General features: G+C 37.0%; 5 protein-coding genes and 1 long non-coding RNA gene across 7 annotated transcripts; 3 read left to right on the plus strand and 3 right to left on the minus strand.

The window, feature by feature from the left end:
- Positions 1 to 1,872: 1,872 nt before the first annotated feature.
- Positions 1,873 to 26,864, plus strand: LOC149670945 (uncharacterized). The gene is made up of 7 exons (XM_089840479.1): positions 1,873 to 2,067; positions 3,923 to 3,966; positions 25,496 to 25,685; positions 26,026 to 26,184; positions 26,252 to 26,347; positions 26,409 to 26,658; positions 26,717 to 26,864. Exons 3-7 carry the CDS (start codon positions 25,496 to 25,498, stop codon positions 26,862 to 26,864), a joined length of 843 nt encoding a protein of 280 aa, XP_089696605.1. The 5' UTR covers positions 1,873 to 2,067; positions 3,923 to 3,966.
- Positions 26,865 to 28,555: 1,691 nt separating this feature from the next.
- Positions 28,556 to 31,719, minus strand: LOC149670946 (uncharacterized). Its single transcript, XM_089840480.1, has 10 exons — positions 31,280 to 31,719; positions 31,067 to 31,213; positions 30,867 to 30,966; positions 30,587 to 30,788; positions 29,981 to 30,530; positions 29,729 to 29,915; positions 29,398 to 29,670; positions 29,154 to 29,325; positions 28,801 to 28,949; positions 28,556 to 28,748 (listed from the first exon to the last, which is right to left on the minus strand). The coding sequence occupies exons 1-10, from the start codon at positions 31,616 to 31,618 to the stop codon at positions 28,564 to 28,566; spliced, it is 2,304 nt and encodes a 767-aa protein (XP_089696606.1). The 5' UTR covers positions 31,619 to 31,719; the 3' UTR covers positions 28,556 to 28,563.
- LOC149670947 (uncharacterized) lies at positions 31,669 to 32,757 on the plus strand. Its single transcript, XM_089840482.1, has 5 exons — positions 31,669 to 31,810; positions 31,872 to 31,928; positions 32,007 to 32,221; positions 32,284 to 32,443; positions 32,618 to 32,757. The coding sequence occupies exons 1-5, from the start codon at positions 31,669 to 31,671 to the stop codon at positions 32,755 to 32,757; spliced, it is 714 nt and encodes a 237-aa protein (XP_089696608.1).
- Positions 32,758 to 44,841: 12,084 nt separating this feature from the next.
- On the plus strand, positions 44,842 to 48,095 carry LOC149670948 (uncharacterized). Of its 2 annotated transcripts, XM_089840375.1 has the most exons (10): positions 44,842 to 45,573; positions 45,638 to 45,749; positions 45,828 to 46,029; positions 46,102 to 46,471; positions 46,533 to 46,697; positions 46,772 to 46,958; positions 47,016 to 47,270; positions 47,430 to 47,595; positions 47,654 to 47,802; positions 47,859 to 48,095. In XM_089840375.1, the coding sequence occupies exons 1-10, from the start codon at positions 45,235 to 45,237 to the stop codon at positions 48,047 to 48,049; spliced, it is 2,136 nt and encodes a 711-aa protein (XP_089696501.1). In that variant the 5' UTR covers positions 44,842 to 45,234; the 3' UTR covers positions 48,050 to 48,095. The 2 variants fall into 2 exon arrangements, with proteins under 2 accessions (XP_089696501.1, XP_089696502.1); XM_089840376.1 differs by lacking the exon at positions 47,430 to 47,595 and having other exon boundaries at positions 47,016 to 47,256; positions 47,672 to 47,802.
- A 7,191-nt stretch (positions 48,096 to 55,286) lies between these two features.
- On the minus strand, positions 55,287 to 56,126 carry LOC149670949 (uncharacterized). Its single transcript, XR_016367188.1, has 2 exons — positions 56,081 to 56,126; positions 55,287 to 56,017 (listed from the first exon to the last, which is right to left on the minus strand). It is a non-coding gene; the product is annotated as an uncharacterized LOC149670949 (long non-coding RNA).
- A 10,350-nt stretch (positions 56,127 to 66,476) lies between these two features.
- On the minus strand, positions 66,477 to 67,125 carry LOC149670950 (uncharacterized). The gene is made up of 3 exons (XM_089840483.1): positions 66,884 to 67,125; positions 66,746 to 66,817; positions 66,477 to 66,657 (listed from the first exon to the last, which is right to left on the minus strand). The coding sequence occupies exons 1-3, from the start codon at positions 67,030 to 67,032 to the stop codon at positions 66,477 to 66,479; spliced, it is 402 nt and encodes a 133-aa protein (XP_089696609.1). The 5' UTR covers positions 67,033 to 67,125.
- Positions 67,126 to 70,524: the final 3,399 nt, after the last annotated feature.

Raw genomic sequence — 70,524 nt, forward strand, 5'->3', positions numbered from 1 at the left:
TGTTTAAAATATAATGCCTGTCATGAATAAAATTATGGCTGAGATGTTAGACAAACTATAAATAGAGATTATTAGTGATCAATTCAAAAATGAAACTTAATACTTTGCCAGAAGATAAAACGAGCTGTGCAGGAGAAAGAGAAAGCTAACAAATTTCCCAAGGTAACATCATGGTTCCATTAATATGTTATGAGAAGTGCTGAGCCTGGTAAAATTACTCTTTCAACAATATCACCGACGCCCTCAACGACTACCACAGTTCCAACCGACATTGCAATGGAGTCATCACTTGTTCCTACAACTGATCTAGATGAGGATATTCCACCAGTGGAAGTGCCTAAATGTGAAACGAAAACAAATTCCTTCCAGGAAACAGATGCAGGGCTATGGGTAATCAGCAATCCTAACACAGTTGAGTGCTGGATTCGAAATGGGCCGACATCTTGTCAGAACCATGAAAGCGACCTTTCACACGCATACAGTTGGAGAAAGTATTAGAATTCCAAGACAAGATATTTGTCAATAATGTGATCAAACGTAAATTACGTAATGGCGATCCAAAAAATGATCGACTTCGATCCAATTGTTAAGGAATTTTCAAGGAAGAAAGTGCGCAAATGTTTCTGACTTCGCGTTGACTATTAAATTTGTAGACTTTTGTTTCAAGGAAAAAAATAAATATTTTTATTTCTCGATTAATTTTATTTGTATAGGGGATTAGGGGGCCCAATATACTGCACTGCCCAGGGGCCCATATAACACTGAAGACGGCCCTGCCACTTATTTTGTCGACGACTCAAAATATTTCATAAATCAATCATTAGGATTAGGATAAAGGATTGCAGCGGTTTCACGCGTTGCAGACGACGGAGAGGTGAACTTTTGTGCTTTCCAATTTTTGGGAATATCCCTAGTAGCACCAGCGATACGTTTTGGAGTTGGCTAGAAGTCGCGCAGTTGGTAGTCTGTCGCAATCGGTTTGTAGTCGTAACCTATCACTTACCCGACCAGTAAAGCTATTAAGCCAGCACAAAAACCAAAACATTCCCAACATAACAGATAAAATATCTTTCTAGGATACCATAATCATAATAACTTTTAAAATATTTATTTTGTTAACTTTACAACGTTTAATTAAGAATTAAAACGAAGAATTAAACTGAGTTTTAGCGTTTTTCTTAGGAAACATGGGCCAACTCCTACCCGACTGTAAAACCACCACATGATTTTTTTCTTATTTTGTGGAAATTGATAAAAAAATAATGAAATACATGACGTATTGTTTCATCCAACCTTTGTAGTAGTAAGATTATTAAGAAGTTGAATTTGAAACTAAGTTTATAAGCTTGGAAATATATAGCGCGCGATGCAAAAATGTTTACTTTTCACTGAGGTGAAATGGATAAATTTGGTACATTCATCTCTTAAAGGTAGGGTGAAATAAATGTTCAAGTAATTTTCCTAGCCATTACAAATTTCAAGTCTGGCTAGTAATATTTTAGTGGCACGTGCTTCGTCGAACGGAATTTGGCGGGAAATGCTATAAACATGAGCGATGTATAGAGCTTGTATGTAAAAAAAAGGAGCTCATTTTATTTTACGCTCTCCCTTTAAATAAATGAAGTCAAAGGGCGAACGAACAGGGGAGGGAAGATAGCCCTGACTAATAGATATTTTCACACATGGAGGTTTCATAACATTTACACCAAGAGGCAGGGCTAACTGGCGGACAAAAACCCGTCTGCTTTTGTCCTCCAGATAGCCCGGCTACCTGGTGAAAATGGTATGAATCCTCCATGTTTAAAAACTATCTATAACATGGAAATCTAAAAAAACCTGCTTGGAAAAAACGGGGTAGAGGTATAGCTGAGCCAGCGCGAACTTCCACGGTAAACAAAGTTTAGAGAAGGTTCTCGGAAATTCCCCGCTTTCCCTTTGTTAACCCGAGCGTTTCGCGGGCACGATCATTCCTGTAGGCTGTAGCCTGCATAGCCATTTTATTTTACGGAAGATATCGAGCAAGTTGGAAGGTCCCGCCGTGATTTAACAAAAATATTGTTTGAAAACGTAAGCCTAAATGTGATTTTTACCTCTCCGTGTGACGTAGTCCAGGAGAGGTTCTGTAACGGCCGTGTCTGTCTGTGTGTCTATGTGTCTGTCTGTGTGTGTGTCTGTCTGTCCGTTGTTACACCCACGTGACCGCGTTCGCAGTTTGCGTATCGGAGCAAACGTGTTCGCCATTTCCGAACTGCTTTCACAGTCATGGAAATGGCTCCTCTACTTGAGTTCACACCACCATCTTCTGGTCTTTGTCCATCCCACACGGACACTAGTCTGTTCTTACTGGCTTCTAATCACCACCATCTTCTAGTCTTCGTCCATTCCGCGTGGACACCAGTCTGTACATACTGGCTTCTAATGACCACCATCTTCTGTTCTTTGTCAATCCCACATTGACACCCGTCTGCACTTACACTGGCTTCTAACACCACCATCCACTGGTCTTCCGTCTATTCCACATAAACACCAATCTGTATCATTGGCTTCTACTCCATTATCATCGTTTGGTTTTAGGATATACGCGGCGATCAGCTAGGGTTACGAGAAACGTCTAGCCTCCCTAAGTTGGGATCGCCCACCGAAGGTTTTCGCAATTGCGCTTTTTCCTTACTATTATAATGGAAACGAATCGTATATATACCCCAAAATTTGAAGAAAGCGGGAAGAGGGGTACCCTTCACTTTAAACGTCAATATTAGCAAAGTTTGAGAAGATAATAGGTATAACTTTATTTTAAACGATTTAACTATTATTAATGTTAATTATTGAAAATTAAAATAATTAAATATAGTTATATTTATTTAAATATTAAAGATAAACCTCTCGTGCAAAGAGAGATTATCATTGCCTCCTATATCTACCAAGGCCCGTGCATGCGATATATTTCCTTCATTGCCTCCTATATCTATCAAGGCCCGTGCATTGTGATATATTTCATTCATTGCCTCCTATATCTATCAAGGCACGTGCATTGTGATATATTTCATTCATTGCCTCCTATATATATCAAGGCCCGTGCATTGCGATATATTTTTCAAAACAACAACAAAAATGGGAAGCTCCTCTCAGAAACATAATAATTTCTTTTCTCTGTATATGAAATGAAAATATGGATAATATTGCGCTCCTTTAATGGTATGAACCCTTGCCTGTTTATTAATATTTTACGTAGGAGTAATACGTTTTTAGCGAAGTCTAGAGAGGATAAACATAAGCGAGATTGTTTCGGAAAAAAAATACTGCTTCCACTAATGGGTTTATACTCCTTGTTACTGTTGTATAGAGTAATCATGATAAAAGCTTAAAAAATTACGAGAGGACAGACCTTTTTTATCCTCTTAATAAGAGTATAAAACCTTTATTTTGTATCAAAAAATATTTTTTGGTGCTAAGATTGCTTTAAAAAAATCCAAACGGTTAGGCATTGGTAAAAAAGAGAAATGATATTTTTCAAATCTAATGAGATAACGCCCACCTAGTTGAAAATTGCCCTTTTTTATCCGCGGGAGCCATTCTTAATGAGAATTTCGATGCTAGTAGGTTGTCAATTAAACTACCGGTATATTATTGTTGTTGGAAATTGGATATTAAGTCAAATTAGGTGGTTGTAAAGAGCCAGCAGGTTTTTGCCACTTCTTTTTGTGAGTATTTGATTTTTGTATGTAAAATGGAGGAAGATAATGTTGAGAGTAAGGATGAAATGCGGAAGCGCAAAGCGCGGGAAAGGATGAGGGCAGAAAGGTCGACGTTTCCATTGGATACTTAAGGTTATATAATCTTCTCGACACGGAGAGGTAATATTTTGGTTTTCCCAACTTGTTATATTATAATTTTCTTGTGTTTAATCTAATTTTATTCTTAGGTGTCAAAGTTAATCATATCTGGTTGGTAACTGATATTTTAAAGGTACTGTAACTGCATGTTTTATTTTTCTTTGTCTATATTTCAAGAGGGCCCTCTTAATTTAGTTATCATAGACTAAAATTATGTGGTATCAATAATCCACTTTTGGTATTTATTTGAATTTGAAGAATAATTCAGGTAGATCTAATTACGCTTAGGAATAGACTTATTTTTGTTTAGGGTTATTCTCTATCTTCTATCGATAGGAAGGTGGCGCGCGGGAGGGTCTCACGTTTTCTCCCTACCAAAGGTAGGAAGCAGACGACGGCTGGGTTTTGTGAACTTTGGTTATTGTGAATAGATATTTATTATTATTATTATTGTTGATGAGGAGGGTACGCGCCCTAGCACCGATGCCAAAGGCATATTGTGCATCCTCGTAATCAGGCCTTGAATAGGCCTGTAGCTGCAGCGTAGCGAAGAATTCGCTCCACCGTGAGAGAGGAGACCCTCGAGGGTTCCAGGGTGTGTGAATCAAAATATTCTAATCTAAGCGAGGCGAAGTAGTCGCACTCGCAAAGTACGTGGGCGGATGTTTCTTCCATCTCCTGACACGACCTACAGAGAGGGTCGTCGGCAAAACCCATCAGATGGAGGTGCCTATTAAGCCGGCAATGCCCGGTCAAAAGACCGGTGGCCAGCCTAATATCCCATCTGCCGAGCGAAATTAGGTCCCTAGCACGAGACCTGCAGGGACCATCGACAAACAACTTTGTCTGTCTCTGGCCCTCCATGCTGTGCCAGAGCTGATTTTGTATGACAGTCAACCTGTCATGCAGACACCGTTTGACGTGCCTGTAAGGGATGGGGACGGCCGGCTCCGGCCCCAAGAGCTTGGCCTCCGCACCCCTTTTCGCAAATCTATCGGCTTGCTCATTGCCATAATAACCGCTATGCCCTGGCACCCAGTACAGCAGAACCCTGTTGCAGGATGCCAGTCGCGCTAGCAGGTCGAGGCAGCTACGCACCAGTTGAGAAGAAATCTGACACTGGTTCAGAGCGTTCAGGGCAGCCTGACTGTCAGAATAAATTCTCACAGTCCGTCCGGTATACCCTTTGTTAATACAGTAATCTGCGCAATAACAGATCGCGGCAATTTCAGCCTGGAACACACTAGCGAAGGTGCCCAGGCAAGCAGAAAAGCCGACCCTTGTGGTTTGACAGTAATAGCCGGCGCCAGCGCCGGAATCAGTCTTGGAGCCATCGGTGAACCAAATGGTTTCACCCCCAGTGCCAAGAGGCAGCAGGTTAGTCCACTCTGCCCGACTGGGGAAGTGGATACTGAATGGCTTAGTGAAATCAAAACTGGTAACGGTTTTGTCAGAGCACATCGTAAGCGACGGCTCAAGTGCGGCGTACTCCCGAAAGAGCTTCGTATGGCTGTAATCCCAAAGTCTTGGAACCCAACAGCCACTAATGTTGAGCCTGTAGGCTCCCATGACAGCCTCCTCCTCAATGAAGAGATGAAGAGGAAGCATGTCAAGGAGCACCTCCAGGGAAGCAGTTGGGGTCGATCTCATGGCCCCCGTAACACCAATGCAGGCAAGCCTTTGAAGCTTGCGCAGGGCAGCCTGCACCGTCTTAAGCCGGACCCTTGTCCACCAGACAAGTGCCCCGTAAGATAGTATGGGTCTGATGATCCCAGTATAGAGCCAGTGTACAGCCTTGGGGTTGAGGCCCCAAGTCTGGCCGACAGAGCTCCTGGTCCTCCAGAAGAGCATCTTGGCCTTCTTAATACACCGATCAAGATGCGGCTTCCATGTGAGTCTACAATCAAAAGTCACCCCCAGGTATTTCACCTCGGAGGACTTTGTCAGGACCTGGCCAAAGAAAGAGATATCATTGAACAGATCCTTAGTATTCTTCCTCGTAAAAGGAACAAGGACAGTTTTATCAGGATTAACGGTGAGGTTAACCGCCTGACACCATTGCTCCACGCTAGAGAGAGCAGATCTCATAAGCGCGGTAACAGTATCCGGGAACTTCCCCGTAAAGACTATCGCTACATCGTCCGCATACCCGAAGCAGCAACAGCCCCCAGCACCCCCGAGCCTCCCCAGGAGCTCGTCCACCACCAGGCACCACAACAGGGGGGAGAGCACTCCACCCTGAGGGCAGCCCCTGCTGGTAGTCACCCCTAGAGAGTCCCCAAGGAGGGACGCCGACACCTCGCGGTCGGTAAGCATGGACTTGATCCAGCGGCCAAGAGTGGCGCTGATGCCAAATCTCTCAACAGCTTCAGTAATAACCGAGCTAGAGACTTTGTCAAAGGCCCCCTCGATATCGAGGAAGACAGCCAGTGAAATTTCCTGAAACTCGAATGCCCTATCCAGGCAATTCGTAAGGCCGTGAAGGGCCGTCTCAGTGGATTTGCCTTTTTGGTAGGCAAATTGTGAAGAAGAGAGAGGAGTTATCGAAAGTACCTCGTCTCTGATGTACCTGTCCACCAACTTCTCCAGAATTTTGAGGAAGAAGGAGGTCAGGCATATGGGTCTAAATGCTTTCGCCTCGAGATAGGAAGCCTTCCCGGGCTTGGGAATAAAGATGACCCTAGAGCGTTTCCAGTCACGAGGTATGTGACCGAGAGCAATGCAAAGTCTGTAGATCTTGCATAGCGGAGAGGCGATGTGGTCTAAGCCCTCCTGCAAAAGCAGAGGGAAGACCCCATCGGGTCCCGGAGACTTGTAGGGCTCAAAACAGTTGACAGCCCACCGAAGCTTGGGAATCGTGACAACCTGTCTGGCTACAAGCCAGTCTTCCCTCTTAGCCCTGTGCAGGACAGGGTAGAGAGAGTCAGGGTTTGTTGGATTAATAAAAGTAGAATCAGGAAAATGGACCTCCAGCATATGCTTGAGAGTCTCAGCCCCAGATTTAGTGTACACACCCTCCCGTAGCTTAATAGCATTAAGTCGATGTGTGCTGTCGTGCGCTAGAATCTTCATGACCCTAGCCATGGCAGGGACATTGGAGATTTGCTCACAGAAGGTCCGCCAGGAGTCCTTCTTAGCAGCTCTAATGGCCCTGTTGTAGGCGTTAAGGGACTGCCTGTATCCAGCCCAGTCACCCGTGCGCTTGGCTGAATAGATATTTAAAGAGGGTCGGTCTTTGGTAATTTAGTTAACTATGTCTAATAATCAAACTAAGAGGGTTGGTATGAGCTATGATAGAGATATTTCTGATTTAAGTTGCAGGCAAAAGAGAAAGAAACGAGCCAGATACAGGGATCGACTAATCTGCTGAATGTCTGAACGTCTGAACTGCTGAAAATAGTAGAATTCCTACTATAAAATTCTCCCATCCTACCAAACCGTAAACTGTCTGAACCTTTTTGACTATTTTGCTGAAATGCCGAATTCTGAACAGTGAACATTGAAATTAAAGTAAGAGATCGTCTGAACCTTTTTGACTATTTTGCTGAAATGCTGAATTCTGAACCGTGAACTTTGAAATTAATGTAAGATAGAGACCGTCTGAACTTTTTTGACTATTTTGCTGAAATGCCGAATTCTGAACCGAAATTAATGTAAGATAGAGACCGTCTGAACTTTTTTGACTATTTTGCTGAAATGCCGAATTCTGAACCGAAATTAATGTAAGATAGAGACCGTCTGAACTTTTTTGACTATTTTGCTGAAATGCCGAATTCTGAACCGAAATTAATGTAAGATAGAGACCGTCTGAACTTTTTTGACTATTTTGCTGAAATGCCGAATTCTGAACCGTGAATTTTGAAAATGAAATACAATTGAGACCGTCTGAACTTTTTTGACTATTTTGCTGAAATGCCGAATTCTGAACCGAAATTAATGCAAGATAGAGACCGTGTGAACGTTTTTGACTATTTTGCTGAAATGCCGAATTCTGAACCGAAATTAATGTAAGATAGACACCGTCTGAATTTTTTGAATATTTTGCTGAAATGCTGAATTGATAATATGCCGGGGGGAGGGCAACTAAATGAACTTCAAGGACTGGCGACAGAATTATAGTTATGGTATTTTTAGGACATACAGAATTTACCAAAACCATTCATTTTTGGTAAAGTAATCTGAGAAATTTCCAAATTATTGTGTGAAGAAAATATTAGAAATTCCAAAAATAAGGAAAAGGCGAATATAAGCGGGAAGTTGGAAAAATTACATTAACGATATTTTAGTTTCTAAAAAAAGCAATAAACCAATATTTTGGGAAAAAGGCACTAATTGGTTTTTAAGTAACAAGGCTTTCTCAACTAAAATTTGCTTTTTCCAAAATTTTTATATTCAAATAAAATGAGACCTTTTCTGAAATTTTTCTCAATTAAAATCCACCTTTTTCAGAATTTGGATGCTTACTTTATTTGCAACACAAATAAAATGGGACCTTTTCCTAATTTTTTCTCAATTAAAATCCACCTTTTCAAATATTATTAGCATCAATTTCATAATTTTAGTAGATTCTGCTTTTATTATTCTCTATCTTACATTAATTTCAAAGTTCACGGTTCAGAATTCGGCATTTCAGCAAAATAGTCAAAAAAGTTCAGAGGTCTCCATTCTACTTCATTTTCAAAATTCACGGTTCAGAATTCGGCATTTCAGCAAAATAGTCAAAAAAGTTCAGACGGTCTCTATCTATATTAATTTCGGTTCAGAATTCGGCATTTCAGCAAAATAGTCAAAAAAGTTCAGACGGTCTCTATCTTACATTAATTTCGGTTCAGATTTCGGCATTTCAGCAAAATAGTCAAAAAAGTTCAAACGGTCTCCATTCTATTTCATTTTCAAAATTCACGGCTCAGAATTCGGCATTTCAGCAAAATAGTCAAAAAAGTTCAGACGGTCTCCATTCTATTTCATTTTCAAAATTCACGGTTCAGAATTCGGCATTTCAGCAAAATAGTCAAAAAAGTTCAGACGGTCTCCATTCTACTTCATTTTCAAAATTCACGGTTCAGAATTCGGCATTTCAGCAAAATAGTCAAAAAGGTTCAGACGGTCTCTATCTTACATTAATGGGGTCGACTAATCTGCAGGTACTCTGAATGTCTAAAATGCAGTCCACGGTAGGAAACCTACTATTTGTAGTATGCAGGTTCGGTTCACATTTACAAATATAAGAAAGCAATACTATAATTCATTGACTAACATACAGTCGAACAAAATTAGAGATTCAACTCTGAAATCTCTTGACTAAAATGCAGTACTCTGAAATGCAGTCCTAGAAAATTATTATTTTCAACTCTGAAATCTATTGACTAAAATGCAGTACTCTGAAATGCAGTCCTCTAAAACTATTAATTTCAACTCTGAAATCTATTGACTAAAATGCAGTACTCTGAAATGCAGTCCTCTAAAACTATTAATTTCAACTCTGAAATCTCTTGACTAAAGTGCAGTACTCTGAAATGCAGTCCTCGAAAATTATTATTTTCAACTCTGAAATCTTTTGACTAAAACGCAGTACTCTGAAATGCAGTCCTCGAATATTATTATTTTCAACTCTGAAATCTTTTGACTAAAACGCAGTACTCTGAAATGCAGTCCTCGAAAATTATTAATTTCAACTCTGAAATCGGTTGACTAAAGTGCAGTACTCTGAAATGCAGTCCTCGAAAATTATTAATTTCAACTCTGAAATCGGTTGACTAAAACGCAGTACTCTGAAATGCAGTCCTCTAAAACTATTAATTTCAACTCTGAAATCTCTTGACTAAAATGCAGTACTCTGAAATGCAGTCCTCGAATATTATTAATTTCAACTTTGAAATCGGTTGACTAAAGTGCAGTACTCTGAAAAGCAGTCCACGAAAATAATAAATTTCAACTCTGAAATCGGTTGACTAAAACGCAGTACTCTGAAATGCAGTCCCCGAAAACTTTTAATATCAACTCTGAAATCTCTTGACAAAAATGCAGTACTCTGAAATGCAGTCCTCTAAAACTATTAATTTCAACTCTGAAATCTCTTGACTAAAACGCAGTACTCTGAAATGCAGTCCTCGAAAATTATTATTTTCAACTCTGAAATCTCTTGACTAAAATGCAGTACTCTGAAATGCAGTCCTCTAAAACTATTAATTTCAACTCTGAAATCTCTTGACTAAAATGCAGTACTCTGAAATGCAGTCCTCTAAAACTATTAATTTCAACTCTGAAATCTCTTGACTAAAATGCAGTACTCTGAAATGCAGTCCTCGAATATTAATAATTTCAACTTTGAAATCGGTTGACTAAAGTGCAGTACTCTGAAAAGCAGTCCACGAAAATAATAAATTTCAACTCTGAAATCGGTTGACTAAAACGCAGTTCTCTGAAATGCAGTCCTCAAAAATTATTATTTCGAACTCTGAAATCTTTTGACTAAAACGCAGTACTCTGAAATGCAGTCCTCGAAAACTATTAATTTCAACTCTGAAATCTATTGACTAAAATGCAGTACTCTGAAATGCAGTCCTCTAAAACTATTAATTTCAACTCTGAAATCTCTTGACTAAAATGCAGTACTCTGCGTTTTAGTCAATAGATTTCAGAGTTGAAAATAATAATTTTCTAGGACTGCATTTCAGAGTACTGCATTTTAGTCAATAGATTTCAGAGTTGAAAATAATAATTTTCGAGGACTGCATTTCAGAGTACTGCATTTTAGTCAAGAGATTTCAGAGTTGAAATTTATTATTTTCGTGGACTGCTTTTCAGAGTACTGCGTTTTAGTCAATAGAGAGTTTATATAATAATTTTCGAGGACTGCATTTCAGAGTACTGCGTTTTAGTCAATAGATTTCAGAGTTTATATAATAATTTTCGAGGACTGCATTTCAGAGTACTGCGTTTTAGTCAACCGATTTCAGAGTTGAAATTTATTATTTTCGTGGACTGCTTTTCAGAGTACTGCACTTTAGTCAACCGATTTCAGAGTTGAAAATAATAATATTCGAGGACTGCATTTTAGAGTACTGCGTTTGAGTCAACCGATTTCAGAGTTGAAATTTATTATTTTCGTGGACTGCTTTTCAGAGTACTGCCCTTAAGTCAACCGATTTCAGAGTTGAAATTAATAATATTCGAGGACTGCATTTCAGAGTACTGCGTTTTAGTCAAAAGATTTCAGAGTTTATATAATAATTTTCGAGGACTGCATTTCAGAGTACTGCGTTTTAGTCAACCGATTTCAGAGTTGAAATTTATTATTTTCGTGGACTGCTTTTCAGAGTACTGCACTTTAGTCAACCGATTTCAGAGTTGAAATTAATAATATTCGAGGACTGCATTTTAGAGTACTGCGTTTGAGTCAACCGATTTCAGAGTTAAAATAATAGTTTTAGAGGACTGCATTTCAGAGTACTGCATTTTAGTCAAGAGATTTCAGAGTTGAAATTAATTGTTTTAGAGGACTGCATTTCAGAGTACTGCATTTTAGTCAATAGATTTCAGAGTTGAAATTTATTATTTTCGTGGACTGCTTTTCAGAGTACTGCACTTTAGTCAACCGATTTCAGAGTTGAAATTAATAATATTCGAGGACTGCATTTTAGAGTACTGCGTTTGAGTCAACCGATTTCAGAGTTGAAATTTATTATTTTCGTGGACTGCTTTTCAGAGTACTGCCCTTAAGTCAACCGATTTCAGAGTTGAAATTAATAATATTCGAGGACTGCATTTCAGAGTACTGCGTTTTAGTTAAAAGATTTCAGAGTTGAAAATAATAATTTTCGAGAACTGCATTTCAGAGTACTGCGTTTTAGTCAACCGATTTCAGATTTGAAATTTGTTATTTTCGTGGACTGCTTTTCAGAGTACTGCATTTTAGTCAAGAGATTTCAGAGTTGAAATTAATAGTATAGAAGACTGCATTTCAGAGTACTGCATTTTAGTCAATAGATTTCAGAGTTGAAATTTATTATTTTCGTGGACTGCTTTTCAGAGTACTGCACTTGAGTCAAGCGATTTCAAAGTTGAAATTAATAATATTCGAGGACTGCATTTCAGAGTACTGCATTTTAGTCAAGAGATTTCAGAGTTGAAATTAATAGTTTTAGAGGACTGCATTTCAGAGTACTGCGTTTTAGTCAACCGATTTCAGAGTTGAAATTAATAATTTTCGTGGACTGCATTTCAGAGTACTGCACTTTAGTCAACCGATTTCAGAGTTGAAATAAATGATTTTCGAGGACTGCATTTCAGAGTACTGCGTTTTAGTCAAAAGATTTCAGAGTTGAAAATAATAATATTCGAGGACTGCATTTCAGAGTACTGCGTTTTAGTCAAAAGATTTCAGAGTTGAAAATAATAATTTTCGAGGACTGCATTTCAGAGTACTGCACTTTAGTCAAAAGATTTCAGAGTTGAAAATAATAATTTTCGAGGACTGCATTTCAGAGTACTGCGTTTTAGTCAAGAGATTTCAGAGTTGAAATTAAAAGTTTTCGGGGACTGCATTTCAGAGTACTGCGTTTTAGTCAAAAGATTTCAGAGTTCAAAATAATAATTTTCGAGGACTGCATTTTAGAGTACTGCGTTTTAGTCAAAAGATTTCAGAGTTGAAATTAATAATTTTCGAGGACTGCATTTCAGAGTACTGCACTTTAGTCAACCGATTTCAGAGTTGAAATTAATAATATTCGACGACTGCGTTTCAGAGTACTGCGTTTTAGTCAAGAGATTTCAGAGTTCAAAATAATAATTTTCGAGGACTGCATTTCAGAGTACTGCATTTTAGTCAAGAGATTTCAGAGTTGAAATTAATAGTTTTAGAGGACTGCATTTCAGAGTACTGCATTTTAGTCAAGAGATTTCAGAGTTGAAATTAATAGTTTTAGAGGACTGCATTTAAGAGGAATGCATTTTAGTCAAGAGATTTCAGAGTTGAAACTCTAATTTTGTTCGACTGTATGTTAGGCAATGAATTATAGTATTGCTTTCTTATATTTGTAAATGTGAACCGAACCTGCATACTATAAATAGTAGGTTTCCTACCGTGGACTGCATTTCAGACATTCAGAGTACCTGCAGATTAGTCGACCCCTACATTAATTTCAAAGTTCACGGTTCAGAATTCAGCATTTCAGCAAATTAGTCAAAAAAGTTCAGACGGTCTCTATCTTACATTAATTTCGGTTCAGAATTCGGCATTTCAGCAAAATAGTCAAAAAAGTTCAGACGGTCTCTATCTTACATTAATTTCGGTTCAGAATTCGGCATTTCAGCAAAATAGTCAAAAAAGTTCAGACGGTCTCCATTCTACTTCATTTCCAAAATTCACGATTCAGAATTCGGCATTTCAGCAAAATAGTCAAAAAAGTTCAGACGGTCTCTATCTTACATTAATTTCGGTTCAGAATTCGGCATTTCAGCAAAATAGTCAAAAAAGTTCAGACGGTCTCCATTCTATTTCATTTTCAAAATTCACGGTTCAGAATTCGGCATTTCAGTAAAATAGTCAAAAAAGTTCAGACGGTCTCTATCTTACATTAATTTCAAAGTTCACGGTTCAGAATTCGGCATTTCAGCAAAATAGTCATAAAAGTTCAGACGGTCTCCATTCTACTTCATTTCCAAAATTCACGATTCAGAATTCGGCATTTCAGCAAAATAGTCAAAAAAGTTCAGACGGTCTCTATCTTACATTAATTTCGGTTCAGAATTCGGCATTTCAGCAAATTAGTCAAAAAAGTTCAGACGGTCTCTATCTTACATTAATTTCAAAGTTCACGGTTCAGAATTCGGCATTTCAGCAAAATAGTCAAAAAAGTTCAGACGGTCTCCATTCTACTTCATTTCCAAAATTCACGATTCAGAATTCGGTATTTCAGCAAAATAGTCAAAAAAGTTCAGACGGTCTCTATCTTACATTAATTTCGGTTCAGAATTCGGCATTTCAGCAAAATAGTCAAAAAAGTTCAGACGGTCTCTATCTTACATTAATTTCGGTTCAGAATTCGGCATTTCAGCAAATTAGTCAAAAAAGCTCAGACGGTCTCTATCTTACATTAATTTCAAAGTTCACGGTTCAGAATTCAGCATTTCAGCAAAATAGTCAAAAAAGTTCAGACGGTCTCCATTCTACTTCATTTCCAAAATTCACGGTTCAGAATTCGGCATTTCAGCAAATTAGTCAAAAAAGTTCAGACGGCCTCTATCTTACATTAATTTCAAAGTTCACGGTTCAGAATTCGGCATTTCAGCAAAATAGTCATAAAAGTTCAGACGGTCTCCATTCTACTTCATTTCCAAAATTCACGATTCAGAATTCGGCATTTCAGCAAAATAGTCAAAAAAGTTCAGACGGTCTCTATCTTACATTAATTTCGGTTCAGAATTCGGCATTTCAGCAAATTAGTCAAAAAAGCTCAGACGGTCTCTATCTTACATTAATTTCAAAGTTCACGGTTCAGAATTCGGCATTTCAGCAAAATAGTCAAAAAAGTTCAGAGGTTTCCATTCTACTTCATTTTCAATATTCACGGTTCAGAATTCGGCATTTCAGCAAAATAGTCAAAAAAGTTCAGACGGTCTCTATCTTACATTAATTTCGGTTCAGATTTCGGCATTTCAGCAAAATAGTCAAAAAAGTTCAGACGGTCTCCATTCTATTTCATTTTCAAAATTCACGGCTCAGAATTCGGCATTTCAGCAAAATAGTCAAAAAAGTTCAGACGGTCTCCATTCTATTTCATTTTCAAAATTCACTGTTCAGAATTCGGCATTTCAGCAAAATAGTCAAAAAAGTTCAGACGGTCTCCATTCTACTTCATTTTCAAAATTCACGGTTCAGAATTCGGCATTTCAGCAAAATAGTCAAAAAGGTTCAGACGGTCTCTATCTTACATTAATTTCAAAGTTCACGGTTCAGAATTCAGCATTTCAGCAAATTAGTCAAAAACGTTCAGACGGTCTCTATCTTACATTAATTTCGGTTTTGAATTCGGCATTTCAGCAAAATAGTCAAAAAAGTTCAGACGGTCTCTATCTTACATTAATTTCGGTTCAGAATTCGGCATTTCAGCAAAATAGTCAAAAAAGTTCAGACGGTCTCCATTCTACTTCATTTCCAAAATTCACGATTCAGAATTCGGCATTTCAGCAAAATAGTCAAAAAAGTTCAGACGGTCTCTATCTTACATTAATTTCGGTTCAGAATTCGGCATTTCAGCAAAATAGTCAAAAAAGTTCAGACGGTCTCCATTCTATTTCATTTTCAAAATTCACGGTTCAGAATTCGGCATTTCAGTAAAATAGTCAAAAAAGTTCAGACGGTCTCTATCTTACATTAATTTCAAAGTTCACGGTTCAGAATTCGGCATTTCAGCAAAATAGTCAAAAAAGTTCAGACGGTCTCCATTCTACTTCATTTCCAAAATTCACGGTTCAGAATTCGGCATTTCAGCAAATTAGTCAAAAAAGTTCAGACGGCCTCTATCTTACATTAATTTCGGTTCAGAATTCGGCATATCAGCAAAATAGTCAAAAACGTTCAGACGATCACTATCTTACATTAATTTCAAAGTTCACGGTTCAGAATTCGGCATTTCAGCAAAATAGTCAAAAAAGTTCAGACGGTCTCCATTCTACTTCATTTCCAAAATTCACGGTTCAGAATTCGGCATTTCAGCAAATTAGTCAAAAAAGTTCAGACGGCCTCTATCTTACATTAATTTCGGTTCAGAATTCGGCATTTCAGCAAAATAGTCAAAAAAGTTCAGACGGTCTCTATCTTACATTAATTTCGGTTCAGAATTCGGCATTTCAGCAAATTAGTCAAAAAAGCTCAGACGGTCTCTATCTTACATTAATTTCAAAGTTCACGGTTCAGAATTCAGCATTTCAGCAAAATAGTCAAAAAAGTTCAGACGGTCTCCATTCTACTTCATTTCCAAAATTCACGGTTCAGAATTCGGCATTTCAGCAAATTAGTCAAAAAAGTTCAGACGGCCTCTATCTTACATTAATTTCGGTTCAGAATTCGGCATATCAGCAAAATAGTCAAAAACGTTCAGACGATCACTATCTTACATTAATTTCAAAGTTCACGGTTCAGAATTCGGCATTTCAGCAAAATAGTCAAAAAAGTTCAGACGGTCTCCATTCTACTTCATTTCCAAAATTCACGGTTCAGAATTCGGCATTTCAGCAAATTAGTCAAAAAAGTTCAGACGGCCTCTATCTTACATTAATTTCGGTTCAGAATTCGGCATTTCAGCAAAATAGTCAAAAAAGTTCAGAGGTCTCCATTCTACTTCATTTTCAAAATTCACGGTTCAGAATTCGGCATTTCAGCAAAATAGTCAAAAAAGTTCAGACGGTCTCTATCTATATTAATTTCGGTTCAGAATTCGGCATTTCAGCAAAATAGTCAAAAAAGTTCAGACGGTCTCTATCTTACATTAATTTCGGTTCAGATTTCGGCATTTCAGCAAAATAGTCAAAAAAGTTCAGACGGTCTCCATTCTATTTCATTTTCAAAATTCACGGCTCAGAATTCGGCATTTCAGCAAAATAGTCAAAAAAGTTCAGACGGTCTCCATTCTATTTCATTTTCAAAATTCACTGTTCAGAATTCGGCATTTCAGCAAAATAGTCAAAAAAGTTCAGACGGTCTCCATTCTACTTCATTTTCAAAATTCACGGTTCAGAATTCGGCATTTCAGCAAAATAGTCAAAAAGGTTCAGACGGTCTCTATCTTACATTAATTTCAAAGTTCACGGTTCAGAATTCAGCATTTCAGCAAATTAGTCAAAAAAGTTCAGACGGTCTCTATCTTACATTAATTTCGGTTCAGAATTCGGCATTTCAGCAAAATAGTCAAAAAGGTTCAGACGGTCTCTATCTTACATTAATTTCGGTTCAGAATTCGGCATTTCAGTAAAATAGTCAAAAAAGTTCAGACGGTCTCCATTCTACTTCATTTCCAAAATTCACGATTCAGAATTCGGCATTTCAGCAAAATAGTCAAAAAAGTTCAGACGGTCTCTATCTTACATTAATTTCGGTTCAGAATTCGGCATTTCAGCAAAATAGTCAAAAAAGTTCAGACGGTCTCCATTCTATTTCATTTTCAAAATTCACGGTTCAGAATTCGGCATTTCAGTAAAATAGTCAAAAAAGTTCAGACGGTCTCTATCTTACATTAATTTCAAAGTTCACGGTTCAGAATTCGGCATTTCAGCAAAATAGTCATAAAAGTTCAGACGGTCTCCATTCTACTTCATTTCCAAAATTCACGATTCAGAATTCGGCATTTCAGCAAAATAGTCAAAAAAGTTCAGACGGTCTCTATCTTACATTAATTTCGGTTCAGAATTCGGCATTTCAGCAAATTAGTCAAAAAAGCTCAGACGGTCTCTATCTTACATTAATTTCAAAGTTCACGGTTCAGAATTCAGCATTTCAGCAAAATAGTCAAAAAAGTTCAGACGGTCTCCATTCTACTTCATTTCCAAAATTCACGGTTCAGAATTCGGCATTTCAGCAAATTAGTCAAAAAAGTTCAGACGGCCTCTATCTTACATTAATTTCGGTTCAGAATTCGGCATATCAGCAAAATAGTCAAAAACGTTCAGACGATCACTATCTTACATTAATTTCAAAGTTCACGGTTCAGAATTCGGCATTTCAGCAAAATAGTCAAAAAAGTTCAGACGGTCTCCATTCTACTTCATTTCCAAAATTCACGGTTCAGAATTCGGCATTTCAGCAAATTAGTCAAAAAAGTTCAGACGGCCTCTATCTTACATTAATTTCGGTTCAGAATTCGGCATTTCAGCAAAATAGTCAAAAAAGTTCAGAGGTCTCCATTCTACTTCATTTTCAAAATTCACGGTTCAGAATTCGGCATTTTAGCAAAATAGTCAAAAAAGTTCAGACGGTCTCTATCTATATTAATTTCGGTTCAGATTTCGGCATTTCAGCAAAATAGTCAAAAAAGTTCAGACGGTCTCCATTCTATTTCATTTTCAAAATTCACGGCTCAGAATTCGGCATTTCAGCAAAATAGTCAAAAAAGTTCAGACGGTCTCCATTCTATTTCATTTTCAAAATTCACTGTTCAGAATTCGGCATTTCAGCAAAATAGTCAAAAAAGTTCAGACGGTCTCCATTCTACTTCATTTTCAAAATTCACGGTTCAGAATTCGGCATTTCAGCAAAATAGTCAAAAAGGTTCAGACGGTCTCTATCTTACATTAATTTCAAAGTTCACGGTTCAGAATTCAGCATTTCAGCAAATTAGTCAAAAAAGTTCAGACGGTCTCTATCTTACATTAATTTCGGTTCAGAATTCGGCATTTCAGCAAAATAGTCAAAAAGGTTCAGACGGTCTCTATCTTACATTAATTTCGGTTCAGAATTCGGCATTTCAGTAAAATAGTCAAAAAAGTTCAGACGGTCTCCATTCTACTTCATTTCCAAAATTCACGATTCAGAATTCGGCATTTCAGCAAAATAGTCAAAAAAGTTCAGACGGTCTCTATCTTACATTAATTTCGGTTCAGAATTCGGCATTTCAGCAAAATAGTCAAAAAAGTTCAGACGGTCTCCATTCTATTTCATTTTCAAAATTCACGGTTCAGAATTCGGCATTTCAGTAAAATAGTCAAAAAAGTTCAGACGGTCTCTATCTTACATTAATTTCAAAGTTCACGGTTCAGAATTCGGCATTTCAGCAAAATAGTCATAAAAGTTCAGACGGTCTCCATTCTACTTCATTTCCAAAATTCACGATTCAGAATTCGGCATTTCAGCAAAATAGTCAAAAAAGTTCAGACGGTCTCTATCTTACATTAATTTCGGTTCAGAATTCGGCATTTCAGCAAATTAGTCAAAAAAGTTCAGACGGTCTCTATCTTACATTAATTTCAAAGTTCACGGTTCAGAATTCGGCATTTCAGCAAAATAGTCAAAAAAGTTCAGACGGTCTCCATTCTACTTCATTTCCAAAATTCACGATTCAGAATTCGGCATTTCAGCAAAATAGTCAAAAAAGTTCAGACGGTCTCTATCTTACATTAATTTCGGTTCAGAATTCGGCATTTCAGCAAAATAGTCAAAAAAGTTCAGACGGTCTCTATCTTACATTAATTTCGGTTCAGAATTCGGCATTTCAGCAAATTAGTCAAAAAAGCTCAGACGGTCTCTATCTTAAATTAATTTCAAAGTTCACGGTTCAGAATTCAGCATTTCAGCAAAATAGTCAAAAAAGTTCAGACGGTCTCCATTCTACTTCATTTCCAAAATTCACGGTTCAGAATTCGGCATTTCAGCAAATTAGTCAAAAAAGTTCAGACGGCCTCTATCTTACATTAATTTCGGTTCAGAATTCGGCATTTCAGCAAAATAGTCAAAAACGTTCAGACGATCACTATCTTACATTAATTTCAAAGTTCACGGTTCAGAATTCGGCATTTCAGCAAAATAGTCAAAAAAGTTCAGACGGTCTCCATTCTACTTCATTTCCAAAATTCACGGTTCAGAATTCGGCATTTCAGCAAATTAGTCAAAAAAGTTCAGACGGCCTCTATCTTACATTAATTTCGGTTCAGAATTCGGCATTTCAGCAAAATAGTCAAAAAAGTTCAGAGGTCTCCATTCTACTTCATTTTCAAAATTCACGGTTCAGAATTCGGCATTTCAGCAAAATAGTCAAAAAAGTTCAGACGGTCTCTATCTATATTAATTTCGGTTCAGAATTCGGCATTTCAGCAAAATAGTCAAAAAAGTTCAGACGGTCTCTATCTTACATTAATTTCGGTTCAGATTTCGGCATTTCAGCAAAATAGTCAAAAAAGTTCAGACGGTCTCCATTCTATTTCATTTTCAAAATTCACGGCTCAGAATTCGGCATTTCAGCAAAATAGTCAAAAAAGTTCAGACGGTCTCCATTCTATTTCATTTTCAAAATTCACTGTTCAGAATTCGGCATTTCAGCAAAATAGTCAAAAAAGTTCAGACGGTCTCCATTCTACTTCATTTTCAAAATTCACGGTTCAGAATTCGGCATTTCAGCAAAATAGTCAAAAAGGTTCAGACGGTCTCTATCTTACATTAATTTCAAAGTTCACGGTTCAGAATTCAGCATTTCAGCAAATTAGTCAAAAAAGTTCAGACGGTCTCTATCTTACATTAATTTCGGTTCAGAATTCGGCATTTCAGCAAAATAGTCAAAAAGGTTCAGACGGTCTCTATCTTACATTAATTTCGGTTCAGAATTCGGCATTTCAGTAAAATAGTCAAAAAAGTTCAGACGGTCTCCATTCTACTTCATTTCCAAAATTCACGATTCAGAATTCGGCATTTCAGCAAAATAGTCAAAAAAGTTCAGACGGTCTCTATCTTACATTAATTTCGGTTCAGAATTCGGCATTTCAGCAAAATAGTCAAAAAAGTTCAGACGGTCTCCATTCTATTTCATTTTCAAAATTCACGGTTCAGAATTCGGCATTTCAGTAAAATAGTCAAAAAAGTTCAGACGGTCTCTATCTTACATTAATTTCAAAGTTCACGGTTCAGAATTCGGCATTTCAGCAAAATAGTCATAAAAGTTCAGACGGTCTCCATTCTACTTCATTTCCAAAATTCACGATTCAGAATTCGGCATTTCAGCAAAATAGTCAAAAAAGTTCAGACGGTCTCTATCTTACATTAATTTCGGTTCAGAATTCGGCATTTCAGCAAATTAGTCAAAAAAGCTCAGACGGTCTCTATCTTACATTAATTTCAAAGTTCACGGTTCAGAATTCAGCATTTCAGCAAAATAGTCAAAAAAGTTCAGACGGTCTCCATTCTACTTCATTTCCAAAATTCACGGTTCAGAATTCGGCATTTCAGCAAATTAGTCAAAAAAGTTCAGACGGCCTCTATCTTACATTAATTTCGGTTCAGAATTCGGCATATCAGCAAAATAGTCAAAAACGTTCAGACGATCACTATCTTACATTAATTTCAAAGTTCACGGTTCAGAATTCGGCATTTCAGCAAAATAGTCAAAAAAGTTCAGACGGTCTCCATTCTACTTCATTTCCAAAATTCACGGTTCAGAATTCGGCATTTCAGCAAATTAGTCAAAAAAGTTCAGACGGCCTCTATCTTACATTAATTTCGGTTCAGAATTCGGCATTTCAGCAAAATAGTCAAAAAAGTTCAGAGGTCTCCATTCTACTTCATTTTCAAAATTCACGGTTCAGAATTCGGCATTTTAGCAAAATAGTCAAAAAAGTTCAGACGGTCTCTATCTATATTAATTCACGGCTCAGAATTCGGCATTTCAGCAAAATAGTCAAAAAAGTTCAGACGGTCTCCATTCTATTTCATTTTCAAAATTCACTGTTCAGAATTCGGCATTTCAGCAAAATAGTCAAAAAAGTTCAGACGGTCTCCATTCTACTTCATTTTCAAAATTCACGGTTCAGAATTCGGCATTTCAGCAAAATAGTCAAAAAGGTTCAGACGGTCTCTATCTTACATTAATTTCAAAGTTCACGGTTCAGAATTCAGCATTTCAGCAAATTAGTCAAAAAAGTTCAGACGGTCTCTATCTTACATTAATTTCGGTTCAGAATTCGGCATTTCAGCAAAATAGTCAAAAAGGTTCAGACGGTCTCTATCTTACATTAATTTCGGTTCAGAATTCGGCATTTCAGTAAAATAGTCAAAAAAGTTCAGACGGTCTCCATTCTACTTCATTTCCAAAATTCACGATTCAGAATTCGGCATTTCAGCAAAATAGTCAAAAAAGTTCAGACGGTCTCTATCTTACATTAATTTCGGTTCAGAATTCGGCATTTCAGCAAAATAGTCAAAAAAGTTCAGACGGTCTCCATTCTATTTCATTTTCAAAATTCACGGTTCAGAATTCGGCATTTCAGTAAAATAGTCAAAAAAGTTCAGACGGTCTCTATCTTACATTAATTTCAAAGTTCACGGTTCAGAATTCGGCATTTCAGCAAAATAGTCATAAAAGTTCAGACGGTCTCCATTCTACTTCATTTCCAAAATTCACGATTCAGAATTCGGCATTTCAGCAAAATAGTCAAAAAAGTTCAGACGGTCTCTATCTTACATTAATTTCGGTTCAGAATTCGGCATTTCAGCAAATTAGTCAAAAAAGTTCAGACGGTCTCTATCTTACATTAATTTCAAAGTTCACGGTTCAGAATTCGGCATTTCAGCAAAATAGTCAAAAAAGTTCAGACGGTCTCCATTCTACTTCATTTCCAAAATTCACGATTCAGAATTCGGCATTTCAGCAAAATAGTCAAAAAAGTTCAGACGGTCTCTATCTTACATTAATTTCGGTTCAGAATTCGGCATTTCAGCAAAATAGTCAAAAAAGTTCAGACGGTCTCTATCTTACATTAATTTCGGTTCAGAATTCGGCATTTCAGCAAATTAGTCAAAAAAGCTCAGACGGTCTCTATCTTAAATTAATTTCAAAGTTCACGGTTCAGAATTCAGCATTTCAGCAAAATAGTCAAAAAAGTTCAGACGGTCTCCATTCTACTTCATTTCCAAAATTCACGGTTCAGAATTCGGCATTTCAGCAAATTAGTCAAAAAAGTTCAGACGGCCTCTATCTTACATTAATTTCGGTTCAGAATTCGGCATTTCAGCAAAATAGTCAAAAACGTTCAGACGATCACTATCTTACATTAATTTCAAAGTTCACGGTTCAGAATTCGGCATTTCAGCAAAATAGTCAAAAAAGTTCAGACGGTCTCCATTCTACTTCATTTCCAAAATTCACGGTTCAGAATTCGGCATTTCAGCAAATTAGTCAAAAAAGTTCAGACGGCCTCTATCTTACATTAATTTCGGTTCAGAATTCGGCATTTCAGCAAAATAGTCAAAAACGTTCAGACGATCACTATCTTACATTAATTTCGGTTCAGAATTCGGCATTTCAGCAAAATAGTTAAAAAAGTTCAGACGGTCTCTATCTTACATTAATTTCGGTTCAGAATTCGGCATTTCAGCAAAATAGTCAAAAAAGTTCAGACGGTCTCTATCTTACATTAATTTCAAAGTTCACGGTTCAGAATTCAGCATTTCAGCAAAATAGTCAAAAAGGTTCAGACGATCTCGTACTTTAATTTCAATGTTCACTGTTCAGAATTCGGCATTTCAGGAAAATAGTCAAAAAGGTTCAGACGATCTCTTACTTTAATGTCAATGTTCACTGTTCAGAATTCGGCATTTCAGCAAAATAGTCAAAAAGGTTCAGACAGTTTACGGTTTGGTAGGATGGGAGAATTTTATAGTAGGAATTCTACTATTTTCAGCAGTTCAGACGTTCAGACATTCAGCAGATTAGTCGATCCCCCAGATACATCAAACAGGTAATGGATCGAGTTTCTGAAGAGAATATTGTAGAAAACGCAAGCAACGACTCAATTTCAGATTTAGATTACAATGAAATAATAAACCCCTCAGATACTGATAGTTCAAATAACAGGGAATTGGAAGTTCGATCTGGTAGTTTAGTTTCTTTAGATAAGGAAAATGAAAGTAGTACGAGTAGTGAGAAACTTTCAAATAGTTCAGGTGATGGGTTTAATAGTACTGCATCGAGTTTCAGCGATACTACTACATCTGAATCTGTATCATTCGATATTTGCAGTGATATTAGGAACTGGGCCTTATCTCATAACATAGATACTGTAAGGCTTAACAGTCTGTTAGAAATTCTTAGGTCACATGGCCATGATGATTTGCCAAAAGATTCACGAACGCTTTTACGTACTCAAAGACATTCAACCGGGATAACAGAAATAGCTGGTGGGGAATATTGGCACATTGGTTTTAATCAAGGAATTGTAAACTTTTTAAATTCACGACCTGATTTTAATTCAGATATTTCATTTGCCATAAATATTGATGGTGTTCCCCTATTTAAAAGCTCAAACAAAAGCCTCTGGCCTATTTTAGCGTCAGTTTATAGTTTCTCAGAGGGAATAATTGGAGAAGTTTTTCCGGTTGGGATTTTTTGCGGTTATAGCAAGCCTTTGTCACTGACTCAATATTTGAACCCATTTGTCAATGAGATTACTGCTTTATGCAATAACGGATTTAATTATGGTTTTAAAACATTTAACTGCAACTTGAAAGGTCCATACATTTTTGACACCCCAGCAAGATCATTCGATAAAAATACAAACGGTCATACCGGTTACTATTCGTGCGACAAATGTACAATCAAGGGCTTCCATTACAAACGTCGCACAGTATTTTTGGAACTAGGAGGGGATGATGGTCCTGTTCTTTTACGCAATAATAATTCCTTTAGAAATCGTGAGAATGAAGAGCACCATCTTATTGGACTTCCTTCCCCTCTAGAACGTTTGGATATTGATATGGTACAAAACTTCCCTCTTGATTACATGCATTTGGTATGTTTGGGTGTAATGAGACGAATGTTAAATGCCTGGGTTAAAAAGGGAAAATTTAAAGTTAGGTTAAGTGGAAATATGGTTTGCGAGTTCTCCACCAGGCTGGAGAAGTGTAGAAAACAGATACCAAGTGAATTTGCTAGGAAACCTAGAGCTCTTAAATATATTGATAGATGGAAGGCGACCGAGTTAAGGCAGTTTTTACTCTACACAGGTCCAATAATAGGCGATGGTGTTCTTTCTAGAGATGTTCTAAATCATTTTAGATTGCTTTTTTGTGCAATTTACATATTGGTATCACCAGATTTAAGTAAGAATCTATGTGATTATGCGGGACAGTTATTAGAATTGTTCGTCTCCTCAAGCCCTGACTTTTATGGGAAGGAGTTCGTGGTACAAAATGTACATTCCTTAACTCACCTATCAGAAGATGTTAAAAGGTTCGGCCCTTTGGATTATTTTAGCGCTTTTCCCCTCGAAAACCATTTACAGTTGCTGAAGAAAAAAATGAGATCTCCAAATAAACCTCTTCAGCAACTTTTAAAAAGAGTAACTGAGAACCAACACCTTTTAATTAAAAAACCAAAAATAAATGAAATAGTTTTTAAGAAGCCTTTCAAAGATAACAGTCCCCATATACCGAATAACGCTAGATCTTTTAAGAAAATTGAAACACCTTCATTTTGTATTTCTGCAAAGCCTGGTGATAATTGTTTTAAACTAAAAACTACAGGCGAGGTGATAAAGGTTAGACATATTTATCAAACCAGGGTTAAGGAAGTAATGGTTATCGGAAATTTGTGCAAATATCACAGTGATATTTTTGACTATCCTCTTCGCTCGTCAGTTTTGGGAATATTTTTAGGTAGACTTTCTAATCAAGTAAAAACATTCCCTCTCTCTTCGCTGGAGAGAAAATGTTTTCTTTTTGAAGTTTATGGCTCTCCCTTGGTTAAAATTGTTCCATTGGTTCACAACGGCTGAAACTGTGGCAATTTCAATTTACATTTTCAATAATTTAAAGTTTTTTTTAAGAAATATGTGGGTTAACTAGACCTCGAAAAGGGATTTGAATTCATATTAAAATATGGCTTTAATTTGTTAAAACGTTTTAGTCTTGCATAGTGGGTCTTGTTAGTATTTGACTTGGGTAAGCCCTAGTACTTCCTTTTCAGATGTATGTTGTATTCAGCTTTGAAAACGAAGGTACTGTTGAAGTAGTGCCATTACAATGGTGCCCCGATGAAACATCATGTTATTGGCCACCACTTGCTTTACAAAATGAAGTTATCCACTTAATTACCAAAGGAGCTTCTTATGAGAAAAACTGGACGCTTTATCCGGGAAAGATTTTATACAAGTCAAGTAAGACGCTGTAAAACACATTAATGAGACCACAAGCTCATAAAGTATGTTCCACAAGTTTGTCACTGGTTAATGAGAGCTTGTCTTGAAGTGACGTGGGTGAAACGTCGTAGATTCTCGTAAAGCGACGCCTAGTGAGGCAAGGCTTACCACACAATAAATAGGAAGATGGACCGCAAAATTGCGTGTATACGCGTGTTTCTCGCTCCGTTCTCAAACAAGCTCTCATTAAGTCTCTAGCATTACTAAGTATAAGAATTAAGTGTCATACTTATGGAACATATCTTATAAACTTATGATTAAACCCACAGCAACATTAAAATTATCTTTAACATCATAGTGATTTATAGCCGGGCCCGAGAACAGCTTAGTAAAGCTGAATTAACCTCAGACTTGGCTAGTGAAATAGAATTCGGAAGAGGGCTGCGTGGGCAGAAAAACAAAAGAAAGAAGCCTCAAATTGAGGCTATGATGTCTTCACCATCTGATTCTAGTTCTGGTAAATTTTACTTTTTAAATAGCTTTATTAAGGCGTTTATTAATTATTTTCTTCACAATATGAGTAGATGAAGATGTACGCAAAAAATCCAAACATGGACGGAAAAAAGGCAAAGAAAAAATGGTGGCGCTCCCGACTCCACCACCTTTGCCATTGGCATTCGGTAATCATTATCTTTATTTTGTAGTTATTTTAAGTTAGCACAACTAACTTGAAAACTGTAGTTAGTGAAACGACAATGGACATAGACAAATCAAGTTTAAGTAAACCATGGAAGACAAAACCTTCATGTGAAACGGGTGCTAAAACCACTTTATCATCAGTTACAAATCCAAATAAGAGTGTTGAAAATTTGGAAACCTCAGCTAGTCATATGGGAGCTGAAGAAAGTGCGCGTACAAATAATAATGATCTAGAGGCAGCAAGATTTTCTAGTCAGAACTCTCCAGGATTATTAGATAAAGCAAGAAGAATGTGCCAAAATTCCCCATCATTCCAAAAACAAACGGATGAAATAACTTCCAATTCACAGCCCTCGTTACCAAAGTCAAAAATTCAGAAGGGAAATCCTGGTCCAAGCTCCTACCACTCATCCGAAGCCTCTACTAGCAAATTCAAAAGATCCGAAACCTTACACCCAAATTCCCAGCGGTGTGAGCCCGCATTTAGGAACGAAGTAAACTACTTGGATGGTAAACTATATCATTTAATATATGAATTAAAATCAAATTTTAATATCCGGAAATTTGTTTTCAGGACCAATTTGGGATTATTTTTCCGAAGATTTCCGATCTTGTAAGTTATAATAGTTATTTCACGATTCAATTTCACTAAATTCACTGTTTTATGAATTTTATTGCTAGCTTCTTTGGCTTCTAATACTGAAATCTTGAGTGGAGCTACGCAAGGGGTTTCTGCCTGGAAAAATAGCAGGCCACATGGTACAATCCATTTTTCGCTAACTGTTATTAAAACTGCTTTAAAGTCTACCTGCACACAAAAATTTAATTTTACCTAATGATAGATACAACATTAAAATACACGAAAATAATATTCCCTTCCCGAAAACACCCGCCAATTTTAATTAATATTTTAAATTAGATCGAATTTTAGCAGACGACAGAATGCACGAAAACCGCGGGAATTTGTATCTAGCCACCCCCTAGCCGCGTGACGTAGTCGGAGACAAATACGGCGGATTTTTTGATAGAGACGACTCAGACGAGGCTGTAACCCACTGTTCTCTTGTTATAATTTGGGAATGTACGGCACATTTAAGTTTTAAAACTTAATAGTTATGGCTAATAACGTTGAGCCTTATCAATTTGAACCGGAAACTGACTCATCCAGTGATGAAGAAATTATAAATAGGGATTCGGGCGAAGAATCCGATGAGAGTGCCATGGATATAGAAAATAGAATGACGAATGTCAGAACATGGTAATTGGGATTTTCAATTTTAATTTAGTTTGAATGAACTCAGCCTTAATTAGTGTATATTTGGAAGGTGTACCTGTCAAAATTGTGTTGTTCTGGGAAGCCCCGAAGAATGTATCTGCTGCTGTGAACAAGTAGCAGTTAAAAGAAAATCCAATGAAGGTGGGCACCTCTGTGTAACACAACATGTGGGCTTTTCTTTGAAATGTCTTGAAGAAGAAGTTTTAAAGACGGCTTACAACGCGTATGTAAGAGCGGACATGAGAAGATTTGGCGTGAATGATAGGAACATGATTACTGCCGAGTACGATATTAGTTTTTATTGTTAAACTACCAGGTTAATTAGCTATTAATACGTTTTAGGAGACATCGTTACACAGCATACCGACAATTCGTCCGGTTTGTTTATCAACACTTGGGTAAACGCCAGAGGGTAATTATACCAGCTTGTGTTGTTAATAAGATAAGGGAAAGATTTCCTGCCCCAAACTTGATATACAAAGGATTTGTATATGTTTAAACCAAAAATTGAGTTTAAAATATTATTAGTCTTAACTTTCTAAGTCAAAAGTAAAAGCTAAAATTTGTGATATTTAAAAACTAAAATACTAAATCTTATTTCTGATCTTCCAAGATAAACTAAAATATTGTTAAGTCTTAAAACTAAATTTATGATACATCAAGAATCTTCAAGGTCAAAACTAAAATATTGTTAAGTCATAAAACTGAATTTGTGATACTACATTGTTAAGTCATAAAATTAAATTTGTGATACTACTAAATCAAATTATTGCTCAATAAAAGTTCCTAAAAGTTTTATGATTTGATGAATGAAATTAAAACATAGTTTTAGTATTTTTTTATTTGGTAATATGAAAAGTGCATTAACTGCACTCAAATAACACAATATTTTAAAAATTAAAAAATCCAGTGTCATCAGCCTTAATTTTGGAATCTAGAAACATGGTTTCTAATTAATTCAGCTTTAGGTGGTGGTGTGGTGTAAGTGTTTGACAAAGGAGGAGGCACAAGATTTGGTTGCATTTCTAGATTTAATCTTGCTTCTTCGTAAGATGGAAATTCACTTCTCCTTTCAAAATCTAATTCAATTAGTTGATCCACGTAATCTGTTAAAAATTATAATTAGAACTTTTTTTGACTGAAGGGCAAATATTGTACCATATGTGGCCTCTTCTTTGACTGCAGATACAATACAGCGCCCTTTCTTCGCTTTGGGAAATTTGGTTTTGTAGCGCAGTTCTCCATTGGCATTTTCTTTTTGACATCTGAAACTGTTCTCATTGTTGTGCAAAGCCGCCAGAGCTAACCTGATAAACCCATATAAGGAAAGAAGTACCATTTCAAACCAAATGATGGTTGTTAATTTAGACGTGAGATATACAGGGTGTTTCTGAAAGGTCTATCAGAAATTAAAAATATTCTATGACATTTTGCCCAAAAGAACACCCCCTTTAATTTCTGATTGACCTTTCAGAAACACCCTGTAATCAGTTTAAAATAAAGTCCATTACCTTGACTGCATGCCTTCATAAAAGAAGTGTGTATTTTTTGGAGCCATTGTTAGCAATTGCGAATGGTATCCTTCAAGGCTACTCGTTTGACCATCGCTGGATATCATTTTGATATCATTGCAAAGCCTAGTATTTTTTACAATTTTGGACACTTGAATGTGCGCCATTGTACCTAAATTTTAGTTATTACATTTTAATTTTATAAATTGACGGTTCATCGTAATTTGATAAGGGTAAAGCTTACCCTCTCTAATCCATTTTTTCTTTTTCGTCCCTTTCACTCGCGTTTCTTGATTCATCGGTGGGTGAACGCAATTTTTGAAATATTCCAAATCATGGTCCGTGTGTTTATTTGATATGTGGTTAAGCAAGCTCAACCATTTGTCCTTTTTCTCTAGAGGTCTTCCTGGACTGCTACAAGCGCACCAATGAAGGTGATTTGTGAGACTTTGAGTCCATCTCTCAATTATTTGGCAATCATTGATCTTTGCAGCTTGGTTAAATTTCTTGGCAACGGCTTTAAAATGGTTAAATAAATACCATGGAATGATACTCATGTTTGAACTAAAACGTACCTTTAGAAATATGCCAAGCATCAAATTGATGAGCCACTTCAGGATAAGATTCCCTCAAGTATTTTCTGACTTGGATGTGACGATCAGTAATTAGGGTCTTTAGGTAAACTTCGTTACTGTCCACTACCTTCATGCAACGCTTTAAACCCTCTAACTCCATGGCGGTGGAAGATGTAACTTCGTTACTCTACGTAATCAACCCAATTCAATATGATAAAAACCATTATTTAAAAACCAAACGTGTTATTGTACCTGTACTAGCTGGAATGTTACTATTTCTCCAGTTTCTAAATCCATGAGGGTATAGGAGCCATATTTAGCACTATGTCCAGGACTGTCACAACGACCATCCCCTCCAAAAGTGTACCTTTCAGCCCTTGCTCTATAATAGCCAAGAAGAGCTTTTTCTTCTCTTTGCCAGCGAAGCATAATCGTAGGATGTAAGTAAAATTTCTGGATTTTGAAATAGGTCCGAGATGAAATAAATGGGATTTGGAGAAAGTTGTACATTCTTATGATGTTTGTTGAGTGACCACCAGAAAACAAGATCACTGCCGCTGAGATTAAATTTCCAAGTGGCATTTTTCCATGAGTTGGTTGGCTAAACCAAGTTCTCACATGACGATTGACACACTCAATTTCTATGGCAACCATTGTACCCAAAACCTGTTTAATTTTAGCTACTGCTGAACTAGAACAAACTAAACAGGTTGCAAAAAGGCTCATCAGACAGCTCTCAAAAACTATAAACTTTCTTTCATTTTTCATGTCGTGACTGGGCAAATCTTCGTCAGATTCAGATCTGTAAAGTTTTAATTTGTTACTTCTATTCCGTTTAGTTAAGAGAAAAAAAAATACCCTGAAATATCAATGGGATTATAAGATGGGTCCTCTTTTTCGTTATCTTGGAACTCTTCATTGCTGCTGTTATCATCATCATCACCAGTAAAAAGGATTTCTTTTCGTAAACCCACTATAGGCTCGTTAGACGTGTAAAGGTTGCACTGTGTCTCAGCGTTACTAGTTTTCTTAATCTCAGTTATACTTTCAGTTTGTACAGCTTTAAAAGTAAATGACATTATCAGAATATTTTTAATTTAAACCAAAAAAACAGTTACTTCTGTCAGCTTAGATTTACCTTTCGTATTACTAGCAAATTTTGTCTGAGATAGTTTTGAACGATAATTTATTCTCGGGGTTTGACTACTTGCCGGTTTTGTTTTGGCTTCTACTTGTTTCTGTATGTATATAAATGTAATATATAATATCTACACTTATACCTTAATCATGATTTTTTATCTCTAAATTATTAACTCTCATCATTTTACACCATAATACCTTATTTGAAGAAGGTATGCCACTAGTTGAGGGCATAATTATTTCGTCATTATCAGGTTCGCTGGAGTCAGTCTGCATTTCCTCGTTATTTATTTCCTGATCAAAAGTGCCTGAACCTGATTTAACTTTAATTAAGTCACTTACAACCTAGATGTAAAATAAAATATAATAGAAACCAAAAACGCATATTTCGAACTTCATAAATAGGACTACCTCTCTTCTACGCCGCTTTAACGCAGCCACCCGTTTAGGTGCCAACTTTGGTTCATTGAACGAGAATATTGTTGGTACAGCATTGGGTTTTAATTTTGAATTTCGACTACCACTGTAACCAATTGAAGACAAAAATTCTTTTCTTCCACTTAGTTCAAAACAATCCAGTTCAAAATGCAAATGACATACACGCGAAGCCTTTGTAGGCGTGAAGTTTTTCCTTTTAATTTTAGCTAGCCACTGCTTTAAAAGATCCTTATTATCCAAAGGAAAACGATAAAAACTATTACCGGGGTTTGCGCTTGAAGATTTACACGAATAAGCACAACAATAGACCATTTTGGAAACAAAATAAATTAATAACCGCTAGCGAAACTTAACACCTTCCTATGATCTACGCGTTATTATCCACGTCGCGCCGAAGCCCGAAACCCGTTTGTTTGTCGCCAACTACGTCACGGCCCTGTTCGCTTGCGCATGCGCCGTTGGCTTTACGGAAACAAGAGACGGAGCTAGATGCTTTGCGTGAAAGTAGCCTCCGGGAAAGGGGATAGTGCAGGTAGGCTTTAATTCATTTGATAAAATATTGTAGCACTTCGAAGTGATGGTTATAATCAAGCCTCTACAAATAATTGCAGCATTGTTAATGGTATTGATTTGAATTATCAAATAACCAAGATGAAAGTATAAATTATTGATTTAGAATGATTAACTGTTGAATTTTCAGAAAATAACAGATCTAAATTCGAAAAATCTGTGTTTTTGATGCTCTCAGACATAAATATGAAGCTAAACAGAATACTTAATACACAGCAGGAACTGGCTCGTAACACTTCAAAGGACTGCGAAGTTGAAGGTTTACCAAATCTACCTTTGGCTACTTTGGAGGATTTACAATATTTGGAAAATCTTGTAGAAAATGAAGAAATCAGGAGGAGGATTGTAAGTTTCCCAAAATAAGTTATTTATAGTTAACAAACTTGTCATCTTAATTGTCTTTAAAGGTGAACAAATTAGCTGCTGTTGGAGGAAAAAGAGTTGGAGATACTTGCAGAAGCATTTTAAAAAGAGTGTTTTCTCATGGATTAATATTGCAGTTTAATTGGATTGGTATGAATGGAAAACAAGCTTTTCAAGGATTGAAAATGAAAGAAATCATTACTGGTAAGTAATATTGCCATAGAATTATATTAAAATCTATTTTCCATAGATTTTAATTTTTTTATCCCATTATTAGTTTAGATGAATTAATTGAGCTCAAAATATTGATCAAAGCACTAGCTCGTGTATGATTAACTCATGATCAAAGTCAAATTTCATTTTTTTTAATATTAACAGATGCAGTTCAATGTAACATTAAGGGATCGCGTATTTATGACATCGAAGCTGTTATCAAGAAATGGCTCAGATACGCTGGTGATAGAGAAGGTGGGAGAGAAGAAAGGAAAAAGAAAAAGGAAAATTGTCAAGCTGACTAGAATGAAATGAAATTCTTTATTAAAAAACTGAATCCTAACTTGTTACTTTATTATACCTATCGCAGTTATAGTTGACCATAAAAAGTTTGGGGGAGGGGGATTGATCGGGGGGATTTATTGCCGGGAAAGAGAGGAGGGGTTAGTGTTGGGGATGTGGTGGTTTTACTATTGGCAAATACTCAACTTATGATGTAAAAAAATATGAAGGCCATCACATGGTTTAAGAGACGCTATCCTTTCCATTCCATCAAAAATACCAGATATTGGCCAAATTCTGGTTTCCATGGAAAATGTATCTCCTGCCCAATTGAAAAAACTGCTTTTGGCCAAATGCTGGTTTCTCTGAATAACTTTTCTCCTGCCCAACTCCAAAAACAGCAATTGGCCAAATGCTGGTTTCCTTGAAACTTGTATCATCTGCCCAACTCCAAAAACAGCTATTGGCCAAGTAGGACATTTCGACTGTTCAATTGATGGTTTGCCAACACCATTGGCCAATAGCATATTCGTAACTGTTGGGCCGATTGCATTTGGCTACTAGGGATGTTCAGCCCGTAGGGCTCAGTCCACTGCCGTCCAAGGTGAGAAATAAGGAAAATTTTTAATTGGTCATTTGACCAGTAGAGCCCAAGCGTTTCAATTTAAAAACTGGTCAATGACCACTTAATATTTCTACATAAAGTCAGAGCTGCCCTGAAATGGTTCTAGGTTTTACATACTGTCTATTTGTTTTATATGTATTAATTCCAATAACCCACAACTGGGAATTTATTTTTTACTAAAGAAGGGGAATTTAAAAAGTGGTCACGGTGACAAATGGACCCTAGGCATTTAATGAATATTCTGGTCAAAGCAATTTTTAAACTGGTCATGTGGCCAGTGCCACCGCCTTATTTCTCACCCTGCTGCCGTCAACGTCATTTCCCCCATCCCTTTTCTCTCGATCCGAGATATCTTTAGAGGCGCCGGTTCCAAAGAAAGCGAGATTCTTTTCACTGCCAAGGAGCACAGTAGGGCTGTGCGCGGTATTTGAAAGTATTCGTTTCAACCAAATAGTGGACTGAATATTTACACCGACAAATTCAAATATCGGTTTTGAACCAAATCCTCATTTGGTTGTAATGGCTCAGTTATCTTTAAAGTCAAATTTAGACCAAATATTTTGGTATTAGACCAAATTCAGAAAATTCTCCAGCCGCGAGAGAGTGGTAGCTTCCGTAAAATTGACTTCCAGATTGGCGAATCACGTTACTTTATGCTGCTGTCCGCTGATCGGGGAATGACGGGGACTCCTCATCAGTCCTTCAAAATCTTTCCTCTTGGTACTCTGATACTGCTCTGCTCTCGCTGCGGCGGTTGCCGATTACTCCGGGCCGTCAGGTGACTTCCGCGGTTTTTACTTTTTACCGCCATAGATGGCGTTAAAAAGTAATGCATTTATACCGAAGATTTACTACCCCCCACTTTTACCCCCATTTTTACCCCTTTTTTTAGTGCCTTTCCCTCCTATATTACCCCCTTTTTTCCCCATTATAGCCTTAACCCCGCCCTATCCCCACCCATTTTCGCGTGCTATCCTCGCCCATTTTCGCGTTGATTTGTTTAAATTTATTCATTTAATGCTCTAAAACGCGAACAGATGGACCTAGGGTAGCTAAACTTTATATTATTTTATTTCGAAAATTTCCAAATCCCCGAGTGGACTCGAACGTACCAACGTTAACGCTACGGTTCGGAAACCCGGCACGCTAGGATTGCGCCACCGAATACTTATATAGCCCATAAGATAAAAGCTGCCATAGCGTTTCGCGCTAAGAGAGAGAAATTAAATAATCGCCCACTACCACGTTAATATGACGTTAAGTCGGCCTCAAAGTCACGTCTGAAGCTTAGAGTTCTTTTCCTAAAACCTTATTAGTCTTGAATGTAGAGAGAAACGAATTAGCAGGCAAAGTTCACCATGAGTTAACCAATGATATCGTATCTTGAAAACTCGTCTGCTTAAGCGAGCAGTCCACGTTCACATTGAGATTAATGATATCTTTATAAATAATGATGTAGTTTAATTAAGTTTAAAATTAACCGATTGAGGAAGTTACAATATATATTATTCTGTAATTTAATTAAGATTAAAATAAATATATGATATAGTCTAAGTTTAAAATTAAAATTAACCGATTAAGGAAGTTAGTATAGCTTAATTGCGACACGTCATTATCAGTTACCGGTTTGAGGAAGTTAGTATAGTTTAATCGCGACACGTAATCATCAGTTACCCGATTGAGGACGTTAGGGTAGGATTTTACTTTACTTAACTAACTCAACCAACACCTGATTCTGACTAACTAGGCCACGGGGAGTTCGAAAAAAATAGTGAAAAAATTCTAAACCCGCCGCAAGTTGGTCAAAAAATTTTTTGAAAATATGAAAATTGCATGTACTTACCGCCATTAAGACCGCTACGCGCCTAAACGCATTCTGCCCTCGATCTTGAAAAACTACCCGGGGGGGGGTAAATATAATAACAAGGACTCGCGACGGAAATCAGGGAGCACACACTGCGGAAATATAGCTATGAAATTTTAAACACCCACTGAAACACATAGAATTCTCATACCAGCGAGCTCCAATTTTAAAAATAAACAACGATATTTTGCTAAATTGCGTAGATTATTTCGGAAGTAAATAAAGATAAACCACAATATTTTGGAAAAGGCGTAACATTATTTGGGAAATAAATGAAGATAAACCACAATATTTTGGAAAAGGCGTAACATTATTTGGGAAATAAATGAAGATAAACCACAATATTTTGGAAAAGGCGTAACATTATTTGGGAAATAAATGAAGATAAACCACAATATTTTGGAAAAGGCGTAACATTAATTGGGAAATAAATGAAGATAAACAACAATATTTTGGAAAAGGCGTAACATTATTTGGGAAATAAATGAAGATAAACCACAATATTTTGGAAAAGGCGTAACATTATTTGGGAAATAAATGAAGATAAACCACAAAATTTTGGAAAAGGCGTAACATTATTTGGGAAATAAATGAAGATAAACCACAAAATTTTGGAAAAGGCGTAACATTATTTGGGAAATAAATGAAGATAAACAACAATATTTTGGAAAAGGCGTGACATTATTTGGGAAGTAAATGAAGATAAACCACAATATTTTGGAAAAGGCGTAACATTATTTGGGATGATAAACAACATATTTTGGAAAGGCGGTCACTTATTTGGAAAATTATATAAAATTTGCTTAAAATGTGGCACTTAGCGTTACCCGAGAAACACCACATGGAGGTGGCCACACGTCGTTTCTCATGGGGAGTTTTGTTTAGGCAGGTCCCCTTGCCTACTGCCGTATATATTTACTGAAATTCCAGCAAATCTCTTAAAAAAGCTAGTACTCAAGAATGAAAGATACCAATCCAAAACAAAATAATTTAACTTAATTAAGGCGACTCAATTCGAGAGCCAAAATATCTAATGGCCCCATCTAAATATTCAATAAGCCCTGAATGAATATTGTAGGAATAAAATCTACAAAGATTTTCCCGTTTTTTCATGTAAATGAAAAGATCTGCAACATTACGTTCGTCCTGCCTTGAGCAATCTTTCCAACGAATGATTCGCCAAAAATTGTACTCTGATATACCATTCAATATGCAGAATGCTACAACTTGCATTCTTTTTAAATACGTACATTCGTCAAAAACGCACACACAATATGTTCAGGAACTCTGCTGAAATCTGTTACATCCTTTCCATTTAGCAACCTTCTCATAGCTGCAACGCGATTGCTTTTGAAAGCCATAAATGACGATTTTATTTCAATAATTAACTCTTCCCACAAAAAAATGAATGTTCCCACCAAAGTGTTTTCCTAAAATAAGTTTTATTTAACCTTCGCCTTAGCTCGCTCAGACGCGTCTGACAAGAAAAAAAGGCCTCAGTTCGCGCGAGCCGTTGCTATGGTAACGAAGAAAAATCGCCCCGTTACCATGACAACCGTAACGGGGCGATCCTTCTTCGCGCAAACTGAGGCCTTTTTTTCTTGTCAGACGCGTCTGAGCGAGTTAAGGCGAAGGTTTAATCTCATTTTAGCGCAAATATTTTGCTGGGAGGAATAACTTATTTTAGGAGAAACGTTCTTGGTGGGAGGTATAACGCTTTTAGGAGAAACATTTTTGGTGTGAGGAGTAACGTTTGTAGGAGAAACATATTTTTGGTGGGAGGAATAACTTTTTTAGGAGAAACATTTTTGGTGGGAACTGGGAAGCAATATTCAAAGATGGAAAATCCAACTTTCGAAAACCCTAATTTTGAAAGTGTGGAACAGTTTTTCCACAGCATTTCATTAAAAAATTGGGGTGGTTTTTTTCCATCCATGAACGAAGAGTTGAAGGCTAAATCTGAAAGGGATGCTAAAACTTTGGTTGTTTCTCTGGACTTGGTTCCAAGCCTTAATTCTTTTAATGAAAGAAAGATAGCTTGTTCCTGCGGGAATAAGTCCAACGATGGCAATGTCAATGGATTTCTTGTGGGGGTGTTCAACGCCCAAATGCGGTTTGGATATATAATCCGATGTTCTGCTGGGCAATCTCGAGCAAACAAGCGAAAGGCTTTGAGTGCTGCGAAGAAAAAGGTTCCCGAGTATTTAGCTTCCGAGTGTGTCAAGGCTTTCGTCCCCTCCAAAAACACCTGGTTTTATAATCAAAACTTGTCGGTTACCGACAATCTTTTTCTCGTTTTCCTTTGGGTGTGTAAAATGAGCGTCACCGACGCTATAACCCATAGTGAATGTTCCTCGCGAACAGTCGTTGATTACTATTCCATGTGCCGCGAAGTGACTGAAATTATTATATCGAACAGGGCCGACAAAGTGCAGATTGGAGGACCAGGACTGTTTGTGGAGGTGGACGAAACATACCTTCACACCCGCAAATACCATCGAGGGGCGGAGTTGGCCGGGGAAACAATATGCATTTTTGGGATTTATTGCAGAGACACAAAAGATGGTCTCTTTTTGAGAGTTAGAAATAAGTCCCGTGCCGTTTTGTGGAGCCAGATGGCTAGATATATAGCCCCCGGATCTCTAATTGTGTCTGACGGAGCGCCAATGTATATGAACTGTACATTGATGGGGTTTCAAGAACACTTAACGGTGCTCCATAAGTATGAGTTCGTGAACTCTGAAGATTCACGAGCTCATACCAATAACGTAGAAAACCGGAATAGGCACGTAAAGGATGCTATAAAATCTTACAGAACCGACAGGGCGTTAAATGGTTATATGGCCTCTTACTGGTACAGGTGTCTTTTTTTCAAAGACCAGGATGGTGATTGGCTTCCTCCTGGAACCAACTTTAGTCGCTTCTTGGAGGACGTCAAAGCTTGCTATCCTGGTCCAGGGAAAAAAGGCCTTGAGCTTATTGAAGTTGGTGTGTCGGAGGAAGAACTGGAAACTCTAAATCCTGAAACACAGCCGGCATTCCTTATTGGTGGGCAAAACGAAGACAATACCGTTGATTTCAACGGTGAATGAGTTGGTGTTTTTTTTAGTTTTTGGGCAGTAGGCAAGGGGACCTGCCAGCAAAATCCCCCTCTGGATTTTTTGGGCAGTAGGCAAGGGGACCTGCCAGCAAAACTCCCCCTCTGGATTTTTTGGGCAGTAGGCAAGGGGACCTGTCAGCAAAACTCCCCCTCTGGATTTTTTGGGCAGTAGGCAAGGGGACCTGCCAGCAAAACTCCCCCTCTGGATTTTATGGGCAGTAGGCAAGGGGACCTGCCTAAACAAAACTCCCCGTGAGAAACGACGTGTGGCCACCTCCAAGTGGTGTTTCTCGGGTAACGCTAAGAGCCACATTTTAAGGAAATTTTATATAATTTTCCAAATAAGTGACCGCCTTTCCAAAATATATTGTTTATCATCCCAGATAATGATACGCCTTTTCCAAAATATTGTGGGTTATCTTCATTTACTTCCCAAATAATGTTACGCCTTTTCCAAAATATTGTGGTTTACCTTCATTTATTTCCCAAATAATGTTACGCCTTTTCCAAAATATTGTGGTTGATCTAATTCATTTACTTCCCAAATAATTTTACGCCTTTTCCAAAATATTGTTGTTTATCTTCATTTATTTCCCAAATAATGTTACGCCTTTTCCAAAATATTGTGGTTTATCTTCATTTATTTCCCAAATAATGTTACGCCTTTTCCAAAATATTGTGGTTTACCTTCATTTATTTCCCAAATAATGTTACGCCTTTTCCAAAATATTGTGGTTGATCTAATTCATTTACTTCCCAAATAATGTTACGCCTTTTCCAAAATATTGTTGTTTATCTTCATTTATTTCCCAAATAATGTTACGCCTTTTCCAAAATATTGTGGTTTATCTTCATTTATTTCCCAAATAATGTTCCGCCTTTTCCAAAATATTGTGGTTTATCTTCATTTATTTCCCAAATAATGTTACGCCTTTTCCAAAATATTGTGGTTTACCTTCATTTATTTCCCAAATAATGTTACGCCTTTTCCAAAATATTGTGGTTGATCTAATTCATTTACTTCCCAAATAATGTTACGCCTTTTCCAAAATATTGTTGTTTATCTTCATTTATTTCCCAAATAATGTTACGCCTTTTCCAAAATATTGTGGTTTATCTTCATTTATTTCCCAAATAATGTTACGCCTTTTCCAAAATATTGTGGTTTATCTTCATTTATTTCCCAAATAATGTTACGCCTTTTCCAAAATATTGTGGTTTATCTTCATTTATTTCCCAAATAATGTTACGCCTTTTCCAAAATATTGTGGTTTATCTTCATTTATTTCCCAAATAATGTTAGGCCTTTTCCAAAATATTGTGGTTGATCTAATTCATTTACTTCAAAAATAATGTTACGCCTTTTCCAAAATATTGTGGTTTATCTTCATTTACTTCCCAAATAATGTTACGCCTTTTCCAAAATATTGTGGTTTATCTTCATTTACTTCCCAAATAATGTTTCGCCTTTTCCAAAATATTATTTTCTTCTTTTAATTTAGCAAAATATCGTTGTTTATTTTAAAATTGGAGCTTGCTTCAAATATTTTTCTATTCTGGTATGAGAATTCTATGTGTTTCAGTGGGTGTTTAAAATTTCATAGCTATATTTCCGCAGTGTGTGCTCCCTGATTTCCGTCGCGAGTCCTTGTTATTATATTTACCCCCCCGGGTAGTTTTTCAAGATCGAGGGCAGAATGCGTTTAGGCGCGTAGCGGTCTTAATGGCGGTAAGTACATGCAATTTTCAAATTTTCCAAAAAATTTTTGACCATCTTGCGGCGGATTTGGAATTTTTTCACTATTTTTTTCGAACTCCCCGTGGCCTAATTAGTCAGAATCAAGTGTTGGTTGAGTTAGTTAAGTAAAGTAAAATCCTACCGAGATTATGTCCTTATGATAATACTGAAAGGGAAAATATTCGTCATTTCGGTACGCGACAATTTGGTCTCGCCGTTAAGGTCTTGCCGATTTGGTCTCGCTGTTTTGGTCTCGCCGTTTTGGTCTCGGGACAAATGGGCCTCGGGACAATTAAGTCTCGGGACAAATGGGTCTCGGGACAATTGGGTCTCGGGACAATTGGGTCTCGGGACAAATGGGTCTCGGGACAAATGGGTCTCGGGACAAATGGGTCTCGGGACAAATGGGTCTCGGGACAAATGCGTCTCGGGACAAATGGGTCTCGGGACCTAACCCAACCCAACCTTGTTTGGAGGTAAGAAGATTATTTATATGAGTATTAAAAGCCCGCCTCTTACCACGAACAATTTATTAGCAATAATAGAAATATTTTGGAAGGTGTCAGATAATTAATTGGAGAATATTTTGGAAAAGGTGGCAGCTAACTATTAGGAGAACATTTTGGAAAAGATGGCAGCTAATTAGTAGGAGAATGTTTTGGAAAAGATGTCAGATAATTAATAGGAGAATATTTTGGAAATGGTGGCAGCTAATTAATTATAAAATATTTTGGAAAAGGTGGCAGCTAACTATTAGGAGAACATTTTAAAAAAAAGTGGCAGCTAATTAGTAGGAGAATGTTTTGGAAAAGGTGTCAGCTAATTAGTAGGAGAATGTTTTGGAAAAGGTGTTAGCTAATTAGTAGGAGAATGTTTTGGAAAAGGTGTCAGCTAATTAGTACGAGAATGTTTTGGAAAAGATGTCAGATAATTGGAGAATATTTTGGAAAAGGCGGCAGCTAATTAATTGGAGAATATTTTGGAAAAGGTGGCAGCTAACTATTAGGAGAACATTTTAAAAAAAAGTGGCAGCTAATTAGTAGGAGAATGTTTTGGAAAAGGTGTCAGCTAATTAGTAGGAGAATGTTTTGGAAAAGGTGTTAGCTAATTAGTAGGAGAATGTTTTGGAAAAGGTGTCAGCTAATTAGTACGAGAATGTTTTGGAAAAGATGTCAGATAATTAATTGGAGAATATTTTGGAAAAGGCGGCAGCTAATTAATTGGAGAATATTTTGGAAAAGTTGGCATCTAACTATTAGGAGAATATTTTGGAAAAGGTGGCAAATAACTATTAGGAGAATATTTTGGAAAAGGTGGCAGCTTACTATTTGGAGAATATTTTGGAAAAGGTGGCAGCTTACTATTTGGAGAATATTTTGGAAAAGGTGGCAGCTTACTATTTGGAGAATATTTTGGAAAAGGTGGCAGCTTACTATTTGGAGAATATTTAGGAAAAGGTGGCAGCTTACTATTTGGAGAATATTTAGGAAAAGGTGGCAGCTAATTAGTATGAGGATGCTTTGGAAAAGGTGTCAGATAGTTTATAGGATAATATTTTGGAAAAGGTGGCAGCTAATTAATTGGGGAATATTTTGGAAAAGGTGGCAGCTAATTAATAGGAGAATATTTTGGAAAAGGTGTTAGCAAATTAATAGGAGAATATTTTGGAAAAGGTGGCAGCTAATTAGTGTGAGAATGTTTTGGAAAAGGTGGTAACGAATTATTGGAACCTATGTTTTGGAAAAGGTGGCAACGAATTATTGGGACCATTGCTTTGGAAAAGGAGGTAACTAATTAGGTAGACAAATAATTACGATGCCAAATAGTCCCGAGACCAAATAATTACGATACCAAATAGTCTCGAGACCAAATAATCACGATACCAAATAGTCCCGAGACCAAATCGGTGAGACCAATTAGTCCCGCGACCTAATCGGCAAGACCAATATGGCGAGACCAATTCGGCGAGACCAAATTTTCCTGTTCCGCGTCATTTATTTCCTTTTAAACTATTAGTCTCTTCTATTTTTTACTTTTAAAAAAAATTGTTAATGGAAGAAAATTAATTCTGCTCAATTCGGGGCCCCATGGCATCCCGGGGCCCCAAGCGGCCGCTTAGTCCGCTTACCGTTAAACCCGCCACTGCACGACCGTAGCACAGGTACATGCGTAAAACGGCTCACAAAGTAGAGCGTAGAAAACTTGGTCATCTAGTTAAGCATAGCGTCTTTGGTCATTATATCGGGTTCTTCCATTTTTACAGTCCGGTAATGGTTTCTACAATTACGGTATAGAATCTTTTTACATATTAAGCTAATTAATAAAGCAAATAATGCCACGGAAGAAAAGCCAAGCGCAATTGGAAGCAATAACTCCCAAAAACCAGCAAACTCAGTGTAATTTTTATGTAGTATTTAAAGAAGATGTTGGTGTGCAAACGTATGAAACCAGCGCCAGTTAGTTAAAGAGCAAAGTTTTAGTGAAAGTTAGCGCTGAAATCCAGATAGGCTTTGGTATAAATATAAGAAATGTTGAAACCCAAACAGAGATTTTTGGATTTAACGTACCATCTCAGAAATGGGAAGAAATAAATTCCTTTAATAGTTTAAACCAAGTTAAAAATAGTCGTAAACGAAAGTTATATTTGGATAAAGAGACTTGCACAACCGATGACAGTTTTGGACCCAAACGAAGACAAGCTCTATCAATTTCAACAGAAGCCCCTGCGTTTGATACGACGTTAAATGAATTAAAACTTATTTCTCCAGCCATATTAACTTTAAAAACATTTACAGAGAGTTTAAGTCAAGGTATGTAAATCCTTTTGTTTACCTCACAAGAATAATAATTGATGAATAATTTGACATATTAAATGCTTAGCAGGAGCTTCTATTTGAATTTTAAAAGACCATAATGGACTTGTGGAATACCTTGAGATTTACCATGAGAATGGGTTTCTGGCAGTAGCAAATTATTATGATGCTCCGCGACGCTTGTTGTTTTCTTGTGATGGAACCTTGTCAATATTGACACTTTTCAAAGGTGTAGAACAAATTAAGTACTACAATTTTAAAACTCAAACCCTAAATGTGGAAATAGTCACCAATGCCATGGCGTCACTGGATAAAAAATACGTGTTTTGTACTGGAATAAGGAAGGTATGATGAACTCTAATGTATTGTCATTGTTAAATGTGACTTAATACTTATAAAACAATGGATCTATCCAATAGGATGAAGCAATGGGGATGCAATGTACCAAAAAGCTTCAAAAACATGTTTATCCATTTGAGCGTTATCAAGCTACTGAGTGTTTTGAATGGCTTGTACAGACTGTTAAAGAAGTCTTTGCGCGTTGCGCACATATTTTACTATATTTCAAAAACTATTCAAGCTAGCGCTCTGGAATAAAGTGCGTTATAAAAGTTTTGCATTCCTCTTTCATATTTTACCCGTTCCACAGTTGTCATTTGCATACTTATACCGGAAACCGGAAATGTCAAAATTATCAACTTTGAAAATATTGGATTCTCGAGGATATAAATGCGATTTTCGGATTCCTGGGGTTCGATTCATATTTGAAAAGTTTTCACCAAATTCAATTCGGATGAATAGGTCACGAGTAATCAGCCTTTATTCAAAATCTGGCAACTTCGATTAGCTGTGGCGATAATTCATAATCGAGTTTCGAATCTTTGTCGTAATAATGCTTCTTAGATGTTATGGAACTTTATGCGTATATATATGATTAGTCTTGTGGCGCAATACTTTGAAACATATCAGACGTTCATTAAAGGGATGGAGAAGTGGAAAATAAAGTAATTTTTTATTGATTCTTCTATAAGACCAATCTTCATAGGGAATTATCCAGGAAATAACATAGAACGATTTTTAAACGACAATTAGTTTGAAATTTCAGGCGTAATTTTAAATAAGGATTTCCGACCAATCGCTAAGCGCCCTGTCCTTTTATTGACAATTTTCTCGTGGTACGTTCCGTGTTGAATCAATTTATTGCGAGATTTGAAAAAATTTCCGCGAGACATGGAGCGTGCCACGAGAATTTTGTTAACAAAAAGGCACGGCGTTACGCGATTGGTCGGAGGTCCTTATTTAAAATTATTCTTAAAATCTTAGCCTAATTTGAATATTAAAATCAATGGGAGGTATTTCCTAAATTTTTCATTATGCAGACTGTATAAGCCTTTACCTGCCTTTCTTCATTTGTTGTTTATGGGGGTGGAGTTGGGTGTTCGACGTCTTAGTAGAGGGGTGAAGATGCAAGACAAACACCTACCTCTTTTCACTAATGATTCAACCTCGCTAACGCTAGACAAGATGTTAGAATGCAGTCAGTTTCGGAGAGTTAAGGCCTTTTAACTGGAACGAGGGGCTTATAAAATTTCTGAACCAAAGGGGCCGCGTTTGATGGTATGTGTCAATTGAGAGTCAAAATAGATTCTAATCCAATTTTTAATATTCAACATAATTTTCAATTTTGTTCATAAATTTTCAGACACTTTTATAGGGGTCAAAATAAGAATTTAAACAAAAATAAACTTATTCTAGGAGAGCGGTCGCTCTCTTAGATAAGACTTGATACCGCCGCTAATCCTAAAGCAGGGTTCTTTGATTGGCCGTAACTTTTTTCGTATTGTGTTTGCCGCTTTGAAATTTTGCCAGTGAACTAAAATTTGGGCCCTAATTTGGCTGTTAAAATTTCAAAGAGATCCAACTAATAGTTAATTCTATAAAGAAAAAAGTTGTTAAAGTGTTAGTGACGTGATTTAAAAATTATCTCAAATCTAAAGAAAACCTTACTTTTTTGAGAGTTTAAACTCTTCTGATTCCAAAAATATGCTTGATTAATATTTAAATATGAAGGAAAACACAGAAAAAACACTTTGAAAACTTGAAATTTGGGGGGCAAAAAGCAAATTTGCGGAGAAGATTTTTGGCGGGATTTCTCCTCGCTACGTCACTCACGGCATCTCGCGGAAAAGCCAAGCGCGCGCGCCCGAGACTCCCGAGCTCCGACGCCAAGGGCTGTTTTTATCAGCTGAGCTGATTAATTTGCTACTTGTTAGTGGCGGTATTTCTCACAAAAGTTTAGTATATTAGGTGCGTTTGTTTAGAGATTTTGACCAAGTTTTAGGCCCCTTGTATTTATTAGAATGGAGAAATCAGTGAAATATCGGTGTGTCGCTCCAAATTGTGGAAATAATAGCAATACCAACCGAGAAGGCCAAAGGCTTACGTTTCATTCTTTTCCAAGTGATATTGAACTAAGAAATAAATGGTTGGCAAGCATGAAAAAACCTAGTTTTAAGCCTGCAAAAACAAGCAAAATATGTTCTCTACATTTTGAGTCCGAGTGTTTTGTACGAAACCGAGATGCTGCATTTAGTTTGAGTGCTAGCTCAGTTCCTGGATTTCGTAATTTATTGCCAAATGTGGTACCCACTATTTTTGATTTTATAAACGAGCCCTCAACGTCACGAGTTAAGGAAATGGTAAGATGTTCTCATTAGATATATTATAATAAATTATATTCATCATCTAGTATTTTCTTGCCAGGAATTTAGTCTTCTAAGAGTAACAGTAGAAACGCAAACTCCTAAAAATCTTGGTGTTCAGTCAAAAAAAGTTCAAACTGATGAACGACTTTGTAGGATTGTATCTCATAGAGGTGAAAATTTAGGCCCTCGATTGCTATTCTCAACCTATAATGAATTTATACCTGTTTCAATGAATTTTAAACCTGTAGTAGCCCAAACTGACCCAATAAAGACTAAAGAGGCATCTACGCAAACTGAAGAAGATTTGAATTATCTACATCAATGTCTAAATCGAGACCAAGATGATGATTACGAAGAGGAAGAGGAGGAAATCCCAGATGCTGGAGAATTTATGAGTTCTCAAGATCCCAGCTACACTCCTTCCCAATTATCTGAAGATGAAGTCAATCTGTATGAGTTTATAGTTATTTGAAATGAGTGCCTGGCGAAAAACTTCTTGATGGAATTTTACCATTTGTGTAGTTCACGTCAGTTCAAAGAAGGGGAAGATCTCTTTAAAGAGCGCAAATTTATGGTGTTTGAAAGCGCATTATTACAACTTTTCACGTTTTGCGCAATATGCCTCTCTAAATGTACTACAGTCATGTCTACAAAAGGCTCAATGGTCATAGTACAGGCTACATGTTGCAACAATCACAAAGTGAAATGGCAAAGCCAACCAGAAATATCCCGCAAACCTGCTGGGAATATTCTTACTGCCGCAGCTATTTTATTTTCTGGGATGAACCCAACTAAAGCCATTAGGATGTTGCAAATGATAGGGATTCAAATGTTTGATAAGAGAACTTATTATCGAATTCAAAAAGCCTACCTTTTGCGAGCTATAAAAACTGTAAGTGTCCTTTCTTATATAAATGCTAAAAGGATTAAAAATGGTACAAATTTTCTTGTAGGTCTGGGAGAGCGAACAAAGATGTCTTCTCGAGTCCTTGCAGGGGAAACCTCTTTGCTTGGGTGGGGATGGAAGATGTGACAGTCCCGGATTTTCTGCTAAATATGGCAGCTACTGTTTCTTAGAGAGTTCCATTAAAAAAATAATTCACTTGGTTTTGATTCAGGTAATCAATTGCCACGCCTGTTGGACAACACCTGAAGAATTTTATATATAATGATTCTTGTTTTTTTCCTATAGAGTAGTCAAGTAGCTAACAGTGTAGCGATGGAACTCGAAGGACTAAAAAAGGGGCTAAGTTATTTATATGATAAAGGTATGACTGTGGCGTATTTAGTTACGGATAGACACAAGCAAGTAAGGCGCTATCTCAAGGAAAATTATCCTAGAATAACGCATTTATTTGACTGCTGGCACTTAGTGAAATGTAAGAATTAGTTTAATTCTCAAATCTTCAATCGAGTAAGTGAAAACTTTCTTTTAGCCCTGAAATCTAAGATTGCTCAAGCTTGCGGGACCAAAAAATACATGCGAGATGTTAAGTCTTGGAGTAGAAGTATACAAAATCATATGTATTGGTTGGCCAATTCCAGTGGTGGAGATGGTGAACTCATGAAATCTAAATGGTTATCTGTGTTACGTCATGTCACTAACCAACATAAGGATCATGGAATGCCATACAATGAGTGCGCCCACGGAGAGTTAGACGAGGAAAGACCCAAATATTGGTTGGAATTAGGTTTGTTATTTCGATGAAACACAACAAGGCTGCGTTTATGCAGTGCGTGGCATATTTACTAAGAACTATTTCTAAGATCTTTGAAGATAACTATAGTTTTAGTGTTACTTACGCCCGTTACATTTGAAAACCGCTTAGCTAATAATCAGTATTTTCCAGGGAAAAAACCTTTCCTTATTTTGCAAAAAATTGTGAAGTCTCTGCAGGAAGATGTAAAACAAATGTCATCAGTTTGCCAGACATCATCTGTTGAAGCCTATCACGCTGTAGTGATTCATTTTGCTCCTAAGCATACGCATTATTCGTTTCATGGAATGGAAGCGCGGTAAATAATGAAAGCTACTAGGTTTTAGTAAGAGCTCAATTGAAAAGGTTTTTTTCAGGTTAATTTTGGCGGCCCTTCATTATAATGAAAATTCTTCGAAGCTACAAGCCACTACTAAAGACGGTATTCGTAGGTGGAATATTTATTTTCCCAAGGCGAAAGCCGGTGAATTTTCAGTTAGGCCTATTATGGCTGCATCAACTTACAGTAAGCTAAGCTTGTGGCTGCTTAGTAGTTTAATGCATTAACGTAAGAATTTTTAGATTATGTAGAAAGATTAATGGCTCAAGTGATTGAGTATAGTGGAGCCGAAACCTATGCTACAGGAACGGATCGGACTGCGAACGTGTTAGGCCCACAACCACAAACCTTGTGCCACAAACATGAACATCCCGATAAAGATTTTGCTATCGAATCTTACAGTAAACGACGGCGTTTTGAGGAAGAAAAATAGTTGTTTGTTTATGACCATGACAAAAATAAAAAATTTTTAAACAAAAGTCAATTTATTTATTTCACATTTGAGGTCTAGGACTACTTAGTTTAAAAAGGCTACTTCATAGCCTACCGTGTGTGAAATTATCAAGAAAAAAAAAGACAACTGATAAGTACAAAAGATCAAACCCCCGCGTCCAACTGACACAGCAGTGATCCTAGAAATCACTAGCGGGAACTAACTTGTTCACTTTGTGACAGATGTCCAAAGACGTAACTGCCAACCTGGTGTTGGTGGAGCGATTGTGTGCCAAACAATATAGTAGGGCGCCATATTACCGACGTAAAGTCAATATTTAGCAGTGTCAAAGAATTATAATAGGAGTTTAGTTTACACAGTTGGAAGATTTTGTAGTGTGGTTGTCAAAAGCTACTCTGTCATCAATAAAAACTCCAAGGATCCGTATACAGCGAGTGGAATGAAGCTAGACACCATTAATTGTGTATGGGGAATACGAATTTCCCTAGATACAACATTTCACACTTCAAATTATCCATCCCCATATCCAAGTCATGTTGCACTAAAATGTTTTTCCATTAGACGTTTAGCAATTATTTCGCAAGTTCGACTTAACACGAGGATAATTGAGGTTTTTAAATTGGTTCTTATTGCAATCGTACAAATCCACAATAAACATCGGATGGAAATGTTTCCCGAATTTTTAATAAGACGCAACTAGGAATTGGGTAACGTAAACCACTTGGTAAGAATTGGTGAGTCCATCGTATAAATCTTCTATAGGCAATATACCTATATTTCCTGCAATGAAACAACTAGGTGTAAATTCTTCTGAACTAAATACTGAAGGCAATGATAAAACGTGGCAATTGTATTCTAATTTTTGCACATACTCATTTAGTCTTACTGTAAGGTAATCGAAATTAAAATCTGACCTGTGAATTTCTCCTTGTCGAGGTTCAGTGATTCTTCCAGGCCTCCGGTTACAAAATTCCAAATACCACTGCCTAAGTTCTTCCACATCGAGACATCGTCTCTCAAATAAACGGTGCTGTGTAATACAGCTACCCTCTTCCAACACACTGTCCACTTGCTCATATTCCCTGCAGCAAGTGCATTCTTCTACAGTAGTCATTACTTGGCAAAAGCCACAAATACACCTACAAAAAATACATAGTTTTCAGGCTATGAGGATTAATACTAATTACATAAATAGTCCGATCTCCTTGTGTAAAAGGTATGAATCATTCTAGCCTGAATCACTTTTCACCTATCCTCGTAATTATGAAAATCAAGTAGTAATCGTACGTACCAGTCATTATTAAAAAGTCTCTCATTTCTCTCGGTATTTACTGCTGCAGCAAGCTGGCTTTCCCTTAAAACTTCTTCTGGCATCAAGGGTTCAAATTGGTATGGCTGAATACCAAGGCCCAAGTTTCCAATCCCGAGATCTTCATCTTCCGATAATTCTTCGTCTACTACACTCGAATCAAAGCTTAGATTAAGCCCGTCTTCAGAATAAGAATCTGATGACAATGAATAATATTCATCGTTTTCCGAGTCTGACATTTTAGTTCAAAATTAAAGACTATATCGCTCACCACTGACGGTCACGGTACTAATGCCGCGCGAATCTGAATAAATTAGGCTTAACGCGGCGCGCGCGGAGACACTAACAGGCTTCACGTGAGCGACATCTAGAGAGAAAATTTCTCCTCACTACGTCATCAAACGAAACAAAATTTTAACTAGGCCTTTTCCAAATACTCTACTTTGATTGCAATTTTATAAATTGCTACGAAACCAAATAAAAAAGTAAACATATCATAATAAACTAGATTTTTCAAGGATTTTTTTCGCATTTTAAGTTTGTGGGTGACGAAAATTATGTCACTAACACTTTAAGGGTGGTTTTAGAATCCATAAAATGAATCAGACATTCGGTGAAAAATTCTATATTTTTCCATAGACATAACATGGGAATTTTATAGAAAGTGGGGGGTCAACCCCGCAGGGATAGAAGGAAAACTATTCATTCGATACGTTTGGGAACCATCTTAAATGAAAGAGAACAGTTCATTGTAGCGCCTTTTTTTAGTGTCATTAAGACCAATTAAGTTTAAAGTGTTAGTGACATAATTTTCGTCACCCACAAACTTAAAATACGAAAAAAATCCTTGAAAAATCTAGTTTATTATGATATGTTTACTTTTTTATTTGGTTTCGTAGCAATTTATAAAATTGCAATCAAAGTTTTGTGTTTGGAAAAGGCCTAGTTAAAATTTTGTTTCGTTTGATGACGTAGTAAGGAGAAATTTTCTCTCTAGATGTCGCTCACGTGACGCCTGTTAGTGTCTCAGCGCGCGCCGCGTTAAGCCTAATTTATTCAGATTCGCGCGGCATTAGTAGACTCGGGAGTCTCGGGCGCGCGCGCTTGGCTTTTCCGCGAGATGCCGTGAGTGACGTAGCAACGAGAAAACCCGCCAAAAATCTTCTCCGCAAATTTGCTTATTGCCCCCCAAATTTCAAGTTTTCAAAGTGTTTTTTCTGTGTTTTCCTTCATATTTAAATATTAATCAAGCATATTTTTGGAATCAGAAGAGTTTAAACTCTCAAAAATGTAAGGTTTTCTTTAGATTTGAGATAATTTTTAAATCACGTCGCTATTCCTTTAAGTACTGATTTTATCATTATTAACATATACTTTGACTTACGTTGTTTTGGGTACTGGAATTACAGCGTTTTACCACTGTTAGAGACATTCATTTTAGCCCTAATTTTTTATATTGGACTTACGGCGTTTTTGTCGTGATTCACGCCGTTAAAGGGATATTAAGCAAGAAAAACATTGCGTTTGAGCTCTTGTAGGTGCTTGTAGGTGCTTGTGGATACTTGTAGGTGCTTGTGGGTACTTGTAGGTACTTGTAGGTGAGAGTGGGTACTTGCCCCGGGTGCTTGTTCCGGGTACTTGTGGGTGCTTGTTCCGGGTACTTGTGGGTGCTTGTTCCGGGTACTTGTGGGTGCTTGTTCCGGGTACTTGTGGGTGCTTGTAGGTAATTAAGGGTGCTTGTAGGTACTTATGGGTACTTGTCGGTAGTTGTGGGTGCTTGTAGGTAGTTGTGGGTGCTTGTAGGTACTTGTGGGTGCTTGTAGGTACTTGTGGGTACTTGTAGGTACTTGTGGGTGCTTGTAGGTACTTGTGGGTACTTGTAGGTACTTGTAGGTACTTGTGGGTGCTTCCAGGTACTTGCGATTACTTGTGGGTGCTTCTAGGTACTTGCGGGTACTTGTGGGTGCTTGTAGGTACTTGTGGGTGCTTGAAGGTACTTGTGGGAGCTTATGGGTACTTGTGGGTGCATGTAGGTACTTGTGGGTGCATGTAGGTACTTGTGGGTGCTTGTAGGTACTTGTGGGTCCTTGTGGGTGCTTGTAGGTACTTGTGAGTGCTTACCCCGGGTACTTGTGGGTGCCTGCCCCGGGTACTTGTAGGTAATTGTGGGTACTTGTGGGTGCTTGTAGGTGCTTGTAGGTACTTGTCGGTACTTGTGGGTGCTTGTAGGTACTTGTGGGTGCTTGTAGGTACTTGTGGGTGCTTGTAGGTACTTGTGGGTGCTTCTAGGTACTTGTGGGTACTTGTGGGTGCTTGTAGGTACTTGTGGGTGCTTGTAGGTACTTGTGGGTACTTGTGGGTGCTTGTAGGTACTTATGGGTACTTGTAGGTACTTTTGGGTGCTTGTAGGTACTTGTGGGTGCTTGTAGGTACTTGTGGGTGCTTGTCGGTACTTGTGGGTGCTTGTAGGTACTTGTGGGTGCTTGTAGGTACTTGTGGGTGCTTGTAGGTACTTGTGGGTGCTTCTAGGTACTTGTGGGTGCTTGTAGGTACTTGTGGGTGCTTGTAGGTACTTGTGGGTACTTGTGGCGGCTTGTAGGTACTTGTGGGTACTTGTGGGTGCTTGTAGGTACTTATAGGTACTTGTAGGTACTTTTGGGTGCTTGTAGGTACTTGTGGGTGCTTGTAGGTACTTGTGGGTGCTTGTAGGTACTTGTGGGTGCTTGTGGGTGCTTGTAGGTACTTGTGGGTACTTGTGGGTGCTTGCCCCGGGTACTTGTAGGTAATTGTCGGTACTTGTGGGTGCTTGTAGGTGCTTGTAGGTACTTGTCGGTACTTGTGGGTGCTTGTAGGTACTTGTGGGTGCTTGTAGGTACTTGTGGGTGCTTGTAGGTACTTGTAGGTACTTGTGGGTACTTGCGGGTACTTGCGGGTGCTTGTAGGTACTTATAGGTACTTGTAGGTACTTTTGGGTGCTTGTAGGTACTTGTGGGTGCTTGTAGGTACTTGTGGGTACTTGTGGGTGCTTGTAGGTACTTGTGGGTACTTGTGGGTGCTTGCCCCGGGTACTTGTAGGTAATTGTCGGTACTTGTGGGTGCTTGTAGGTGCTTGTAGGTACTTGTCGGTACTTGAGGGTGCTTGTAGCTACTTGTGGGTGCTTGTAGGTACTTGTGGGTGCTTGTAGGTACTTGTAGGTACTTGTGGGTACTTGCGGGTACTTGCGGGTGCTTGTAGGTACTTGTGGGTACTTGTGGGTGCTTGTAGGTACTTGTGGGTACTTGTGGGTGCTTGCCCCGGGTACTTGTAGGTAATTGTGGGTACTTGTAGGTACTTGTGGGTGCTTCTAGGTACTTGCGGGTGCTTCTAGGTACTTGCGGGTACTTGTGGGTACTTCTAGGTACTTGTGGGTACTTGTGGGTGCTTCTAGGTACTTGTGGGTACTTGTGGGTTCTTGTAGGTACTTGTGGGTACTTGTGGGCTCTTGTAGGTACTTGTGGGTGCTTGTGGGAGCTTATGGGTACTTGTGGGTGCTTGTAGGTACTTGTGGGTGCTTGTAGGTACTTGTGCGTACTTGTGGGTGCTTACCCCGGGTACTTGTGGGTGCTTGTAGGTACTTGTGCGTACTTGTGGGTGCTTACCCCGGGTACTTGTGGGTGCTTGCCCCGGGTACTTGTGGGTGTTTGTAGGTACTTGTGGGTGCTTGTAGGTACTTGTGGGTGCTCGTGGGTGCTTGTAGGTACTTGTGGGTGCTTGTATGTACTTGTGTTTGCTTGTGGGTACTTTTGGGTGCTTGTAGGTACTTGTGCGTGCTTGTAGGTACTTTTGGGTACTTGTAGTGCAACCGAAGTTTTAAAGTACGGGTAAACTACATAGCGTGGGAAAGTATTTTTCTCTCTAGGTTCTAAAAGGCTGGTTTACACGGGCCAAATTTCCGAATAATAAAGGCTGGTTTTCACTGACCAAAGGTTTCACAAAACCATAAAAAAATTCCCGAAAATGTTTCGGAAAGTAACTTAACAAAACGTTAAACTGTTTTCACTGAAACTTGTAGTGTTAGAGAGAGGAACGCGACTGATATATAACTTAACACTTTTTTTATAAAACCCGTAATGCACACATTTTAACATAGATTAGTTAAAATTGTAATGCGTAGATGTTAACATAGGTTAGTTAAAATTGTAATTAGACCACCTTTGGGCATTGTTCGACGGCAGACCGGCCGGCGCCGCTTACCAGTGTACCTCTCTTTCTTTGCTTAAGTTTTAACCCGTTAAAGTATGACAATACACTGAAAGGTAAAGCTTTCCCCATCCGATTCCATTTCTACCGTGTTTTTCACTTTTCGGTTTATTTGTTTTTACTTTGCGCGACCATCGGAGTGGCTAACCCCTCGACGCAACATACAATTTTATGGTATAACTCATGGTATGGTCAATATAAATATTTTGTACTATGTTAATTTATGTAAATAAGTAAATGGCAAATTAATGATTACAATTTATTATAAGTATTTGAATGATTAATGATAATAAATTAATTTCGTGAACTTAGAGTGGTAGTTGGTTTTTTTTTGTGCTTGACTATCGAAGGTGTTAGTATTTAAAGGGAGGCCGACGTGGTAAGTCGTCCTTATCCAAGTTTAGGTAAGATGATATAGCCAAGAGAAACAACACAAACCACAAATTTGTTCATTATTGATGTCCATTCCTAAATTATTGATGTCCGTTCCTAAATTATTGATATCCGTTCCTAAATTATTGATATCCGTTCCTAAATTATTGATATCCGTTCTTAAATTATTGATATCCGTTCCTAAATTATTGATGTCCGTTCCTAAATTATTGATGTCCGTTCCTAAATTATTGATATCCGTTCCTATATTATTGATGTCCGTTTCTAAATTATTGATGTCCGTTCCTAAATTATTGATGTCCGTTCCTAAATTATTGATGTCCGTTCCTAAATTATTGATATCCGTTCCTAAATTATTGATATCCGTTCCTAAATTATTGATATCCGTTCCTAAATTATTGATATCCGTTCTTAAATTATTGATGTCCGTTCCTAAATTATTGATGTCCGTTCCTAAATTATTGATGTCCGTTCCTAAATTATTGATATCCGTTCCTATATTATTGATGTCCGTTTCTAAATTATTGATGTCCGTTCCTAAATTATTGATGTCCGTTCCTAAATTATTGATGTCCGTTCCTAAATTATTGATGTCCGTTCCTAAATTATTGATGTCCGTTCCTAAATTATTGATGTCCGTTCCTAAATTATTGATATCCGTTCCTAAATTATTGATGTCCGTTCCTAAAATATTGATATCCGTTCCTAAATTATTGATGTCCGTTCCTAAATTATTGATGTCCGTTCCTAAATTATTGATGTCCGTTCCTAAATTATTGATGTCCGTTCTTAAATTATTGATGTCCGTTCCTAAATTATTGATGTCCGTTCCTAAATTATTGATGTCCGTTCTTAAATTATTGATGTCCGTTCCTAAATTATTGATATCCGTTCTTAAATTATTGATGTCCCTTCCTAAATTATTGATATCCGTTCCTAAATTATTGATATCCGTTCCTAAATTATTGATGTCCGTTCCTAAATTATTGATGTCCTTTCTAAAATTATTGATGTCCATTCCTAAATTATTGATGTCCGTTCTTAAATTATTGATATCCGTTCTTAAATTATTGATATCCGTTCTTAAATTATTGATGTCCGTTCTTAAATTATTGATATCCATTTTATGTGAATTTTGTCCGAAACGGCGCCCCATAAAAACGCTTCATAAGAACCAAATCCCGTGTAGTATTTTACTGATTTATTACTATTAATAAACTTTGTTACTGTAAACTTCTCTTTACCACGCAATAACAATAACTCAAATTCATTTCTTAGGAGTTTTTGTTTACGCGGTGTATATGGTGTATAAGTGGATTTCAATGATATTCCACTACTTGCTTTTGATGATGACACTCTCAAATAACAGCTGCACCAACTTGGGGTTGAACTTCCGGAGTTGGTAGTGGTTCTTCAGGATGATTAGGATAGGTACGCAATTGATTAAGTTCCTCTGGATCAACATGTAATGCTTCCATTTCTTCCAACAACTGTGTTCTATCTTTTGGACTCATATGTCCAAATGCTTCTTTAGGAACTGTTTGGCTACGAGTAGGGGAATGCGGCATTGCATCCAAAACTTTTGTATTTTCAAATATTGATGGAATCGCCAATGGCTTGAGACGTTTACATTGAGAACCAATAGTTGGAAACTAGTCTGTCTGTAGAAAGTGTTTGGAGCAAATTCGTGAACTATTCAGGTCTAGTGGTTTAGTTCCTACCCCAGCTGCTATAGCGCCTAACCATTTCTGTCTCATAACTTTATCTCGAGGGTAGGCGTGGTAAGAAATGTAACTTTGACTGTTTCTAAAGACTTCTATGACACAACGGTTGTTAATCTTGGAAATTTTGACTAATCTTGAGTTACAACTATTATATTTAAACTAAATCTTACGAATTGTACATTATATAATGCAATTTCTCCAAACTGTGGCAATATACTACACTGTCAGCAACTAAACTGTCAATATTGAGCCAAGGCTTAACGTGTTAACTTGCTTTTTTCCTGTTTTTAAAGGCGAAAGTATATTTTCAATCATTTGAAATCGTTTTTAATCGTGAAAAATACCTTAAAGCAGACATTTCAAAGATGTTTTCTCTTCTAGGACGAAATAATTACGCGTAAAACTCGTTTACCGACGATTTTTCCCCGCTAACTCGTAAAAACAAGCAGAAATGTAAAAAAAAATCTTTCCGTTTTTGGCGCCCTCTGATTGGCTATGGTCATTTAATAGTTCGAAAATTCGCCGCTAAACCTAGTGGTGCTGATCAGGAATAAGGCTAATTAGCAAGAGTTAGGTTCAAGTAACTTCCAAACGGGTTGGCGTACGACAAAATGTCATACCACAGTTTCGCCTTATATTGGTCCCAGGAACCCAAATACTTTCGCTCCTACGTCCATTTCAGATACACCCTGTATAATCAGAGGAATTACCACGTAACATACCCATAATGGAGATTCACAAAAATCATCAAAAATTTGGGAACGCATTTCAAAATTAATAAGACTTTTGTAATTTCGTTCAAGTAGTTTGAAAGTTATGTTATATTCACGGCGCGTATCATTAAACTTTGCAGTCAATCCCCTACATTAAAATGCCTTTACGCGTTTTTGATAGCGCAAGTTCGCATCCAGAGGGATACATTGAAGCTCTAACATCAAATGCCAGATTTCATGGGTAGAAATAATAAATAAGCAAGGTTGATTACATCAAAAAAATCTTCTCCGTAATATAAAAAGGAAGATAAACGAATTATAAACGAATTATACATAGTTTACACCTAAGGGGGTTACACCATTTTATCCCCTAATTCATCCCCTGTTCCTCGCCCCGTACAGGGCTGCCAGTCTACGTAGAGTGTAAGTTAGCAGACGGCTTTAAGTTTCCCCAATCTAACAATCATTATTGGAACTTTTAATTTAGTGGCTGCTCATATGCAACCAAATTTACAGTCTAAGTTAACAATATTTCAAGAGTTCTTGGTCACTCTTTTAAGACTACGACTCGACTTGGATGTGCAAGACCTTGCTTATAGATTTCAAGTTTCTGTAGCTACTATTTCACGCATAACTGAAAAGTGGCTCGATAATATAACCGTTCGACTCGATGCTTTAATTAAATGGCCATCTCGAGATGAATTGTACCTAACAATGCCCAACAGTTTTAAGGAAGCGTTTGGTAAAAAGGTGGCAGTAATTATCGATTGCTTTGAAATTTTCATAGAAAGGCCCTCGTCGCTTGGTCAAATTATAAGCACCATAACACAATGAAATTTCTGATAGGTGTTACGCCTCAAGGATCGGTTTCATTCATATCAGAAGCATGGGGGGGACGTGCATCCGATAAACACATAACTGAAGAGTGCGAAATTTTAAAAAACTTATTGCCAGGGGATTTAATCCTAGCAGATCGTGGCTTTAACATAGGCGAATCTGTGGGGTTTTATTGCGCTGAAGTTGCAGTTCCAGCCTTCACGAGAGGGAAAAACAGCTAAGTGCTAAGGAAATTGGTTACACCAGAAAGATTGCCAATGTAAGAATTCATGTTGAACGACTAATAGGACATGCACGAAATAAAGTCTGTTGCTCACTTCTAAATACTTGCAACTCTGTTGTTTCATTTCATTAAACTAACATTCTTACTAGCTATTTTATGTATTTTATGTGCTTACATCTTACATTACTAATTAATGGAACTAAATAAAATTTTAAAAATTACTTTTATTATTTTTTCTTTACTTTTCATTTTTTGGATTTAGGTCTACCTTTAGGTCGTGTACATGTTTCTTTACATTCGGGGCAGTACCAGTATTTGGTGGTAGGGGCTTTGCGAATGCCTAGGCATTTAAAATGAAACCATTTTCGTTGACAACTTTCATTGTCACACGCGACCATTTTATAACTTTCGCCTTTATCACAGTAACAGTACTTGGCAGACTGAACTGGCTGGACATTGTTCAGTGTATTGATTGCTAAAGTTTGAATACCATTGCGAGTAACCTTCATGGTAAAATAATTGCACACTAGTTCCGGTAAAAGACAATTATCAAAGAAAAATTCCGCTTTTTTTAGGGTTTCTGACCAAAAATTTTGATTTAGGAGAATTCGCTCAATTTTAATACCCTGTGGACTCCAAACAACAAAGTCTGAATATTGCACATCACTTATCACAATTTGAGCTTGTACTTGATAATAGTACCCGTGCTTCTGATCCAATTTGTGTTCTTTTGTATTTTCGCAAAATTTTAACGGGGAATTTTTTGATAGAACAAATTCATCCATGGAGATATTTTTAGCCGAAAAAGAGCATTTTACCTCTAAAACCCCAGATCCGCAACAATCACATGAAATTAATCTGTCTGGAGAAGCTCCCATGAATGGATATTTTGGATTAATAATCAATCCCGATTTTGTAACGTTTAGGTTATCATGATGCTGCTGATTTTCTAAAACATATTGTTTTACAGCATTTTCTTCATTTTCAGTTCCCCATTTCGTAGCTGCTGAGCAAAAACTAACATCAGGGTGACAAATAGATTTTAGTAGAGATATAGAAGGGTTTGAAGCATTGGCGTGGCATGATGCTTTTAACTTTGATGCTGTAATTCTTCCTGCTCTTTGACTAAACCAATCACGACTTTTAGCCTGCTCTATCGTCTTTTTTTCAATATTCTCTGCATCTTCTTCTGTAATTTGTATTTTCTTCTTTGCTTCTCGGCATAGTTCTAATACCTTATTTAAAGGTAAATTTTCGGCCTCAGGATTACGTAGAATCTTCAACGGTGAAGGTAAATCTATCGCTTTTGGAACAAATTTCTGATTGTAGGGAGTAGTTATTGAAAGTATTACAGGCTTAGACCCTGAATTGGCTAGTATCTTGAAATAATTCTGCAGTTCTTCCTTGGTGGCGGGTGGGACTTCTCGAACTTTCTTCTCTTTATGCCTTCGGCTCTTGTTTGAATCATTATCCATCAAGAGTCGATCGAGCTTTTTCTTTCTTTGTTTTGCAGAAGTAAAGTCAATTTCACATGCCCGCTTGAATGGTACTTGCTTCACATGTGGCACTAACCACTGGTTTAGTTTTTCAGTACATGATTCTTTTTGCAGCAGTGTAACTCCGGCATCAATAAGGAAAAGCACAGCTCCCACATGTGAACAAGATTCCCCCATTCCTGCCATACAGGTGCAATGGGCGTTTATAATCTCACCATTTTCTCTTGCTAAAATCCAATTGTATAAATAATCGTCATTGGCTCTTTGAGAGTGTTTCACCTGAATGTTTCAATTGTATCGTGATTAAAAATACAATTACTAAAGATGGGCATGCCGAAACTTACCATTCCCAAGAGAAGTACAAGCCCTTTGTCCATTTTCTTTACAAAAACCTTTTTAATGTTGCCGCTAGTTAAAAAGGTATGCGACTCCATACTCTTATGGTTTTTCATTTCTTTTAGGGTAACTGAATTTGTCGTGTGCAGCAAATACATAGTAATATCAGCGAATTGAATTCTAGGCCATTGAGAGGCATCGACTGATAAATTATTTATGTTTTCTTTATAAGGATCAAACCCTACGAACTTTAAGTATTTGTTTTGATAAATTAGTTTGTCTTCATCCACAAGGTTATCGAAATAACGCTGATAAAACTCTTTGCTTTTGTTTGAACACATTTTAAAACAATTAAAACGCCGATTGAAAGTTAAGCCTTGGTCCCTATGGTAAATTCTACTTCTTTGATCGGGAAACTTAAAGCCGTCTGCTAACTTACACTCTACGCAGACTGGCAGCCCTGTACGGGGCGAGGAACAGGGGATGAATTAGGGGATAAAATGGTGTAGCCCCCTTAGGTGTAAACTATGTATAAACAATCGCAGAGAACAAATATTTACAGAACAAAAATGAATAAAATTTGCCGTTTGGTAGTTCTATCTACGTCATTGAATTAAACAGAAACTCGTACATGGAATAACGCGAGTGCATTTGATTTGAAACAAAGTGCCACATTTTAGCAACATCGCGTACTGGTCTGTAGTAGTAATAGTAGTAGTACTAGAAGTCGTACCTCGATCGTTAATTTTAAAGGGAGGTAAAATACTACACGTATAAAGCGAAATCGTTTGTATAAAACAATGTATTTGTCTACACTATGCCTGCATTATCAAAATGGTAATCTTATATACTGCAGCGGTATATTCTTTCGCACGGTTGTCCTCGCCGGTATCCTCCCAATGAACCAAATTCACATTCGACCAAAATGCACCAAATAAGATACGAAACGAGTGGAATGGCGGGTTTCGTACCACTGCGATATACGTACAACCACAAGGAGAATAATCAACATCAAAGTCATATCTCAGACCTTTAACCGTAGCTTCTAGTTCTGAAAGTTGTGACGATGAGCCTTTTTACCTTCCCAACCGAGCTCGCGTGAACCAAAGGGAATATACCAAGAGGAGCAGAAAGTTTAGCCTTTCACAAGGCTTTTGAAAAGCCCAGCCACGGTTTTGGAGTAACTAGATCCGGTTTTTGTTGATTGGCTAAGCAGCGACGCCTTTTATTGGGTAAATTATGTCGACTGCTTAATTTTGGTGATGGCAAAGCCTGGGTTGATCTCTGGTTTGAACGTTGACGTACAAAAGGTAATTTTTAGTAGACGACATAGCCACGTGATCAACCGGAACTAGTTCCTCCAAATTCAGAGCCTCTCCCTATTTACAAAGTTTCTGCTCCTCTTGGTATATTCTCTTTGCGTGAAATGAGAGAAAAAATTCGAAAACTTCGACCACAGCCGAGAACGAGCTTTTGAAGCAGCTCTCCATAGCGGTGGAGACTCGAACTAACGTAGGCGGGGCTGATTTTAGGCTGAGTAAGTTCAAGCATGGAGGGTTCCTCCATGTGAGTGGTGTTTACATTTTTACGGCGACTGCGTATCGTGTGGCGTCCTAATGTTTTTTAAAGACTGCATTTAATTTAAAATAATGGATAAATTAGAAGCCTAAGCTAAAGAGATAAAAGATAAAGCAAAATTCGAAATTCATATTAAAAAAAATCCATTTCGTTATTTTAACAGGATCCGCCAAATAAAAAACTGCTAAGATCTCCGACTACTTATAAGCCGAATAGCTCATCACTTGCAGAATAAACCTTCAATCCAAAAATTGAAGTTTCGTGCCTATCAGGGGGGGGGAGAAATATTTTTAGCGGGACCCAGCTTTCCGTGGCAGACTTTAGTTGGGGCCATAAAAAGTGTGCGGAATTGGACTATAAATCTCGAAAATTGTGCGGAAATGGGCATCCTCGCCTTGGGGTACAACGTAGATTTAAAATAATCTGCATTTTGCGAAAATATTAAAGTAATTCGCTATTACTAAGCAATTTAAACTTTGCTTTGGAGTTTCACATTGATGTTCATTATTGGCATTTAGTTTCACAATGTTATCATTTCACTATTCTCTTGTGCTAGGTTAGGTTTTGTATGTAGAAGTAGGGTCTTCGTGCCGGTCCCAAAACATACAGTGGAAGGCAGGGTGGAGCGTGGAGCGAGGAGTGTGGAGCGTGGAGCACAGTACAGTGGAAGGCAGCGTGGAGCACAGTGTATGGAGGAGCGTACGGAAGGGGTGGGGGTGGATACAAGATGGCGGATGAGACTTTGTACGTAACCCTTTTGATTGACACACCCCTCTCTCAGACCTGCAAGTGGGCGTTTATGATTGACTCACCCCTCTCATCCCCGCACCTGTAAGGGGTGTTTTTGATTGACAGGTCAATGAAGCGTGTTCGATTCTCGGATTTAGAAGTACATACATTGGAGTATGAAGATAGGGTGAATTATGATTTAAGAAATAAACAGTATTTTAATATGTTAATTAGATTAAAATTTGAACCATTAATTTCTCCGGTATTAATCAAATGGTTAAGGGGGTATGAAACTCCAGATGACGTTGGGGAAAATAAAGAATCCCCAAAAAACCCGACTGGGGAAAAATGGTACCATAGTACATGCAATACCGTACGAAGATAGGTTGAATTATGAATTAAGAAATAAATTTAAATAAAAATTTAGGAGACGAATAAAAATGAAATTGAAATTGTAACTTTTAATTAATTTACTTTTATTTTTCCTACTTTTTTTTTCATAATTAATGGTTGATGTAAGCTACCTCTAAATTTTCAATTACATTATTTGATATTAAACCACTAATTTGTTTAATTATGTTAGTCTCCAGGTCTGCCACCTGCCTCATTCCCTCTCCATCAGTAGAGTTTAACTCCCTAGAATCGCGTCTACGTAAACAGTACGAATACACTGCAGTCTGGATGCTAAAGATAATACAAGTTAATTTAAAGTTATTGGAAATATAAGTCTAATTAAATTGTTAGTGAAAACTATGGGATAATGTTTATATACCTGTACCCGTCGCAGTTCGGTACAATGTACGTTCCAGTAGGAGAATAAACCCCATCCTCGTTTCTTTCAGGGCTGAATAGAAATAACATATAAATAATCTCGATAACACTAACGATATAATTTAGCAATTTAACGTACCGAGGGTGTATTTGTCCCGCTACAATGTCCTCGAGGGTCATTAAAAAATGAGGAACTCCTTCCACCCCAACGCTCGGAAACAGAAGTTGACGGATTAAATTAATTATTCTAAAATACACAATAATTAGCAATCTAAAACCTAACACCATAAATATATATGACAGCGATATATTTACTTGAACCTGTCACAGTTCATAACGTAAGAATTAATGAACGCATCGGAGTTTTGATAGTCTACTAGCTCCACCCTAATTGGATTTAAGTAATGTCTAGTGTTAATGCTAATTTAGATAACAAGTCAACTCAAAAGTCATAGGGTGTTAATATGGAGTCTGCTTCAGACTCATTGTCTTCATTTTCAACCACAAAGTTAAACACGACATTATCATCATCGTCATCATCGCTAATGCCGATGAAATTTGGAGTATTGACATCCTCGGAGTTATATTCATCCGTGGGCCATTCGGAATACAACGGAAATCTTCCCGCGACCATATTGATAAATTTAGTTTAAATTGCGGAAAAAAGCTATTCTATCCCCTTGAGGTAAAATGAACGTTGTGACCAAATTTTCAAAATTGTCCATGTCCCATGTAGTGTGTGGTATGAAAACCTCTAAACCTTCCACGAATTTTCTCCAAAATCACAATAGAACTTCAAACAATTAGTATGAATTATAGTGTTAAAAACTCAACACTTACCAATCCCTAAACCCTTGTGAGGATAACCCCCCCCCCCAAAAAAACCCGAAACGATAAGAAATCAGACATCTTTAAATAGGTGAATGCCCACGTGTTAGAACTATATTGCTAACTGAAAGAATACGGTACGTATCCGACCCCTCGTTTCGAACCACCTTTGCGACGAAGCCGCGTACGTCATCATTCAGCTGGACTTCCCACGTCGATTTAACTTCTCGACCGAGAGTTTAAACATCCTTGATCTATGGCACATCACGATTGGAAATCAGGCGGTAGCCCGCCGATGGGCAAGTTATTAAGAAAATCGTACCTATTACTATGGTTTAAGATGGGGTAGCTTGGGTTTCTTAATGTAGAGCGTAGTTTTGACAGAGGGAGTTGATACGTCGAGGAATCATGTTGAGTTTACACTACCTAGAAAGTAATCCGAATTGGAATGAAGTTGTCAACCACCTCAATACAAATACGATGCTCTTTTCGTATTACACCAAGTTTGAACCAAGTGAGATGGATGACGTCTGAAGTCCGAAATATTTTGTTATATTGCGACGTAAAAACTTAAAAACCTGGAAAACACACGGAGAAAGACACTGTTAAGGTTGACAATATTTTTAGCCAATGAGAAAATTAGGAAAGGATGACCAGGCATAAATAACGCTGGGAAAGATTAAAAAAACCGTAAAATACGCGAAGAGTTGAAACTATTTTAAAACAAATAAAAAGAGTTGCTAAAAGGGTAAAACGTTGTCGAAAGTGTTGTTAAATGACTAAATCTTGGTTGAAAGTGTTGTCAAAAGAATAAAAAGTCGTTAGAAAGGGTTGATAAATGAGAAAAATATGGACGAATGTGTTGACAAATGACTAAAAGGTAGCCGAAAATGTCGTTAAATGACTAAAACATTAATGAAAATGTCGTTAAATGACTAAAGTGTGATAGAAAATGATGTCAAATGATTAAAAAGTGGTAGAAAGTGTCGTTCAATGATTTAAATATGAATGAAAATGTAAATAAACGACTCTAATATTAAAGAAAATGATGCTAAATGACTAAAAAGCGCTTTGAAGTGTTGTTAAATGACTTAATAGGGCTAGAAAGTGTCGTTAAATGACCAAAACGTGGTTGAAAGTGTCGTTAAATTAATAAAAAGTGGATTAAAATTTAGTTAAGTGAACATTGAGTGCCTGAAAATGTTGCTCAAAGACTAAAAAGTGGTTGGAAGTGTTGTCAAATGAGTAAAAAGTAGTTGTATGGGTTGTTAAATGAATAAAAAGTGGTGAAAAGTGTTATTAGATGAATAAAATTGGATTGATTGTGTTGTTAAACGAATAAAATGTGTTTGAAAATGTTGTTCATAGACTAAAAAGTTGTTGACGGTTTTGCTAAATAAGTAAAAAGTGGTTCAAAGTGTTGTTAAATAAACTAATCGTGGTGGAAATTGTTGTTAAATGAATAAAAAGACGATAGGTTGAAAAATGAGAAAATGATGGATGAGTGTGTCGATGTACGACTAAAAAGAGGTCGACAGTGTAGTTAAAGCACTATAATATGATAGATATGATGTAACATGACTAAAAATAGTGGTAGGAAGTGTCGTTCAATGGCTTAAATATGAATGAAAATGTGAATAAATGACTATAATATAAAAGAAAATGATGCTAAATGACTGAAAAGCGCTTTTAAGTGTTGTTAAATGACTGAAAAGTGCTAGAAAGTGTCGTTAAATGACCAAAACGTGGTTGAAAGTATCGTTAAATTAATTAAAAGTGGAAGAAAATTTAGTTAAATGAACATTGAGTGCCTGAAAGTGTTGTCAAATGAGTAAAACGTAGTTGCATGTGTTATTAATTGAATACAATGTGGTGGAAAGTGCTATTATATGAATAAAAGAGGGTTGATTGTGTTGTTAAACGAATAAGAAGTGCTTGATAATGTTGTTCAAAGTCTAAAAAGTGGTTGACAGTTTTGTTAAAAGTAAAAATGGTTCAAAGTATTGTTAATTAAATTAATCGTGGTTGAAATTGTTGTTAAATGAATAAAAAGTCGATAGTTTGATAAATGAGAAAATGATGGATGAGTGTGTTGATAAACGACTATAAAGTGGTCGAAAGTGTAGTTAAAGCACTACAGTATGATAGAAATTGATGTTAAATGACTAAAAATGGGTTTGAAGTGTCGTTAAAAGACTAAAAATTTTGTTGGAAGTGTCGTTAAATGATTAAAATGTGAAAGAAAATGTCGTTAAATGATTAAAATGTGAAAGAAAATGTCGTTAAATAACTAAAATAAGAATGAAGATGTGGTTAAATGAATATAATATAAAAGAAAAATGATGCTTAATGACTAAAAATCGGTTCGAAGTGTCGTTAAATGACAAAAAGTGGTTGAATGTGTCAGTAAATTAATAAAATGTTTTTAAAAATGTCGTTAAATGAACATCAATTACCTGAAAATGTTGTTTAAAAACTAAAACTTGGTTCACAGGTTTGTTAAATGAGTAAAAAGTAGTTGCAAGTGTCGTTATATGAATTAAAAGTGGTTGAACGTGTCATTAGAGGACTTAGTAGGGTCTTCGTGCCGGTCCCAAAACATACAGTGGAAGGCAGGGTGGAGCGTGGAGCGAGGAGTGTGGAGCGTGGAGCACAGTACAGTGGAAGGCAGCGTGGAGCACAGTGTATGGAGGAGCGTACGGAAGGGGTGGGGGTGGATACAAGATGGCGGATGAGACTTTGTACGTAACCCTTTTGATTGACACACCCCTCTCTCAGACCTGCAAGTGGGCGTTTATGATTGACTCACCCCTCTAATCCTCGCACCTGTAAGGGGTGTTTTTGATTGACAGGTCAATGAAGCGTGTTCGATTCTCGGATTTAGAAGTACATACATTGGAGTATGAAGATAGGGTGAATTATGATTTAAGAAATAAACAGTATTTTAATATGTTAATTAGATTAAAATTTGAACCATTAATTTCTCCGGTATTAATCAAATGGTTAAGGGGGTATGAAACTCCAGATGACGTTGGGGAAAATAAAGAATCCCCAAAAAACCCGACTGGGGAAAAATGGTACCATAGTACATGCAATACCGTACGAAGATAGGTTGAATTATGAATTAAGAAATAAATTTAAATAAAAATTTAGGAGACGAATAAAAATGAAATTGAAATTGTAACTTTTAATTAATTTACTTTTATTTTTCCTACTTTTTTTTTCATAATTAATGGTTGATGTAAGCTACCTCTAAATTTTCAATTACATTATTTGATATTAAACCACTAATTTGTTTAATTATGTTAGTCTCCAGGTCTGCCACCTGCCTCATTCCCTCTCCATCAGTAGAGTTTAACTCCCTAGAATCGCGTCTACGTAAACAGTACGAATACACTGCAGTCTGGATGCTAAAGATAATACAAGTTAATTTAATGTTATTGGAAATATAAGTCTAATTAAATTGTTAGTGAAAACTATGGGATAATGTTTATATACCTGTACCCGTCGCAGTTCGGAACAAAGTACGTTCCAGTAGGAGAATAAACCCCATCCTCGTTTCTTTCAGGGCTGAATAGAAATAACATATAAATAATCTCGATAACACTAACGATATAATTTAGCAATTTAACGTACCGAGGGTGTATTTGTCCCGCTACAATGTCCTCGAGGGTCATTAAAAAATGGGGAACTCCTTCCAACCCAACGCTCGGAAACAGAAGTTGACGGATTAAATTAATTATTCTAAAATACACAATAATTAGCAATCTAAAACCTAACACCATAAATATATATGACAGCGATATATTTACTTGAACCTGTCACAGTTCATAACGTAAGAATTAATGAACGCATTGGAGTTTTGATAGTCTACTAGCTCCACCCTAATTGGATTTAGGTAATGTCTAGTGTTAATGCTAATTTAGATAACAAGTCAACTCAAAAGTCATAGGGTGTTAATATGGAGTCTGCTTCAGACTCATTGTCTTCATTTTCAACCACAAAGTTAAACACGACATTATCATCATCGTCATCATCGCTAATGCCGATGAAATTTGGAGTATTGACATCCTCGGAGTTATATTCATCCTTGACCATTCGGAATACAACGGAAATCTTCCCGCGACCATATTGATAAATTTAGTTTAAATTGCGGAAAAAAGCTATTCTATCCCCTTGAGGTAAAATGAACGTTGTGACCAAATTTTCAAAATTGTCCATGTCCCATGTAGTGTGTGGTATGAAAACCTCTAAACCTTCCACGAATTTTCTCCAAAATCACAATAGAACTTCAAACAATTAGTATCAATTATAGTGTTAAAAACTCAACACTTACCAATCCCTAAACCCTTGTGAGGATAACCCCCCCCCCCAAAAAAAAACCCGAAACGATAAGAAATCAGACATCTTTAAATAGGTGAATGCCCACGTGTTAGAACTATATTGCTAACTGAAAGAATACGGTACGTATCCGACCCCTCGTTTCGAACCACCTTTGCGACGAAGCCGCGTACGTCATCATTCAGCTGGACTTCCCACGTCGATTTAACTTCTCGACCGAGAGGTTAAACATCCTTGATCTATGGCACATCACGATTGGAAATCAGGCGGTAGCCCGCCGATGGGCAAGTTATTAAGAAAATCGTACCTAATACTATGGTTTAAGATGGGGTAGCTTGGGTTTCTTAATGTAGAGCGTAGTTTTGACAGAGGGAGTTGACACGTCGAGGAATCATGTTGAGTTTACACTACCTAGAAAGTAATCCGAATTGGGATGAAGTTGTCAACCACCTCAATACAAATACGATGCTCTTTTCGTATTACACCAAGTTTGAACCAAGTGAGATGGATGACGTCTGAAGTCCGAAATATTTTGTTATATTGCGACGTAAAAACTTAAAAACCTGGAAAACACACGGAGAAAGACACTGTTAAGGTTGACAATATAACTTAACTGTAGCATTCGTTTTTGAACAGCTTATGTATTACCATTCAAAAATTAATCTTTATCCCATTCAATTTTGAATAACCACCTTGCGCTAATGAAGCGTTCAGTTATGGTAGTTATGGCGTTCTTTAGGTTATATAAGTATTAAAAGAAGAGCGTTTTAGACGTTCAAATAACAAATTTTTGGCATTCAGACGGAATGTTTATGGCGTTCAAACGAGATTGTTTTTGACGCTCAAATGAGAGCGTTATGGGCGTTCACATGAGAGTGTTTTTGGGGTTTAAACGAGTGTTTTTGGCTTGAAAACAACATTATGAGAAAAACAGCGTTCAATGGGTATTCAAAAGTGAGCGCAATTGTTCATTATTGAACAGTTTGGAAATGTCAAGCGTTCAATCAGGAAAGGTGTGTAGTATCATCCAAGATCTTGGGTATCAAAACAAAACTTTCAATAAAAATCCAATAATATCTCAACAATTTACTGTGACTTGCTTATTTACCCTGAATTAAATATATATTTGTCTGTGTAAACATCATTATATAATAATATCAAAGTAAAGGTTACGGATTATGGTGTATTTCACCATTCCCTTATATTTACATAGGCCTTCAAATCGGTTGATAATGTAATACATACTCCTTTATAATTGGAGGGAACTTGATAATGAACACGTCCCTTAAAAGTGGAGTCTCTCTTCATATAATTGAATTATTATTTAACACAACGATTAATGTATATGTGTTTCAAGTCCACCCGCCCCGAGAAGATGTACTAGCTTTAAACACATTAGATTTCTTCCTTATCAGTGCCTACATTTAATATAGTATGGTCTGCCATAAGGAATTCAAAAATGAAATTTGAAATCGAACTTCTCTATTCAAAATTCAACGCTACAACTGTTAAGTTTCGATGCTTCATCAAACGCTTGTCCACCATGTATTGTTGAATGGTGAACTGCTCAATTTTGAACGTAAGCAATTGGATATGAACGCTCGATCAAATTCTCCGTTGTTGCTCAATAATGATTGCAAAAACATACAATATTACACGTTTAATTTTTAATTTAAATTTGAACAGTTTCGTGCTTAAATTTACACGATATACTAACCTCTTACGCACCGTTCAAATATGAATGTTTGAGCATTTAATTTTGAACAATAGTGTTCTGTTCAAATTTGAATGCAAAGAAATTATTCAAATTTGAACGCAAAGAAACTATTCAAATTTGAACGTTAAAGCGTACCACCACAGTGTCGGGGCTATGCACGGCTAAGCATTCAAAGATGAACCTCACTTTTTTACAGTGTACACTACCTAGAAAGTAATCCGAATTGGGATGAAGTTGTCAACCACCTCAATACAAATACGATGCTCTTTTCGTATTACACCAAGTTCGAACCAAGTGAGATGGATGACGTCTGAATTCCGAAATATTTTGTTATATTGCGACGTAAAAACTTAAAAACCTGGAAAACACACGTAGAAAAACACTGTTTTAAGGTTGACAATATTTTTAGCCAATGAGAAAATTAGGAAAGGATGACCAGGCATAAATAACGCTGGGAAAGATTAAAAAAACCGTAAAATACGCGAAGAGTTGAAACTATTTTAAAACAAATAAAAAGAGTTGCTAAAAGGGTAAAACGTTGTCGAAAGTGTTGTTAAATGACTAAATCTTGGTTGAAAGTGTTGTCAAAAGAATAAAAAAGTCGTTAGAAAGGGTTGATAAATGAGAAAAATATGGACGAATGTGTTGATAAATGACTAAAAGGTAGCCGAAAATGTCGTTAAATGACTAAAACATTAATGAAAATGTCGTTAAATGACTAAAGTGTGATAGAAAATGATGTCAAATGATTAAAAAGTGGTAGAAAGTGTCGTTCAATGACTTAAATATGAATGAAAATGTGAATAAACGACTATAATATTCTACAGGGCCGGTAGGCCCTTGTAGATATGACTTGATACCCGTTTGTAATGCTAAACGAAAAAATCACCTTTTTAGGGTTAGCGTCCCATAGAAAAAGCACTACATTTTACCCGGTTTTTTGGGGAAATTGTCATAGGCGATACGGAAAAACTACAGCGAAGTTAGTTTTCGGAATACTTTCAAATTAACAAGAATTTACTAAATGAGAAACTTACCTGCTTAGATTTTAAATAATTGAAGTCTAATTTTTGTAATTTAACTAATTAATTATGCCTCGAATTCCCTATTTCATAGCAGACGACAGTAAGTAAGTTTATTTCATAGCAGCATAGCCCACTCGATCCGCGCTCCCGGACGCTGCGCTGCTCTAGCGCGAGCAGCTTGCGTCGTGACGCGC

The sequence above is a fragment of the Phalangium opilio genome, unplaced genomic scaffold (genome assembly GCF_054372755.1).
Source record: "Phalangium opilio isolate 3A_F unplaced genomic scaffold, DU_Popi_V2 ptg000054l_1, whole genome shotgun sequence".
NCBI lineage: Eukaryota > Metazoa > Arthropoda > Arachnida > Opiliones > Phalangiidae > Phalangium > Phalangium opilio.

Excerpts from the sequence above, each read along its gene's own strand:
- LOC149670950 (XM_089840483.1), bottom strand. The coding sequence starts at position 67,032 with ATGGTGTTAGGTTTTAGATTGCTAATTATTGTGTATTTTAGAATAATT. Across the intron at positions 66,818-66,883 it reads GCGGGACAAATACACCCTCG|CCCTGAAAGAAACGAGGATG; the intron begins GTACGTTAAATT and ends ATTTCTATTCAG. Across the intron at positions 66,658-66,745 it reads CCGAACTGCGACGGGTACAG|CATCCAGACTGCAGTGTATT; the intron begins GTATATAAACAT and ends TATTATCTTTAG.
- LOC149670945 (XM_089840479.1), top strand. The coding sequence starts at position 25,496 with ATGTATGTTGTATTCAGCTTTGAAAACGAAGGTACTGTTGAAGTAGTG. Across the intron at positions 26,348-26,408 it reads ACCTTTGCCATTGGCATTCG|TTAGTGAAACGACAATGGAC; the intron begins GTAATCATTATC and ends TGAAAACTGTAG. Across the intron at positions 26,659-26,716 it reads TTAGATAAAGCAAGAAGAAT|CCCTCGTTACCAAAGTCAAA; the intron begins GTGCCAAAATTC and ends TCCAATTCACAG.
- LOC149670947 (XM_089840482.1), top strand. The coding sequence starts at position 31,669 with ATGATCTACGCGTTATTATCCACGTCGCGCCGAAGCCCGAAACCCGTT. Across the intron at positions 31,811-31,871 it reads GCTAGATGCTTTGCGTGAAA|CACTTCGAAGTGATGGTTAT; the intron begins GTAGCCTCCGGG and ends AAAATATTGTAG. Across the intron at positions 31,929-32,006 it reads TAATTGCAGCATTGTTAATG|AAAATAACAGATCTAAATTC; the intron begins GTATTGATTTGA and ends TTGAATTTTCAG.
- LOC149670946 (XM_089840480.1), bottom strand. The coding sequence starts at position 31,618 with ATGGTCTATTGTTGTGCTTATTCGTGTAAATCTTCAAGCGCAAACCCC. Across the intron at positions 29,671-29,728 it reads TGCTTGGCATATTTCTAAAG|CCGTTGCCAAGAAATTTAAC; the intron begins GTACGTTTTAGT and ends ACCATTTTAAAG. Across the intron at positions 28,950-29,153 it reads TATGAAGGCATGCAGTCAAG|GTTAGCTCTGGCGGCTTTGC; the intron begins GTAATGGACTTT and ends TGGGTTTATCAG.
- LOC149670948 (XM_089840375.1), top strand. The coding sequence starts at position 45,235 with ATGGAGAAATCAGTGAAATATCGGTGTGTCGCTCCAAATTGTGGAAAT. Across the intron at positions 46,030-46,101 it reads TCTGAAGATGAAGTCAATCT|TTCACGTCAGTTCAAAGAAG; the intron begins GTATGAGTTTAT and ends CCATTTGTGTAG. Across the intron at positions 47,596-47,653 it reads TTTCATGGAATGGAAGCGCG|GTTAATTTTGGCGGCCCTTC; the intron begins GTAAATAATGAA and ends GGTTTTTTTCAG.